The sequence below is a fragment of the Balearica regulorum genome, chromosome 4, assembly GCF_011004875.1.
Source record: "Balearica regulorum gibbericeps isolate bBalReg1 chromosome 4, bBalReg1.pri, whole genome shotgun sequence".
NCBI classification, from domain to species: domain Eukaryota; kingdom Metazoa; phylum Chordata; class Aves; order Gruiformes; family Gruidae; genus Balearica; species Balearica regulorum.
The window spans coordinates 52,297,492-52,369,180 of NC_046187.1; the positions used below are offsets into that span (position 1 = coordinate 52,297,492).

The following is a 71,689-nucleotide window of genomic DNA, read 5'->3' on the forward strand; positions in this document are numbered from 1 at the left end:
CCCAACCCCAAACGACTTATCTTTCTTTCTTTCCTTATTTTTGTTAAGAAGTCCGTCCAGGAGGTTCTCAGCCCTACAGGTTTTTGTTTGCTTTTCAGTTTTTGAATGTCTCGTCTTGCAGTTCCAAATATGTGGGGTGGGTTTTTTTTTGGGTTTAGGTTGTTTTTTTTTTTTTTTTTTTTTTCCTTTCAACTGCCTGGGAGGAAGGCGGGGGGAGGCACCCTGGGCCGTGCGAGTCCAGTCCCGTGTTACGTGTTAGGAAGAGCAGGTGCCCGCTCCTGGGGTTACATAAATAACGTTTTAGTTGAACTCTCACGACTAAAACATTTACATTCCAAAAATATATTTTTATATATATCTCTCTATTACTGCGAAGGGATGAAAATGAACCTCCCGGCCGGCGAGGCCAGCCCGCTCCAGGTCGGCGGGCTGCTGTCCCCGGGGTAGCGGTGCCAGGTGAGCCGCCGTGCCGCTGCTCCGGGCTGGAAGCCGGCGGCGGGAGCGGAGCTCCGGTCCAGGCTCATAACGGGGAGATCTCTTTATCCTCGGTAGCCGATGAGGGGGACAGAGACTCTTCGTCCTCCGACCTGGGGTAATGCCCCTGGCTGGAGCTGCACTTGCAGCCCCCGTGCGAGTTTCGCTGGGTGCCTTTGCCTTCTTTCTTGTGCTTCACCCTCCTGTTCTGGAACCAGATTTTCACTTGCTTCTCGGACAGGTTCAGGTAGGTGGCTATCTCGATCCTCCGCAGCCGGGACAGGTACATGTTGGAGGAGAATTCCCTCTCCAGCTCCAAGAGCTGGGTGCTGGTGAAAGCTGTCCTCATCCTTTTCCCATTCTGAATTTGGCTGGAATCGGACCCTCCTGGACGGGAGAGAAGCAAGAACTTCAGTCGGACGGGGGAAAGGAGAGAGGAAAAAAAAGAGAGAAAAAAAAAAGACGTTCTCCCGCAGCTTTGTGCCCCGGGGCAGCCGCTCCCCCTCGGGCACCCTCGGGGGAACCCCAGCTCCCGCCGCTCACCGCCCCCGCCCCCCCCACCGGCGGCCGCAGGGCTCCTACCCATGCCGAGGCAGTGAAACCTCCGGGGGTCGCTGACGCTGTAGGTGGTGGCGGCGCAGGCAGGTGGGTGATGCGCCGGGTGCCCCAGCGCGGCGGCGGCGGCTGCGGCGGGCACGGAGGCGGCGGTCGGCGGGTGCTGCGGCGGGTGGTGAGCGTGGCCGGCCCGCGGGCAGCACTGGGCCTCGCCGGCGGGGAACTGGCTCTTGAGCAGGGGGATGGCCCCGCCGCCGCCGCCGCCGCGGGAGGAGTGCAGGTGCGAGGTGACACAGAGCGGGCAGACGCAGAAAGCGCCGTTCTTGCGGGACGGGCAGCCCGGGCCCGACACCGACATGACGAGAGGGGAAGGCATGCTGAGAGGGATGAAGAAGTCCTGGCCGTGGTGATGCTCAGGCAGGGACGGAGCCGGCCTCGAGGAGTCTTTGATGATTAAGGAGTCGACATAGAAAGAGCGGGACATTTCGGAGGGCTGCCGAAGCCGGGGGCGGCTCTCCCAAAGTCGGGTTTTTCCTGCTTGGCAAAGTTGCCACTGAAGTCCTGGCGAGGCGAGAAGGTGCTTATGTTTGAGAGCTGAACAAAAGGGTCCCTGGAGAGGGCTGGTCTTAAAGTCCCCCCGCCTGGATCCCCTGCGCCGGGGTTTTATATCAACTATTTAAACACGTGATGGCTGAAAGCCTCGCAGATCTAAATCTCCCCGGCTTCCCAGGCCGGCAGGAGAGACTGCGGGGCAGGGGGGGGCAAAGCGGGGGGGCCCGAAGTGTGCGTGCTCGCTCGCTGCCCGATGACTTCAGTCCTTCGCCTCCGCCGCAGATAAATTATAGGAGCGGGGAAGCCGGGGAGGGGGCGGCTGCCCCGGGGCCCCGTCACACATCGCGCTCGCAGGCACATCCCCCTGTCAACACACTCGGAGGGGGATAAAATCAGTCGAAGGGAGCTTCCCCCTCAGGTTCCTTTCCCCCTCAGGGCGGGAACGAGAGAGAGGAGCAGGTGATGCGCTGAAACTAGCGGGTCAACGCCGACCCACCTCTCCGCTTCCCCCGGGTAAAGTATCAGCCAAGGGGCCGTGACTCCCACGGAGGCGTGGGACCAACACCTTTCCCCGGTCCGGTCCACTCACTGCACGCAAGACTTCTTCAGGAAGCCCTTTCCTTACCAGAGGAGCCAGGGTCACAGATACAGACATAAAGTTAGGGATCGCGCGTGTGTGTGTCTGTGCACCCACATGCATGTCGAGTGGGTTGGTAGGGGTTGTTTTTTTTTTTTCCTCCTTCGCCCTTTTCACCCCGAGTGAATCTTGCCAAATTGGCAATTACTCCAACGGACAAAGCCTTCAAATATCGAGACACTTCTCAGCCAAACGGTATCAAAACGGAAAACTTCCAAGTGAACTTCCCGACCGCTTCAGGAGTGCAGCGCGGAGCGCTAATGAAAGGCGAACATGTCGGGGGGGATTCTTTGATCTCCACCAAGTTTGCTGAAGCAATCATTCAAAGTAAAATTGGATAAACAGCTAAATACGGTCGGTGGCTTCGGAGCATTTCAGATTGCATTAAAAAGCCAAGGTATTCGCAGCATATTACACGATTTTCCAATGACCTGTTTTATGGGAGTTTAAGAAGAGACTTATCGTTAATAGAAAGGCGATCGCGGTCTCGTTTGGCAGATGCGAAGCGGCACTTAAACCGACCACGGATCCCATCCCACTTGACTCGGGAAAGGGAAGCGACAATTGTGCTCTAAAGCAGAAAACACAGACTACGCCTGATTACCAGGCGGTGAGCAGAGGCTAGGGAGTGAGTCAATAGCCCTAAGTGTTTAAAGGCGGTTATCCTACACAAGGGCCGGACCAGGACGCGGACGTCCCAGAAGCCCTCCCGCATACCCACTCTCCTGCTGTTAAAACCCACCTAAATAAAAACGCTGCCCGCCTTCTGATGGAGACGGCATTTCCTCACCCCTGGGACCAGCGAAGCTCAGCGGTGCAACCCGAGCCTTGTTAAGAGGGGGGCCAGGTCTCGCCCAGATGTCCCGTCCTCGTCCCCAACCTGCCACGGGCAGTGCCGCCGTACAGAGACAGCCGCCCCCCCGAGCAGGGAGAGGCTGGACCCGGGGCCGACTGGACCCCAGCCCTGCTCGCCTCCCCCCCCCCCCAGCCCTAAGCGGGCACGATACAACGGCGTTTTTAGGGACACTCCGTGATCTGAGGATTTATGGATGGCAATTAAAGTTTTATGAATTGCAGCTGAGGCTGGTTATGGAGCTATTTGAATGTGATTAGAATTCAATTAGAAAGTGTTTACCGGCCGGTGGGGCTTCGGAGTGTAAACAGACAGCTATTCCAGCAATGCGCTAATCCCGCGTCTTGTGACAACAATTAGGAACTCGCGGGGTTTAGGCGGGTCGGCTCCGACCTCACCTACTTTTTCCCAAACTGCTGCCGAGGGCTCAGCCGAGGCCCCGGAGCCGCCCGGGCCCGGAGCTCCGGGCAGCGGCGGGGCCCAGGACCGCCGTCCGTGCCGCCGCTGAGGCCTCCGGCTGCCGTAGGCGCTTGGGGACCGCGGCCCCGGGGATGCGACGGGTGCCGCTCCCGGGGGCTCTGCCTCCTGAGCTCCGGTGGGGCCGGTGAGATTTAATCACGGTCACAGTGCCCAGGCACGGGATTTTGCTCGGCTCTTCCCGTTTAAAACACAGTTGTTCTGGCGGACATTCGAATTAGTATCTGCGGGGTTTTTTTCTTTCATTTTATTTTCCTTGACGAAAGGCTCTTCTGAAAAAGAATATTAATTAAAAAAACCCCATTGACTTCAGTGGGAAAATCTCTCTGCAGTGATAGAGTAGATCTGGGGAGGGGGCTGTCGTAAGAGAAGGCAGGCAGAGCAAGAGTCGGATCAAAATTGCAATTTGTAATTGTTATAATAAACCAAGTGCAGTGATAAAAGGAGGGGGGGGGAAAACACAAAGAAAAACCCACCCCTGCAAGCCAGAGCAAGAAAAGAAGTCATTTGAAAGCAAAGATATCCCAAACCAGGCGGAATGATGTAAGGCGTGCGCCCACATCACATCGGCCTCGTTACAATTTTATTTTTCAATAATTCTGTCCGATAAAATTTCATTGTCCATTAAGTAATCCCCGAAATGAGAGCTCTTATGAGCCTATAATGAGCTCTAATTGCTGCGACTGGGAGAGCCACGTGGAAGGATTTAGAAGGTATTAAGCAGTTGGGTACAGAGCACAGGCTGTTACCTAGCCATTACTTTCATAATTCAAGGAGAAAATTAGTCCTTTTAAGGGAAAATCCTTTGATTCCCTTCATTCTGCTCGGGGTGACAGAGTATAGCTTTGTCTGCCTTTAGTTCAAGACAGTGTAACAAATGAGAATGTAACGAAATTGCCCCCTTTTGAAAGTGGAGCAGTTCAAAAAGAACATCAGAGCCGCTCCCCTGGTCCGCCGAGCGCAGGACTGGGTGCTGGTCCCTCTTTTCTTCCAGATGTCTCTAACACCTTTATGTAGAAGAGATTCACGGCTTACATGACAAAAGCCGCTCTTTCCCTTCCCTCCCCCAACCCCCGCAGCTCCCGGCAGAAGAAGAAAAAGCCGTGCCCGCCCGGAGAAAGCACCGGCTTTCAGGGGCGCATCTCCGCTGAGTTCACGGGAGGAGCTGCAGCACGGGGACACGTTTCGACCAGCCCAAAAACAAACAAACAAAAAACACCAAACAAACAAACCAAAAACCCAGACCAAAAAACCACCCAAAAACCCCACCAACCCCCAAAATCCCCCACCAAACCCTAAAAACAACCTCTGCAGAGCGGCCGTGGTCGCAAACATCACGCCGGGGTGACATGGGGTGGCGCTGGGCAGGGTGCGCCCCGGGCTGGGTCAGTCCCCAGGCGGGAAAGCCCCGCTCAAAATAAAGCCCTGCGTGGGTAAGCGAGGGGCCGCTGGCTCCTGCGCTATACTCGCATTTATTCACTAATCTAACATTGATTTCCTATTAGTTTCCAAAGCGATCGGCGATCTCGAAGCCGGGTTTTGTGAAGTGAACGCAAGCAAAAGACAGGACGTGCCCCCAGATCCCATTAAGGAGGTCATTATAAAAGCGTGAACAAGTCTATTAATGTTTTATTGAAAGCGCATCGTTAACTTGTATCCATCCTTTTCTGAAAGTGGCATTGTGATATTGCTGTCTGTGGCACATCTTACCCAATATAGCCCGAGATTTCTCCATTATCTGTAACCAAGCAACACTTTCTGAATACCAAAAATTGAAAAGAACCGCTTAGTCTTCAAGAAAGTCCTCAATAATAGTGGAAAAGAACAAAGATCCAGGAGACAACAAAATGCCACAGGGGTGACTTTTCATGAGCAATTATCTCTCATTAATCAGAAGAACAGCTGCAATATTAATTTTCTCTCTTTCTTCCTCTCTTTTCACAGTCCCCAACATTTGAATAATCATAAATTTTGATTTCATGGAGCAGCAACATCGCCAGCGACTTCGAGCCACAAGCTACCTACGCAGGGCGCACGCTTTGCACATAGCTCTTATTTTAAGGCTGCCAAAGAATAAAGTAAAGAAAAGAAAAGAGAGGAAAAGTTTGGGCTGGGTTGCTTCCCCCCCGCCTTTGCCTCCGAGCACGGATTAAAGCAGCAGCCCCTTCCCTCCACCCCTGCCTCTTTCACTCATGGAAAGTAACGGGCGAAATGTACCGAGTGTCTGCACTAGCTTAAAGCGTGGGAGTTTCAACAACCTCGCTGTCCATTTAACTTCCAAACATGAAGCCAAGCGTTGTAGATCTGTCCAAAGAGACAATCTTTGGGCGTAACACGCATTGTGAGACATCAAAAGGCCCTGGCGTTATATGCACTAAGAAGTGCATTCAGCAAGAAGGGTGCAATGCCTCTCTTTTCAGGGGCTCAGCCGCTGATTGTTTAACAAGCGACGTCGCCGCGGCAAGAAAACCGTGCTCCTCCAAAGATAAGGATGTAACATTAAAACTCGCTGCTTTTTTCTTTCTTTTTTTTTTTTGGATTTCAAAGAATCTCATTAAGGGCAGAGGTCGGCGACCGCCCCGCCGGGGCTGAGAGCCCATGCCCTGGAGATGGGAGCGTGTAGTGCCGCCTGCCCAGCTCCTCGCTGCCCGGGGGAGAGAGCCCACCACCCCTCTTATCTCTGCCTATGTCCAGGCACCCGCTTTTCCCTCCTCGGCCCCGGCGGGCAGAGGTGCGGAGCCTCTCCCCGGAGACCTGCTCGCAGCCCGGCAGCGGCTAGCGGGCTCGGCCAAGGGTCTGCGGGCCGACTGCGGGTTGAGGAGGGGGGACCCTGCTCCCCCCTACAGCTCCCCGGTGCCCTTCCCTTCCGTGGGAGATTTCCTTTGCCCCCATCCCCGGTCATAAATTACCCCACCTCGACCTGGCACGGCAGCACCCTCCCGGGAAACGGGGCCGTTTCCGAGGAAATCGGGGAAATTGGCTGAGACCTGCGGAGCACCCCCGCACAGAGGAAGGACGGGCCCCTGGCTCCCCTTCCGCTGGGACCGCCAAGCCCCTCTTGCCCCAAAGCCCTCCCGCACCCCGCCGTGTCTGCCACCGGCGGAGAGGGGATGCTGGCGGGCGGCGGGGCGCGGAGCTCCGGTGCGGTAACCCCGGGTCCTGCCGGAGCGTGAGAGCCCGCTTCTTGCTGGGGAGAAACCTGCCCCCTCCTTCACCCTGTCGCACCCCGTGGAGAGATGACGCTGGTCCCGCTTCACCTTGTTGGTGCTTTTCACCCAGTTTGTTTTCACCCGATTAGATCTAAATTTCTACGCGGGCCCTTCAGGGCGTCTGCGATCGCTCGCATTTGAGTGAGTGCCTCAAAAAAAGTCTCAGCAGCAGCCTTTAGCCTGCTCTCTCCCTTCACGGCCTGACTCTACGTGTGTCTTCTACCTTCACCTGCAGGTCTACTGTGATAACTTTCTTTAACGTAGTGACCAACCAGCAAGCCTTACTCTGCTATCGTTTTTCATTTTGAGTGGGAACTTTCATTATTCACTTTGCAAGGTTCTTCCGAAATGAATCAGGTTTGTATTTAAATATGTGGGCATAAGCCCTCATTCTGTCCCTCTTCAACCCTCTTAAAAAGAGTGTTAGCTCGTTGATGGGCTCTCTCCAGCGTCTGGATGCAAAGGAAGCTTCTCCTTTGCCCCTTCTCACCACAGCGAGGTCTACAACAGTGTTCCTGCATTGTCATCCTACAAGAGATGGTGTGGAGGAGCCAGAGGAGGAAATGCCCAGCGAGATTATCGTTATCCACAGTCTTGCCTGGTATTTCTCTGAGCCTGGCTTTGCTATGTCCCTAGTATTCTTCAGACACGGGGCAACATCGGGCCAGACACTCCAGGCAGTCTGGGCCCTGGTTTCACTAACGACCTTTGTTTAGAGGTCTAGCAGCTAAAATTGTTAGCTACTAGAGATGATGTGTATGAAGGAAAGCTATGATGGTGTATCTTTAAAGGGGATAAAGCTAAACCCCCGCAACAGCCTCAGTGGAAGTTTATGGTGGGAGATGGAGCTGAAACTCCAAGCTCACTAGTCAGAACACGGATTCAGAATGCCGCTGTGGACTCTGGAACATGCCAACCATGACAATTTTGGGGTTTACATTGATATATCACAAATCAATATGTGAGTGACACTTTGTTGTAATAGAGGCAGCAATCCAGCAAAGAATGTGAGATTCTGTGTAATATTAAACATCCTATTTAATTTCTACCCTTGAAATTCAACCCTCATGCATTTTGATCCTTAGGGGTCATGCTTAGGTTGAAGCATTCTGCTTGACAGTGACCAAAAAGCAGTCTTTTGCATTTGTTGCCGGAGGAAATGCTGCACATTTTTAGCCATATTAACAGGAACAGACATTAAAAAAAAATTGTGAGAAAAATGAAGGTGTCATCAAACTTATCATCGTATTACAGGAGCTGCCTGTTTCATAGTCTGAATATTGTATGAATTTTGAGTTCACTTCATCCAGGCTAAGATAGATTATAATTTCTTTCCTTTTTCCTGGAATGAAAGAATGGATGTGGGCCCAAGAACTGCAAAGTGATGAAGGAACTTGCTCAGGGAGAGATGATACTATTCCTGCAGACTCAGGAAACAGAGGGGGATACAGTTAATCATGGAGTTCCTCAAGGGTAAGTCTCAGAAGCAGTTGAATTACTTAGCTTAATTTGTTTTCTTGGCACAGCCAACAAGACTACACTATTCATAGGAGAGAGGTGAAGTCACTATCTGCAGAGAATGAAGATAGAAGTGCAATGGCAAAGCCAATACAAGCTAGGAGCTCCATGGCTGACCATGACATTGTGACTGAGGCACCGGGGCACATTAATTCATGTTCACGAAGTATGATTGTGACATGGTTAGGTGACACGTGAATGCAATCACAGCACATAACAAGGTCACTCCATTAAGGAGATGGAAATACTAAGGCCACTGTACATGGGGAAACCTAGTCTGGGATAGCAGACAGCTTTCCACCTCTATCTCAGAAAAGACTAAATCAGAGCAGGTCCAGAGAACTGCTGTAGGAATATGAGAGGAACATGGACTCTCATGAGAAGAGAAGACTCTAAGAGAGGTGACATGGCTGTTGCTTATACCAGTGACATAAATGTCCACAAGAGAGAACTATTCCATCTAAAGAAGAATATCACCACAAGAACAGATGGATATACTCTGGCCATGTAGCAATTTAGCCTGTAAATAAATAATAATAAAAAAAAGCTTCTGAGAGAAATGAAGCTCTGAAACTCATTATGGAATTTACCAATGGGAATATGAAATGGAGGTAGTTTTAAGAGAACACTTGACACACTTCTGACTGTTATATAACAGTGCCTGAAGTTATGTGATTTTTTTTCTGGAGTGAAGACACACACACACACACACAGAGCTTAATATCCATTTTGACATAGTACTGACTTAATTTTAAGTTGTTGATTATTTGAGGGAATGTATTTTCTAAGAAAGATGCTGGACTGATATTCCTAGAAACTAAGGTCCACAGAGCAGCTGGAGCATGCCTGGAAGCAGCACTCTTCTGCCTCTTCCCTGTCCTCTATCCTTTACCATCCAAGTTCATTGCCTGATTAATGTTCTGGATACTGCTCCTGCTCCAATAGGAACTGGTTTGGGGTTAGTGGTTTTTTTTTTTTTCCTTTTTACATTTGCTGTTATAGATAGTGGAAGACAAAAGCCACTTGTGCCAAAATGGTGGGGTTTTTTTCAGATGTCAGAATAAACATTGGTCTGATCTTTATATGATCTGGAAACCTCTACAAGAAATAAACCTTCCATCTCATTTCTTCAGCTCACTTTTACAATATAGACTTAGCTTTGTTCACACAGCTATTATGTGAAAACAATTCTAATGCCTGTGGCTCGAAATAGCCCTTTTTCAGTTTCATCCTTTTATATATATGTCTGTATCCTCAATTTAAAATAAAGGAACAACCCCAAAAGTTTCAGGAAGCAGAGTCTCAGTGAAGTACAGGCTAGAGGTACCCTACATCTTGCTTTGCTAGGAAGAAAGTAATTTATTAAAGATATAAGCATGTCAAAATGGAACCAAAATGAAGTTTTTTATTAAAACAATATAAAAAAGTTTGCATAGCCTACTTCTTCTTCTTTACAATGAGCTTGTATTCGAAGCTTTCTCTTTGAAAAATCATAGAAACAAAGTAATTTCACATATTTTACAATCCTGTGTAAGTATATTACTTCAAAGCTTTCTTAGTCTGCTATAGTTTTGAGCCTATGTCAAAATCTAATGAAAAAAAGAATGACAGAATTCCTGCAAATTAGTTTATAAGGTTCAGAGCATTATTCTAGTGAAAAGGAAAGACATTAAAATGGAAAAAAATACAGTGTGAAGCTTCTGAAGAAGGAAAAAGTATTGGAATTTAAACTGCCAGAAGATGTAACTAGGAAGGTACAATTCACTATTTAAAAATGCAAATGAAATATAATTACTATTATACATTGACCAGATTAAAAAAACATCAGCCAACAAAGAGTCCAATGCTTGAAGACCAGCTCCGACTCAAGTATCTCCACTTTAGCAATCCAGGGTCTCTCTGTTACACTGCAGCTGAACCAAAGAACTAATATTCCTATTAAAGCACCTGTACATCCAGAACTCAATTAACACTACAGCATATAAGAGGTATGACTGTTTGCACCCTCAGGCATCCGGAGACATTGACTTGTTACAAGTCAGAAGAGGGAAAGGTTTGGGTGAAAATACTACTCTCAGTTACAGGGCTGCAAGACAGAGCTACTCTGCAGCGATTCTGAATGGTGCAGTGGGAGTAGAATTTGGCCTGGTGTTTTCAAAGGTTAGTTAAACAAAATATGACCTTTTTCAGGCTAGAGGAACAAAAGAGGTCAGCTCATTCTCCAGCGCTACAAAAGGTCTTTCAAGGGTACCAAAGAAATAAAAATAAAAGCCATGATCACACTTCCTAGATGCACACATAGAAACAAAACTTGTATGTTAAGGTATCACCCAGTGGGAAAAACCCTGGGAGCTTCCCAATCAATGAGCCTCCTGCCAGTAATTCACCCGCTATGGGAAAGGTGTGCAGATTCAAACAATCGATTTTGTCCAAGGTCCCGGAGCAAGATAGCTGTGGAACTTGGGTTTGACCCAATGTCTCCTGTCTTTTGGAATCTTGCAGAATTGCAGAGTCTGTGGAATCTGACTGACTGTGCTTTAATAACTTGTTGGGCAAGCGAGTCTAATGCAGCTGCCCTGTCCCTTTGTGGGTAAGAGTTTATACAGGTTATTCTCTCACTCACAAGGACATTCTAGTACAAGTTGTCCATTGCGTACAAACAGATCAGTTAGTTACCCAAACTTAACTGATTTAATTATCTGCTGTAGGCTGGAATTGTTATTCTAGTCTCTTTGAGGAGAGAACGTCTTCACCAAGCTGCAACAAGATTTACAAATCTGATCACGAAGTGCCTTTGAATCACGCGTGCAATTCTTTCCTCTTCTGCTTTTTCACACATGCATCAAGAAACTGTAGCATTTATATGGTGATGGAATAATGCACAGATTTTCACTTTGCTACATCAGGCATGATGCTTAGGGCGAGACTGCCAGCAGGGAAAAATGAACTCAAAGAAGGAACTGGACCCTGAAGAGAGGCAATTCCTTTCCAATCTCTCTCTTGCTTTGAAAGGAAAGTTTCTTTTCAGGTTGCAAATTATTCCCATCTCTCATGCTTTATCACAGAGGTTGGAGCTGTTATTTGTTCTTTACCTTCCTTGAGGATCTCATACTCTAGGAATGTAATGTATTCCACTATAAGCACTTTTGTCACACTTTGAACAACTTCTCAGAACAAGAGCATCTATTTTTTTATGCTGTTAGACCAACTACGGATCATGTCTCATACCATCAGAGAGAAAAAAATTTCCTTGGAAAAAGAAAAGATGTTCTTTTAAAATATTCAGAAGGAAATGAAATTGTCATATCTGAAAGATATAGAGGTGCTAGAAATCTCTCTTGGCTTATATGCAGTAAGAATGAACATGTTAGCATACCCAAATATTAATGAACGTTAAAGTGTTCAGAGGAAATCTCAGTTGTTCATGTTTTGATGATTTTAAATGAAAGACATCCTTCCCTGTCCTCTTTAGATCAACATTTGTCACAGTAATTAATGAGGAAGTAATTATAATGTAATTTGTCAGAATAATCTGACAGGCAAAGAATTATGTTCTCAATCCTAAAGGAATACATAGTTCTAGTTTTCCGACAGATTGGCTACATGTGGGTGGCATAGCAGAGGGTATTTGCCTTTAAGCAGGATAAAAACTTTGGCACTTTCTATTCTTGAGCTAAAATGGACAGAGGCATTGTCTAATTCTCTAAAATATGTGAAATTAAGACATTTTATCTTAACAACAGATTAATAAACCCGATTTTTAACACTTTCTTCAAATAAAGGCTACCTCTTATTAGGGTGACTTTGCAGTAGTTTAGTCACTCGTTATTTCTTTAAGATGGTGAGTAAACAACTTAGGAATTCAGCCGTATTTACCAAGAGAAAAAAAACAACAACCTGTTCTCAAAATAAATACAAACAATGAGGTGAGGCATCAAAGGATGGAAAAACAAGGAAACAAGGGAAAATAAAGATACTAAATTAAAATCCCTACTGATATTAAGGAGGTGTGATTGTTCACTCCAATAGCAGCTAGAAGAGCCCTACATTTGTCATTGGCTTTCTTGTTTGTTTTGTGAGGTTTTTTTAAGATAGAAGTCCACTACAGCTTTACCCAGTTAACAACATCTGTATCTCTAACAGACACAGTAGAAAATTCAGCCCACAATATTCCTTGATACTTGTTTTCAGCACTTCTAACAGATTCTATTCTTAAAGGTGATCTTTTGAAGTGTCGTGATTTAACCTGACAGGCAGCTAAAACAACCACATAGCTGTTCATTCACTTCCCCCCACCCTGGTAGGATGGGGGACAGAATGAAAAGGAAAAAAAAAAAAAAGAAGTTAAAACTCACGGGTTGAAATAAAGACAGTTTAACAGGACAGAAAAGGAAGATAATAACAACAATGACAATATACAAAAGGAGTGATGCATAGCACAATTTCTCACCACCCAAAGCTGATGCTCAGCTAGTTCCTGAGCTGTGCCACCTCCTGGCCAACCCCCCCCAGTTATATATGGAGCATGATGTCATATGGTATGGAATATCCCTTTGGCAAGTTTGGGTCAGCTGTCCTAGCTGTGTCCCCTCTCAGCTTCTTGGGCACCCTCGTCTTCTTGTTGACAGGGCAGTACGAGAAGCTGAAAAGTCCTTGACTGCTTGGTAACAATGAAAACATCAGTGCGTTATCAACACCATTCTCACCCTAAATCCAGAACACAGCACTATACCAGCTGCTAGCAAGAAAATTAACTTTATCCCTGATGAAATCAGGACATGAAGAAAGGTTTGATACTGTACATTTGCCATTTTAAGAACATTTTAAAGACCTAGAACTTGCTGTTTTGTTCGTATGATTATGTGACTTTGTTATATGTTTGGTTTTAGTAGCCTTTATGCTTTTGTACTTGCAGCATAGAAAACCCTGATTGATTTCAAGGCTACATCCATCTCGCATAAAAAGAAAAACAGAGACTTTTTGTGTGTTTCTGTTTAATTTATGTGATAATGGGGAAAAAAGGAGCAAAGATTCTTCTATATTAGACTCTAGTATTGATGGGAAGAAACAAGTGACCGTACATAATTCCTATGTCAGCAAGTCCCACCGAAGACAAGAAAAAAACTCCAGTGTCACACCTAAAGCCATCCAAGAGTTTATCCTGGCTGTAGGTTATGTGGAACACAAGTAGATTTTTAAGTCAAGCATGTCACAAATCCTTTTTGGATTAGGAGATTCTGCCTTCAATAACATTTTGTTGTGTGGTCCTTGAAAGAGCAGGAGTATCCAACTGCACCCGTCCACAGGTTTAACAGACTTGAAACTACAAGGAGTTTATTCTTCATTTTGTTATATGTTAAGGAAATTCTGAAAATGAAGTATCTGCTTTTCTCTTTACATGAGATCTATGCTTTCTGTACTTTATTTATGGCTTATAGAGTCTCTTTCAGAAATAGTATTTTCAATATAGAGCTATCTTTTGAGTCTCCTAATTAACCTCATATAAATGCAATATAGGAAGCTGGACCAAAAGGAAAACAAAATTGCTTGGCAGGAGGAAAAAAGACTAATAAAAACAAAGTCAATTTGAGCTATTTGCCATCTCTCTTTAAGAGCTCACTCAATTCTGCATCATAAAGTCAGCAACAAAATTCTGATTTTTTGTAATGGTTTGGTATCAAGTCTTCCCTTTGCTTTTTGCACAGAAAACCTTGGTTAGTTTACCTGGTTTTACAGAGATTTTGAAAAATAATCAGTTAATTAGCAAGAAACAACCCAAGGAAAATGATCAGAGAAACAAATGCAATCCTGTGGCTCTAACAGTAACTTCTGCTCAGTTATTTGTAGTTACCTACCTGTTCTTGACTTTGCCTTTTCACATTTCTGCAATACTGTAACTCAAATCTCATTTTCAGATTTTGTTTTGGTTTTGTTGAAACTCAAGGGGTGGTGGTGACTGATACCATTAGCAGGCATGTTTACATTATCAGTAGCACTTTAGCCAGGCTTGTCGAGAGCAATGGGACATTTAAGCAAGACAGAGGAGCCAACCCAGAGACAAGAGGCTCTGTGTCATGGGAAGGGACCGATACAAGAGGAGGTATCGGAGCAAAAAAAGCAAAGCACATCCTGATGCGAGTATCCTCGGAGGTTTGCCACAGTCCTGTAGCTTTGCTAAATGCCCTCTGTGGCATCAATGACTGTAAGTTATAGTTCACTATTTCTATCTTCCTATCTCTGGCTTCTCTACCCTCCTATCTTCCCCTGCTTGCCCTCTTCCCTTGCTATCACCACCCAGTCTTGCTTTCCTTCTCACTACCCCTCTTCTCTAAATTAATCAGGGAAAGAAAAAGAGAAGCTGTTCCTGCCAGCTTTGCTTTGCTTTCAAGCGGTGGTAGGAGTTCAAAGAACAAGGTTACTCCTGCACCTGCTGCTTGTTCTTTGAAGCCCTGTTGCGTGAAACAGTTTTCTTCAGAAGTCCAACAATGTACTAATTAACAGAGGAAAAGACAGGGGAAAACGAGCCAGAGTGTGGGAGGAGTGAGGTGAGTGACAACAGAGAAGATGTCAGAGGGAAGCAGAGAAAAGAAGCAATGACAAAGGGGGAACTGGGAAAGAAAGACACAGAGAAAGGAGAAAGATAAATGATAAAGGAGAGGAAAATAAATAAAGTAGGCAGCAAAAAGAAAAAGAGAGGGAACTGGAATAAAAAGCTACAGGAAAAAAAAAAGTAACAATGATTTAGAGTTCCCATTAGATTACAGTACGCAGCCCTTACAGAGCAACTCTGAGGACAGCGAGCACCTGGGTCAGAGTTGTGTGTGGCACCAGTTCTGCCCCTCTGCACTGTTAGGTGGAGTAAAACATTCACTGGGGAGGGCACTCCTGCCTGGAACACCACCACAGTGCTCTCCAAGCTGGACTTTAGGCCTACCCTCTTCTATTTAGATATAAAGAGAGTAAGTGGCTTAAAAATACAATCAGTACAAGCCTGGCATTACTCTCGTTGTTCCCAGAGAAAGGACAATGCACTGTGAGCAGGGGAGGTGTCCCACCATTTCGGGTCAGACGTACACACCAAAACAGTCACATGCAAATGCTGTGATGTGAAGGACTCGGGAGTGCGTGGCTGGCAGGGGGTCCAGCGGATGCCAGTGAGGTGACAGCAGTGGAGAAGGAGTGACTACTCGCGTGATACTCATGAAACAGAGGACAGAGGCCCACGGTAAGGCCTTCTTCAGTGCGCAGTAGGATGCCAACTGCACAAAATGAGTTTACTTACTGCTCCTAAGAGTGGTCCAGTACTGAAAGGGTCGGCAAATGAGACAGACACACAGCAATGTAAAGATTAAGGAAGTTAATTTCTGCCTGAAAAAACAAGATTCTAACAGTGCCCATGGGAGATGTTGAAAATGTTACTTAAACTGATGCTTTCATAGGTGGCTGCTAGCTGCGTGTACTTCGGGTTTTGTGCCTGCCCCAGACATCTGATACACGGAAGTACCTTGCTCTCACCACTACCATCAGTCACAGTGCTTTGAGCACACCGGGTGCTACGGAACACGTGCTGAAATGTCATGGGCATCTCAACCTAGAATTGCAGCACCCCAGCTTAGTATCTGCCACAGCTCTTCATCTGTTAAAGGTTACCACATACTGAGCAGCTGGAAGCAGCAGACCAGAAAACAGCTATCTGTTAGGCCAGTAATGTACACCTAATGCAATGACCTAATCGAGGGTCCTGGGACTTTCTCATTGTCTTAGCTCAAACTCATCAGTGAGCTAAGCAAGCTTGTCACGCCATGCAGCACAGTGATCTTGGGCCTCACACAGGATGGCTGGCCCCTGCAGCATGGCTATAAGGGCTCAAGTGTGATGTAGGTAGGTGTGATGTAGGTAAGTGTGATGTAGGTAAGCCCACCCCTTCAGCGTCATTTCCAAGATTTCCAGCACAGTGCTGCACAGCATTAACTCTGATTACCCAGCTGCTACTGTGAAATAGTCATCTGAAAACAAACAAGTTACCAAATTTGTATGTAGAGCGAGCTAGCACAAGGAGGCATAGCTTCACTGAAACCAGTGGGTTTCTTCTTGCCTTTGCCAGTGTAAAATTTGGTCCATTTTCTCCATTTTCAGGACTGTTAGGCAGAAGCAATGAGTCATCAGTCCCGTTAAATCCAATTTCTGTGTGACACACACATATGCAAGAACAGTAACTAGGTAAAAAACACACGTAAGCCTACTAGCATGAAAGCAAACTATTACTCGGGGGAATTCTGTGTTATTCTGTAGAATTCTGTTATTTGGAAAACGAAAAAAACCCCACACATAAGCATACAGCATGAAAGCCAACTATTAACCAGGGGAATTCTGTGCTATTCTGTAGAACTATGTTATTTGAGAAATGAAACCTGTAACAATTAGCTCATGACACGTTAATACTTAGTTTTCCAATGTGACAGTAAAAGATGCTGTTTTTTTCCTTTATGGCAAAGATAGTGTCACAGACTATCACACAACTATACTGCTTCTGCCCTGGTTTTACATAGAGCAGTAAACACCATCACATCTTTGTATATTTATTTCTGAGTAATAGACCATGAGGATCTTTATGAGTAGTGGAGATTAAGCAGCAACGTAGTCTCTCCGATAATAGGCTGGTCAGTATATATACTGTAACAAGACAGGAAAAAAGCGAACTGCATGTTTCAAAATTAAAATGATCTAGCAGAGCAGTGAAGATTTTTAATATGAGGAAGGTGCTATTGTAATTAAGATATATGGAATAAAGTGCTGAGCAAAGGAAAGGGAAATGTAGAATTCTCTTCACACTCATGAAAAGCAGGTTCAGCCCCAAATAGTTTCCTAAGTCTTCCATGTCCCCATAACTGCCGCATCTATACATTATATGCTGCTGGGAGTACGTGATCCACCAGTTCACTCTGTCAAACATAAAAGATCTGCTCTCCCTTTTCAAAATGCCAGCTTGGTACTGCTAAATTCCACGTCAGCGCTGCTTTCCCATTGTCACAACAGCTGACAGCCTACATGTTGCTAAGGCCGTTATGCTCGCAGTGGCATTTTCCAGCCTTTCCTTCAGGTTTTGGTTACAGTGAACACCAAAACTGCAGAGACACAACAAGAGTCCCATTCATTTATAAGGTTTTCTGGTTAGCTTTTATATATATAGTCCTAAAAGGGGCTGTTCCTCTGCAGCCCTAAGGGAAGGACTTGGGGGTGTTGATTGATTAAAAGCTCAGCATGAGCTGGCCATGCACGCTCGCAGCCCAGAAAGCCAACTGTGTCCTGGGCTGTATCACCAGCAGTGTGACCAGCAAGTTGAGGGAGGGGATTCTGCCCCTCTACTCCACTCTTGTGAGACCCCACCTGGAGTACTGCGTCCAGCTCTGGGGGCCCCAGTACAGGAGAGACATGGAGCTGTTGGAGCGAGTCCAGAGATGGGCCACGAAGCTGATCGGAGGGCTGGAGCACCTCTCCTGTGAGGACAGGCTGAGAGAGTTGGGATTGTTCAGCCTGGAGAAGAGAAGGCTCCGGGGAGATCTAATTGTGGCCTTCCAGTACCTGAAGGGGCCTACAGGAAAGGTGGTGAGGGAGTGTTTATGAGGGAGTGTAGTGACAGGACAAGGGGTAATGGGTTTAAGCTGAAGGAGGGTCGATTTAGATTAGATGTTAGAAGGAAATTCTTTACTGTGAGGGTGGTGAGGTACTGGAACAGGTTGCCCAAAGAGGCTGTGGATGCCCCATCCCTGGAAGTGTTCAAGACCAGGTTGGATGGGGCTTTGGGCAAGGTGGTCTAGTGGAGGGTGTCCCTGCCCATGGCAGGAGTTTGGAATTAGATGATCTTTAAGGTCCTTTCCAACCCAAACCATTCTATATGAATTTCATTGTGTTTTTCTGCTCTGCACTCCATGCAAACAATGGTCTGACTGGTGCTTTCCATGGAGGGCGGAAAGGCTACCAGAGGTATGGCAGACCCAGACACCAACACCACTGAGGGACATGCAAACATTCGGCACCAGCCCTCATTTGAACTGGCCAGCCTCGACTAGGGGCTGCTTCCCACGCATCCCCCTGAACTAAGCCAAAGGGTCCAACCCCCTCAGCTAACAGCAGGCCCCAAAATCCCTTGGTTGTTTTCATGGATACCCAAAAAAAGACTTAAAAAGAAGGGAAACAAAACACCCGTCTCAAACGAACCAAAAAAGCCCCCCCGCAAAGCACCCCTAAGGGCTTCCGCGCTGTAGACCCCTGAGGTGAAGAACGCTCACCCCCACCGCCCACCTCCCACCCGCGCGCCCCTCCTGCCTCCCGCTGAGGCGGACGCGCGTGCCCCGCCCCGCGCGGCGGGTGGGCGTGGCGGAGGCGGGGCGGGCCCCGCGGCCGGATGTTGTTGTTGTTGTTCCTGCCCCGCCTCTCGTCCCCTCCCCCCGCGGAGGGTGACGGGCGCTTCCTCGCCCGGAGCTGCCGTCGCCTCAGCCGATACCGCTGCTGTTCCGCCGCGACTTTGCCGTCGCCCGCCCCGGCACCGGGGCGTTCCCGCCGGCCCCCTCCTGCCGGCCTCTGCGGCCGGCCCCGGCGCGTCGCCGCGGTTCCTCTCTCTCTCAGCGGACGCCCGGGCCCGGCCATGGCGGACTTTGACGAGATCTACGAGGAGGAGGAGGACGAGGAGCGGGCGCTGGAGGAGCAGCTCCTCAAGTACTCCCCCGACCCGGTGGTGGTGCGCGGCTCCGGCCATGTCACCGTGTAAGGGCCGCGCCGGGGCCTGCGCGGCCGGGGCGGGCGGTGGAGGCCCGGGCGGCGGGGCGGGGGCGGCTGCGTGCCGGGCCTGGGGGCGGCGGTGGCCGGGGGAAGTCCGGGGGCGCCGAGCCGGTGGTTACAACTTGGGGCAAGTGGGGGAGGTGGACGGGGAGCACCGGACTGGTGCTGCTTCCCCCCCCCCCCCCCCCCCCCCATCCCCAGGCGTCCGTGGGACTGCGAGAGGGCTCTCCTCGGCCCCGCCGGGCGGCTGGGTGCCGCCTGGGACTCGCAAGCGGGTGCAAATCTCTAACGAGGTGGTGAGGAAACAAGGCTGACTTGGGCTGTGACTGGCAGAGGAATGTAAAGTATTTGTCCTAAGCGATGAGCTGTCAGGAAGTAAGGTCCTTGGTTCCTGTATATAACAGGTATGTGCCAGCACATGACCCGCTGGACTGTTGCTTAGGGTTGTTTATGTATCTGATGCCCACCCCCATTTAACATGTGGTACCTCTGAGGACTTTTAAGAAAGAAAAAGTGTCCGTGAGTCAGATAGATACATGTAAAATCACGTTGAGTTGTGACTGATAGTTGTTGTTTCACTGTGTTTAACACGGGAGTGACTGTGAGTTTTGTTTTGTGAATGTTTGATGTCTCTCATGATCTAGCAGCTAGTGACCATGATTTACTGTAGTACTTTCTCAATAATGTAACAGATGAGGGTGTCTTTCCTTCAGTGAGTTCTGTCAGGCTCACACTACTGAAGCGTAGTGGTTGTCAGTTATGATGTACAGTTTCAGAGGCTGAAATACCAATCTGGAGACAAAATGCAGCAGTGTAAACTTTTTTTTTTTTAGTATTCACTGCTCAGCAGGACAAGGCTTGCAATAGAAGCATAAAAGTTGAAGGTATTGTGGTCCGTTGCTCTGAGTCCCGTCAGATACTTACCTGTCCAGACATCCAGGGTTAAATTTAATAGTTTTGTGGCACTTTGGTACATTACTGCATTAAGATTTGGTTGACATTAAGTAATATAGCTGGGCAGTGCCATTTGCTGTCTGGTTAAAAACAGGAAGTCAGACATGATAAACGTTTGGAGAGTGGAAGGATGTGGATGGGCAGGAGGCTGAGGAGGCCCCGTAAAGGAACAAAAGCATGTAGCCAAAGTGTTCAGCCTGTGACTCTGTGAACAAAAGTTATTACCATCCAAGGACTTCTCTTAAAATGAACTGGTAGCCTCAGCCTGTTTCATGGTAAGCAGATCAAAACCACAATTAGATAGTTTTCATATTGGCAAATGAAAAAATATAAAGAACTGAAGTGGAGGCAAACACTTGTTTGTTCTCCAATAGTAGAAGATAAGTTGTGTGAGACAAGATCAAGGCCCGTTAGTGGAATTGTGAGGAAGCTTGCGTAGCATGTCTGTGACTAGTAAGGGTGTTGTGGTTGAAGAAGGATGGTTGCCTCATTAATTGTTCGTTAATGGTCATTAGCTCATTGTTACTTTAAGATCTTCCTTAAAATACTTATTCTTTAGGTTTTGGATAAGCAACAAAATATGAATATGTACCTCCAAAATTAGGTAGTTAGTCTTCATCTACTTTCTTTATTTCACCAAGTTTGAACACTTTGCTAAATAGCATCAGCCACTTTTAGCTTTGTACAGCTTATAACTTTTTTTGTCATTGATTGAAAAGCTTATTATTAAAAGTTGGATCACTGTCACAACATTCACTTGGCGGATTTAAGGAATTGGTCAAGTCCTATGTACATAATTAATTAGTCTTGCCTGGTACAAAAGCATGTATGCGTTTTGAAGTTCTGACAAAAATTATCAGCAGTTAAGCAAGTAGTGGATTGATCTGTCCTTGGCTCTGCAGTTTAAAGCGTTGCTGACTGCTTCTGCTATGTGTGTATCTAAACAGAAGCTCTCTTTTCATAGCCTATTGTCATATCCTCTCTGATCTTACATAGGAATCATAATGTTGAGTTTGAAATGTGTCATTTCCATGACTACAGATTAATGTCAGAAAGACATTTACTGTTACTTGATTTCATCCAACAGACAATGGAAGTGTGTGAGTCCTTTCTAAGATGAGTAGTTTAAAGCAATTAAAGGACAGCAGGTAAATATTATCCAAGTAAAACTTATGAAGGCCTTTCCTTTCCAGGGTGTTGGGCTTTTGTTTAGCACTGAGAGTTATCTTCTTAAACTCACTTTTTTGAGCATGCTGCACACAATTCTAAAACTCCTTTTATTTTTATTTTTTTTAATTCAGTTAAACTGTTTTCACACTAGCAGAGTTTGGTAGTCATGCATAGCATTTGATTTGGTCTCTGATTACTTGAGGTGATCTCTTCTAATGGCAAGAGATTTGAAAGCTGGGAAAATATAGAACTTTACTTACAACTGAATTGAAAATCCAAGGTATTTCTTACTTGCTTCTAAAATCATATTAGGGTGCAAAGAGAGATACATGATTAGTTTGAAATCGTGAAGAGAATATTTGTGATAGGTTGTCTGTATTTTTCAGTGACTGTTTTCCTGGGCTTTTCTGTTCCTTGAGCAGTTGAGACATGTGCCTTATGTATACCAGACTGTATTAGCCACTAATACTGGATTTATTAGTCTTTTGCAGTGCCTGAGTGATGGAGAGCTGTTGTGCTGTGTTAGTGAATTTCTTTCTGTGCTGTTTGTCATCTTAGTGCATCCTGTGTTGATGCAAGATAACTGTTTGGAGAGGAGGAAAAACCTCACAAAATGTATTTTCACTCAAGTCAGTTTTTTTAATATTAAGTCTGCTTAAGTGTTTTTGAACTTTACTCTGTATCAAGGACATATGAGTAAAAACAAGGCTATGTAAGAATTATGGATGGAGAGTCTTAAGATTTGTGGAATATGTATTTATTTTGTAAGGGTTGTGAATGGGTGCTCTAGTTGAGAGCAATGAAAAAATGGTTTCCTGTCCCCATAAGAGAGGACAAAGAGGAAGCGGATAGTGTGTGTCACTTTTATATTTTCAGAAGATCTGAGCTGCAGGCTGACAAAAGGTTGCAGGTTGGCTGTGTTCTATCCTGTAAACTTCTACACTTTGAAGTTTCCACCTCTCACCGTTTCTTTCTTCACTGTACACAAGGGCAGGGAATCAGTTAAACCTTTCAAGCAGACACATGTTCAAGAAATATTTTTGCAGGTTCCGAGAAGGTTAAAGGAAGTAGTCATGCATGAGGTGAGCATGGATCTCTTGAAGACATGATGTAGAATGGGAAAGACATACAGCAAGCAGAGAAGAGTACATGTCACTGAAGATGGAGTATTGCACAAAAGAAATCTCATGCTATATGAGGACAGCTGTCTGAGGAAATGCATCTCTAAAATACTGATTTCCAGTGTTTGATTTTTAAGACACTTTTTGCTGCTTTTTTGTCAGAGCTGTTGTGTCTTTACAGTGAATATGTGCTAGTGTTCTGCGGAGTTCCTAATCTTTTAACTTCCAAATTGCAGTATGCAGTCAAGAGTGATAATACTGAGATCACATAATTACTTACCAAAGCTTTCAATGCATGGACTCACCCTTTTTTACTACCTGCGTATGGTGACAAATATGTAATATAGAAAGCCCAGAATGATGTCGGTAGCTGTTAGAGTTAGCTTTGATGTTTCAGTTTCACTACCCCACCAATGTATTAAATGTTACTGCAAGCCTTGAGTACGCAGTCTCAGTCTCATATGCTTATAACTTCACCAAAGTGTAACTGTACTGATCAGAAGTTTCTGTGTCTCAGCATGTTTGTAAATTCAGATACCTCTAGAGCTTTGCCAGTAGGGTTGTTTTTGTCAGGCATGGCTTTTGCGATCTCCACGAATATGTGCTTGTGTTTGATGAAGCTGTCGGCATTCGAATACTTTTGGATCATGCATTCACAAAAAAAGCCTTGTTTCTGTCCTCCTGATTTCCCAGCCAGGCTTTAGCATGAGACTGAGCAGGGCTTTCCCTGCAATTACATCTTTTTGTGACTTAACTGAGAGCAAGGAGACTTCCTTCTGCTTTTGCCTTTGCCTTACCTCATGCCTTGGAGTAAAGGACTTCCTTAATATTCTGGGTAGAGGGACAGCTGAAATTCTGTCTCATCTGTTGGTCTGGGGATCAGCTTTGGTTTAGTTCTTGCAACAAGAGCTGCTTTGGACTGAATTATCCTTGTACTTTGCCACTCACTTATCGCTCAAATTTATATTTAATTCCATCATTCATAGTAAATCTCTCCTGGATGCTGAAGCATCAAGTACATGAAGATTGTTCTTTGAAGAGATGTATCTTTTAGACATCTGTCTCTGATGTTGATTAGATTAATTAATTACATAGTAAAGTGGTGTTACCTTTTAGTTTTGAGACTTCTGGTGGCAGTTCTGTATCCTGAGCATAGAGTCCTTCTCCAGGCTTGGCTGCTTATGAAATGTATATGGATCCAAGGGTTTTCAGGCTTTGGTTCCCACTTCAACCTACTGGCAATTTTAAGTAGCTTAACTGATTGGGCATGACACTTCTTTCTGATGTTTACATATCTTTTGCCTCAGCACTTGCTTTCACTCAGGATTTTGGGGGAAGGGTGGATGGTCCTCCTGCATGGAGTATTCAACAAGATTTTCAGTGGTAGAAAATATGTATGGGTTTCCAATATGTATGGGTTTTCTTTGTTCTGTGTTGAACTGGTAAATTTGCCATATATTTCTCTGGTTAACAATTTTCATTTGTTACTTCCCTAGTGTTGAGGGATTTGTAGGAGTTGCAGACTTACTATTCTAATTACAAATACTCAGATATGCTAGGTAACTTATGTGTAAGTAAGGTGTATGGGGAGACCTTTTTGCAGCCTTTCAATATGTAAAGGAGTCTTATAAGAAAGATGGTGAAAGACTTTTTCTAGGGCGTGTAGTGACAGGACAAAGGGCAATGGTTTTAAACAGAAAGAGGGTAGATTTAGAGTGACTATAAGGAAGAAGTGTTATGATGAGGGTGGTGTGACACTGGAACAGATTGCCCAAGGAAAGTTGTGGATGCCCCATTATTGAAAGTGTGGTCTGGTTGGAAAGGGCACTGAGCGACCTGATTTAGTGGAAGATGTCCCTGCCCCTGACAGGGTGGTTGGACTAGATGATCTTTGAAGTCCCTTCCAACCCAGACCATTCTGTGATTCTACTGCCTGCAGTCAATGGTAGGGAGATGACTTGTTTACTTTTCCTTAAGACCGTATGTAAAAGTCACCTGCAGCGTCAAGTTCATAAACTGTCTAACCCAGCATGCTGTTGCAAACTGTGGCAATAGGCATTGTTACTTATGGGTTGCATGCAAGTCTAGCTGTTCCTGGTGTCCATTCTGCTCGTACTCTCTGGCATCTGCAGTTGTGTGAGGTGATGTGTACTTCAACATCATCTTTCCTTTAGCGTCTCTTTGTGAGGGAACTTGTGTAATCTCTCTTCAAATCTGTTGGCACAGATGTGTCACTAATCTCAAGTGGAAACAAACCTTGCTACTTGCAGCTTAAAGTATTTTTTTTTATCTGTTTTAAACCAATTTCCTACTAGTTTCAGTGAGTGCCCTCTGTTGTGGGCTTTGGTGATTAGCAGTTAATCATTCACCTTATCCACTGCCTTTCTGAATCTTTGCACTTTGATCATATACCCCCCTCAGCTTTCTTTTCCAAAGTAGTGTCAGCCTTGTTAGCTTCCTAAGGCAGCTGCTTTATTCCCTTAATTATATTACTCTTCCTTCTCTCTGCTTTCTCTTAACTTGACCAAGTCTTCCATGAAATGTGGAGGCCAGAACTGCACCCAGTACTGAATATGTGAGTATATGAGGGTTTTATGGAGAATGAAAATGATGTCTTCTCTGTTTGTTCTTAATCACCTTAATGTAATGTAGTGGTGCCCAGCATTTTATTCCCATTTGTGGTGCCTGCTGCTTGCATTGAGCTGGTGTTAAGAGAATCATGAGTGGTGATAAAAGATCTCTCTCGTGAATTGTAGCTGCCAAACTTTAGTTGAGTGTTGCATAAGCATAGTTTAACTTTCCCAAGATTCAGCACCTCTTATTTATCTACACAGAAGCTCATCTGCCACCTCTTGTTCACTGGGTTTCGTGAGGTCTTTCCACAGTGGCTCACCATTGGTACAGCACTTAACTGCCTATTTGAGTACTTGGACAAGGTTCTCCATTGGCATCAGATCATTCAGTTCAGTAAGAAAAAAATATACCAACCATAAGAAATGCTTAGCTGCTCAATAAACATACTGTCAAAGCAAATTATGTCTTTAAATTCTTCAACTCTCAAGGCTCAGGTAAACTTTTGTGCACACAACTGAGCTGTGTGTGATAGATCTTGCTGCCGGTATTCAAGTCTTGAGCAGTTTAATTTCTGATTTGGGTTGTTTGTAGTATCTGATAGTAAGACTACTTTGGTTTATATTCAGAAGGTTATTAATGACAAATGAAACTACACTGCTGTTTACCAAATTAGTAGCCAGTCATATGGTTTTATTAATGGCTTTGTTAGACTGTGTAGTCCCTATTAGAAGTTATTGCCCAGACTGGATGCCATAAAATATTCAGATTTTCTTTGAGGTTCATACATTCCTGAACCCAACCAGCCAACTGTAAGATAGAAAACATTTTTTTTTTATAGACGAGGTGAAACTCTTCTAATCTTTAGTTCTTCTGAAACCCAGAATTGTCAGTAACTCCAGCCTATCTCAAACCCCTTCATAGCTTTACATTTGCAATCTGTATGTTTCTTTCAAATTAGTTAGCATTTAAATCATGTTTTGTTAGGTAGCATTTTGTGTTCTGAAACTTACTAGTGTACTTTTTTCTGAATAAACAAGCTGGTATTGATTATGCTTAGAACAGTTACTTAGCAGGGCCTGAGTGGAGTAGCACTGGATGAGCTTTTCTTCAAGATAGATCTGTACTGGTGGAGGAGGCGAGTGGTGGTAATTCAAACTGTGACATTAACTTACTTCCTCTCCCCCTTTACATACTTCTCTTCATTTATTACACTTCACACTATTGCTTATAAATATTTTGCTGAGTTTGGGAAAGAGTTGATAGTATCCACAGAACTTTGAGGAGACTATAAGCAAGGTGGATTTCAAACTGTGTATAGTGGTGTACTTCTCTCTGTTAGCATAATTTTAGGAATTACTTTTAATACCAACTATTTTTCCTGAAATTAATGCCTTTCTGATATGGACCCTGAGAGTGTTACGAGGTGTTTGTAAGTTGTGGCATGGATTTAGGTTATTGATAATTTTGGTATGATTTTCATTTTGTTTTTGCAGGTTTGGACTAAGCAACAAATTTGAAGCAGAATTTCCTTCATCTTTAACTGGAAAGGTGAGTATCTGTGTGTAGGAATTTGGAATTAGAGTTAAGATTATATTACAAAAACAAGAGTTCCAGGTATAGTCCATTGTAAGAGTAATAGATCGCACTGCTGTGGTACTAGTTTTTTGGTTTTGTTTTCTTTTCCCCCCCCCTTGTAGGTTGCACCCGAAGAATTTAAAGCCAGCATCAGTAGAGTTAACAGTTGTCTTAAGAAGAACCTTCCAGTTAATGTACGATGGCTACTTTGTGGATGCCTTTGCTGCTGCTGCACTTTAGGTTGTAGTATGTGGCCAGTTATCTGCCTCAGTAAAAGAGTAAGTTGAACTATTCTTATAGTTTTTGATAGTTATAATTGTACTGGTTGCGTTCTCATTTTGTTTTTATCTCTCCCATCTTTAAGCACTGTGTGCTAGAACTTACTTAAATCAGTTTGATTTCATACATTTTGTCTGTCATACTAGTTAAAATTACAACAGACACCAGTCAGAATTTTGAGCTTATAACTCACTAAGTGGTAGTATAGCTGAATGTCTCTGCTAGAACCATGTACTGTACAGCACTTACTATTACTGAAGTAACTTTCAACATACTTTTCTAATAGCTGCATCTTCTCTGTGATACACTATTCGGGATTATCAGAATTTGGCGGTGATTGAGTGGCAGTTTGTTTTGAGGAGCTTCTGATTACACTGTGGCCCAAAGAGCCATATATTTTTCTTTAAGGCAATTTTTTAAAAGGTAATTGATGTTTCTTTTTGGATTTTCCTTCCAAGCTGTAGATGAGTAAGATTTTGTTTTTCACATTAAGAACTAGAAAGTCGTGTTTTGTCTGTGTACACTTTATGCTTAGTGTATTGTTCACAACAGAAGCTCACACACCTATTTTTCACTTCCCTTCCCTCAGAGCAGTTAATTAAGGTACCCACCCATCTCTTCTGTTTTCATGTGTATAACAATTGTCTTTGGCTAGTCCAATTTCACTACTTTGCAAGAAGTCTCTGTGCCTCCACATCCTCTCCTATTAGTACTGTTTGTCTTTCCATTTGATATCAAGGCTTGTGTATATTCTATCTCGTGTAATACCTCTTAATACTACAGATTGTGTACAATTCAGCACACTGAACATCATCATGATTTTCTTTATCAAAGTCCTCATTTTGCAGGGTCAGTAAATCAAGGCATTCTAAAAATATATTTGTAGGATGAGCACTGATCATAACAAAATATGTATGCGTTTTTGTATCATCTAACTTTCTGTGTTAAGTTCTTAATATGTAGTCCCTTTGAGAGATTACTTAAGGCTAGTTTTAATTGTGTACAAAATAAGATAGAAAAGCCTCCTGGTAAGGTTGGAGTCTGTGGAGAGAAAAAAAAGTCTTTAAGCTGTCACAAACTAGTCAGTGTGCTGTAGGCTGATTGTACATGCATATCCTGAAAGTCTGTTACAAGAAATTAGAATTTGCTGATTGCTTCAACTGATAAGTTGGTGACTTAACTAGATTACAGAGAAGACTACCTTTACCGTTCTAGGCCTAGCTCTGTTTGTAACAAACACAACGAAAGCTTGCATTGCTACTGTTCACGTTTAACTTTTAAAGGAGAAAGCTTTTGGTGCTCTTTAGTTTAACCTGTTTTTCTCACATAATGTACTGTTGTAGCAGGAAATGATAGCAGGATATGACATGGTAGGGGCTGATGCCAAAAGCCCTTATCTTGTAATCATGGAATCATAGAATGATTTGGGTTGGAAAGGACCTTAAAGATGATCTAATTCCAACCCCCCTGCCATGGGCAGGGACACCCTCCACCAGACCAGGTTGCCCAAAGCCCCATCCAACCTGGCCTTGAACACTGCCTGAGGGGGCATCCACAGCTTCTCTGGGCAACCTGTTCCATTGTCTCACCAACCTCACAGTAGAGAATTTCTTTCCAATATCTAATCTAAATCTACCATCCTTCAGCTTAAACCCATTACCCCTTGTCCTATCACTGCATGCCCTTGTAAAGAGCCCCTCCCCATCTTTCCTGTAGGTCCCCTTCAGGTACTGGAAAGCTGCAATAAGGTCTCCCCGGAGCCTTCTCTTCTCCAGGCTGAACCACCCCAACTCTCTCAGCCTGTCCTCATCGGAGAGGTGCTCCAGCCCTCTGATCATCTTCGTGGCCCTCCTCTGGACTCACTCCAAAAGCTCTGTGTCCTGTTGGGGACTCCAGAGCTGAACACAGTACTCTAGGTGGGGCCTAGAGAGAGCAGGAGAGCAGAGGGGGAGAATCACCTCCCCTGACCTGTTGGTCACGCTGTTTTTGATGCAGCCCAGGATACAGTTGGCTTTCTGCATTGCAGGCACATGTTGCTGGGTCGTGTTGCGCTTTTCGTCCACCAGCACCCCCAAGTCGTTCTCCTCAGGTCTGCTCTCAGTCCATTCTCCGCCCAGCTTGTAGTTGTGCTTAGGATTGCCCTGACCCATGTGCAGGACCTTGCATTTGGCCTAGTTGAACTTCATGAGGTTCTCATGGGCCCATCTCTCCAGCCTGTCAAGGTCCCTCTGGATGGCATCCCTTCCCTCCAGCGTGTCGACCACGCCACACAGCTTGGTGTCATCAGTAAACTTGCTGAGGGTGCACTCGATCCCACTGTCCATGTCACAGACAAAGATGTTAAACAGTGCCGCTCACAATACTGACCCCTGAGGAACACCACTTGTCACCGTTCTCCACTTGGACATTGAGCCGTTGACCACAACTCTTTGAGTGCGACCATCCAGCCAATTCCTTATCCACCAAGTGGTTCATCCGTCAAATCCATGTCTCCATTTTACAAACAAGGATGTCGTGCGGGACAATGTCAAATGCTTTGCACAAGTCCAGGTAGATGACATCAGTTGTTCTTCCCTTATCCACCAAGACTGTAACCCCGTCATAGAAGGCCACCAAATTTGTCAGGCAGGATTTGCCCTTAGTGAAGCCATGTTGGCTGTCACCAGTCACCTCCTTATTTTCCATGTGCCTGAGCATAGTTCCCAGGAGGATCTGCTCCGTGATCTTGCCAGGCACAGAGGTGAGACTGATCGGCCTGTAGTTCTCTGGGTCTTCCTTTTTTCCGTTTTTAAAAATGAGGGTTGTTTCCCCTTTTCCAGTCAGTGGGAACTTCACCAGACTGCCACAACTTCTCAAATATAGTGGCTTAGCAACTTCATCCACCAGTTCCCTCAGGACCCACAGAAGCATCTCATGAGGTCCCATGGACTTGTGCACCTTCAGGTTCCTTAGATGGTCTCAAACCTGATCTTCTCCTACGGTGGGCAGTTCTTCATTCTCTCAGTCTCTGCCTTTGCCTTCTGTGGCTAGAGCACGTGCTGGTGAAGACTGAGGCAAAGAAGTCATTGAGTACCTCAGCCTTGTCCATATCCTGGGTAACCAGATTGCCTGTTTCATTCTGGAGGGAGTCCATGTTTTCCCTTGTCCTCCTGTTAACACTGAGATACCTATATAAACTTTTCTTGTTGTCCTTAACATCCCTGGCCAGATTTAATTCTGTCAGAGCTTTAGCTTTTCTAATCTGATCCCTGGCTGCTCAAACAATTTCTCTGTATGCCTCCCAGGCTACCTGTTCTTGCTTCCACCCTCTGTAGGCTTCCTTTTGTGTTTGAGTTTGCCCAGGAGCTCCTTGTTCATCCATGCAGGCCTCCTGGCATTTTTGCCTGACTTCCTCTTTGCTGGGATGCATCACTCCTGAGCTTGGAGGAGGTGATCCTTGAATGCTAACCAACTTTTTGAGCCCCTCTTCCCTCCAGGGCTTTGTCCCATGGTACTGCACCAAGCAGATTCCCTGAAGAGGCCACAGTCTGTTCTCCTGAAGTCCAGGGTAGTGAGCCTGCTGTGCAGTCTTCTCGCTGCCGTAAGAATCTTGAACACCATTCCATGGTCACTGTGGCCAAGGCTGCCCTTGAGCTTCACATGCCCCATCAGCCTCTCCTTGTTGGAGAGAACAAGGTCTGGCATGGCATCTCTCCCCATTGGCTCCTCTGTCACTTGGAGGAAGTTATCATCAATGCATTCCAGGAACCTCCTGGATTGCTTATGCACTGCTGTGTTGTCCCTCCAACAGATATCAGGGTGGTTGGACCAGGGCTTGTGAATGTGAGGCTGCTCCTCTCTATAGAGGGCCTCATTCACTCGGTCTTCCTGGTCAGGCGGCCTGTAGCAGACCCCCACTATAATGTCCCCTGTCCCTGCCCTCCCTTTAATCCTGACCCATAAGCTCTCAGTCAGCTCCTCATCCATCCCTAGGCAGAGCTCCATGCACCCCAGCTGGTCACTGACATGGAGGGTGACACTCCATTCTTGTCTCCCCTGCCTGTCCTTCCTAAAGAGCCTGTGTCCTTCCATTCCAACACTCCAGCCATAGGAGCCATCCCACCAAGTCTCCGTGATGCCAATAAGATCACAGCCCTGCAGGCACGCACACATTTACAGCTGCTCTTGTTTATTCCCCATGCGTTTGCATAGAGGCATTTAAGTTGGGCCCCCAGTGAAGCTGACTGACTGACTGGAATTCCTTTGTGCTGCACTTCAGGTGCTCTTCAGCTGACCTGTGATTCTTCTCCCGGCTCTGGGCATCTATTGCTGGCACTGGCATCAAACTGGTAGGAGTGGGATGGATTGAGGTTCTTCTAAACTGAGACCTCTTAATCTATTGCCAGAAGTCACAAATAATCAACTTTTTATACATTGTTAAACAAAGTCAGGAAGAGGCAAGGGCTTGTAGCATCTGGGGCCAGAAAACAGAGTCTGAAGCTGAGGAAGGAGGTTCTGTGTAGGAACCCGATGAGACAACAGTTAGAGAACTGCTTCTGTTGAAGTTTGTGTGGGATTGGAAGGGAGCTTACCTTAACTCTTAAAGGATAAATCTGGAAAAAAAAAACAAACCCACCCCAAAAAAAACAAACCCATGGATAGTCTCTTCAGAGGAGCCTGGAAAGAAGTTAGTGGTATAATTGTTGCTGTAATATACTGACTGCATAAAGACAGAAGTCTTGGAAAGAGAACATCAGGAGCAAGGACAGAAAGTTGGGGTTGAAGTTGCAGAAGTCATCCTAGAGGTATGACCCAGACTGTCAGTAACTGTTGCATTTTTGCTGTTAAAGCTGATGCCAGGAGACATTTAAGGACCTTTGCGCCTTTTCCTGCGCTTAAGATTGGGTGACTTGGGCTCAAGCTTGGATGGCCAGCATTAGTGAAATTGAGGTTAGGACTCAGCTGCCTAAATACAGAATCTTGTGCCACTGTGGATGGCACGGTGGTGCTAGGCACTGATGGGCCTGAATACTTGTGTTTAGGCAGTTGGAGTATTTCTCCAGAATGACTTCAATTATTTTCAATCTGGAGACTTCAGCTCTTGTGACAGCATCATTTGTCCATGTCAGCAGCTCAGCAGATGGATGTCTGCTTAGAGGATTGCCTGTCAGAGAACCCAGAACTTGGTGTTGGTTGGACATCTGGAGAGTATAATATAGAGAAGAATTAAGTTGTGTTCTTAAAGACAAACTGAAAGGGACAAGAATGCTTAAACTATAACTCTTAATCCTGGACCTGGCTGGGAAAGACTTTTTTTCCTGGTACAGGAAGTAAGGAGGAAAGCTGTGGAATATTTTCAAGGACATATTTGGAAATTCTAGTATAGGAAACAAGCAGAAGAATTTGTGATGATTCTAGTCAGGGCTGCTACTCATAGAAAAGCAGTGAAAAGTTAGTGCCGCTTGAATAGGTATGGATGGATTCAACTTTATTTCCTCGTAGACCCAAATCAGGAAAGTACAAAGTGATTTAAATCCTTTAAATCTCTCTTATTTGGAATTACAGGTTGTGTACCCTTTAAGATCTCAGTATTGAATTGCATCCACAAGCTTGTAAGTTTTTTCTTTTGTACAGAACTTTCCATCATGTTATGTCAAAGTGCTATGACAAGTGCAGGAAACTAATCGTATGTATTTTCCTAGAAATCAGGAAGGTGAGAGACAGTGCATGATGTGAATTACCTGGAGCTGCTCAGCAAATTGACAGCAATTGTGAATACAACTTGATTAATCTAGGTTTCAGTCTGTAATTTGCTCTGTAGATTCCAGTGACAAGAAGCAACTTCATGTTCTTCCACTAAAAAAAATGTAAATCCATAGACCATTTTGGGTTGCTGCCAGTGCCACGGTTTTGCTGATACAAGGCAGGCTAATGTGTTCAGTGCAAAGTAATCACTTAGATTTGAACTCTTGTAGTGCTTGTCTCTGACTTCACTGTGCGTTGGAGGAGGGTTGTGTTGATCAGATGATCTTCCATGCTTTGACTTCTTCAGATCTCCTCTCACTGGCCAGACTCCAGCTATAGGTGTAGTCACAACAGCCAGGACTGTCTTCTTCAGGAAACAGGGATCCAGGATGATGTGCCTGTTTCTTCCCTTCAGCTTTTAGATACAATGGATTCTTTCCCACTGACACTTATGCTGTAAAACAATTATAACAAATGAACAGTAAATAAAAGGTTACTTATTTTACTGTACCTGCACTTGTCTGCGAAGTGTTGCCCAGAGAGCTTTGCTAATTCAGCCCTGTCCTAAGTGATTCCGACTGAAAGGACAGTTACTTGGAACTCTCCTGTGGTACATCTTTTGCTGCAGTGATCGTAAAAGACTCCCAAGATAATATAATTAGAGAGTTTGATTTCTGCAAGCAGGATGGGAGTGTTCCTATGTAGAACTGAAACTTGTGTAGAACATGTTTTAATCGCACAGTAAAAATATACTAGCCTTATTCTTTGTCCTTTCCTACTGAAATAGGAGAATAACAAATTTATTTGATTGAATTGCATATAGAGTGATCTAACAAGTGGGAGTGTTTCAAGTTAAGGATTTTATTAAATGAAACAACAGTTTCAATTATACAATTGCTTACTTTTAATATAGAAGAGTCATTTTTCTCAGAATGACCAATGAAGAAACGCCTGTTTTAATGAGGCTGAATCAGTCTTCCGTGCTCTTAAATTGCTGGTATATTTTTTTTCAGCTCTTTCAGAGAAACATTTTTTTAAGATTCATGTAGACAAAATGAAAGCTGCAGCTTCAGAGTTTGTGAAGTTATAATAATTCTCTTAATCTTTCTCTGTATTTTTACTGCCTTTCATTGACTTTAATTCTAACATGGGAATGTTATCACAAATGTAAATATGATTTTTTTGAAATTACAGGCAATCATTGAAAGTTTGTGTATAATGGAAATATATGCTTATTTTTGTGCAGTGAAAAATAAGTTCCAGATTTGTCTCCTTAAATCAGCAGGTGCTTCAAACCAGGAATTTATTAATTCACAGACTTAAAGGTTAATTGTTAATTATATCACTTTAATGCATTTCCATGCAATGAAAGCTTTCCCTTCAGTGTATTTTTCTTTTCAGTGCTTTGTTCAATACTAGTTTTGGAAGTCTTTGTACAGTATTGTTTCCTTTCTTTTGCATTGAGGTATTTGAGAAAAAGCCTACTACTCTTCACCAGTGGAATAAATGTTTAATTTAATTCAATATCTTTATTGCCGCTCTCCTTTTATGTGGTCTTGATTCGATTTTAATGAATAAAAGCTGCAAGAAAATTACAGGAAATACAGTCCCTCATTTGCAGATTTAGATCATCAATGATCTTCAGCAGTTTTAGTCAGATTGTACTATCCTTTCTGGGACAAGTTCCAGATTGTACAAATGAACATTAAGTCTTTAAGTTATTGTTCTTTAAATAAAAAGAATGACATAGTAAATTAGAATTCCAAAAGCACTACAGGCTGAGGTGCCCATTTGAAGCTACTTTTTCAAATGAATTGACACTCATTTTCAGTATTAACTAAATGCTGTGGTTCCCAATGTGTAAATAGGATAAATAATTTCAACAGAAATGGTAACAATGAAAGCTATCATACAATTGCTAGATTTCTTAAAAGCTGATATTGTACACGTAAATTGCATGTTTCAGAAGGTTTGTGGGCAATCTCTTAAAATGAGTAGAATGAGATATTTAAAAGCAATCTGTAATACTTTCAAGAGCTACTTGTTTGTGAATTCACACAAAGCTGATGAATGCTGCTTAAGCCTCATCATTAGTGGTCACTAACGTAGCAGTTTACATCTTCAGAGTGCTGTATAAACATAAGCTAATTTCAACTTCCAAAGTATTGATTAAATTCAATATGTGGTAGAGGAGCTGGAAAGAATGTTCTTAAATACAGTAGTCTTGCTTGTCAGTGGATGATACTGAAGTTAAAATACATTAACTCAGTTTATTGAAGCTATGAATACATTATATTTATTTTCAAAACTGAAGGAAAGATGTATTTTCTCCTCTGCCTTTCTGTCGGAGACTTGGCACTGGAGATACTCTAATACCATAATGCTTTTCCAAGCCATTCCTCAAGGCAATTACATAGGACTGACAGTGTCTTGTTTTTTGAAGTCTCTGTTGTGACAATTTACATTGTAATTCAGTTTGGAAGAATCTTTAAAACTGTGATGTATTTATTGTGTTTATCCTAACCAGAACACGTGTGGTGTCTCTATTGGCTCTAGTCAGCTTAGTAAAACTTATTTAAAGTAGAGCTTGTATGTATCCTATATGCATTCTTGACCATTGTCTTCAAATATATTCAGAGGTCTTTAAAGTTATCTCTTTTTTTTTTTTTAATATTAGCTATGAAATTAAAACTTTAAAAGAAGATTCAGACCTGATATATTTTTATGTAAAAATTGTTCACCATAATTTTGGTCAGAAGAGTCACTAAGTCTTCCACATACTGAACTTAAAGCTTGTAGAACACTGTAAATGTGAAATCATCATGTGTATAGCACTGTGATTATTTTTTTTTCTTATCTCTGAAATCAGATTTTATTTCCTTCAGAGCACACTGTGGTTTTAATTTGCAAACCTACTTGGGGGGAGCAGGGCAATAAGATTGGCATGAAAGATATGTACAAATACAAGTAACAAAATATTAGTTTGTTTCTTTATAGGTCAAGTGCAAATCCTTTAGTATTTCAAAAATATGTATTCTAAAGTTAAATTTGTAATTCCATATATTATTAATAGTAACTTTTATGTTAATCTTAAATGCAGTATATATCTTTAGTTTCTATAGTGAATATTCTAATTTGCATTTGTAATTAGAATGATATCTGAACATTCTGATATTAATCAAAATAATACATGTAGGGTTAACATTTCCATATCATAGCGCCTTTTACATTGTGATAGCTAAGGTATATAGAGGGAGCCATAGATCATGCAGTGGTTTGGTTTTAATATTGGTTTTTATATTGTTTTTCATGTCCAATTTGACACGTTTCTGAAAAAAGCAATGTGAGCTAAATTGAAATTTGTATAGAGCTATTTTGAAAAAGCATGCTAAAAATGCTCTAGCTAGTTGTCAGATTTGGAAATTGGGTTAGGAAGGGTCATTTTTAAGAATCTGTCTTTAGCAACTTGTAGATGATGCCAAATAGAGAGCATATGCAACCACTGTTGAGGAAAGAATTGGAATGCAAAATTATCTGAAATTCATATTATAAAATTAAAAATAAGTAGAAAGCACTTCACAATAACTTGCGAGACTATGTTACTATAAAACGAAACATAAAACTACAACGAGCTGCTGGCAAGTGTGAGGTAGTGACAATTCTGTGCCTCTTGCTTTTTTTCAAAGTAGTCTTGCTCTGGGATGTATTTACTTCTTCACTTTGTTAAACAAATCAGGGTAAAACGTTATTTTCTGTGTAAGTAGAGCACTCTCAGGAACTCAAGCACTATGTATAAATAAAGTAACTCGTTATTTAACAACAATAAAAAAGTAGTTGAAGAAACATGACTCCTAACAAAACAGTTGGGTAGATGAGGAGGGCAGCGCTACAAAAGAGAAGACTGAAGGAGTTGATAAGTCCTCTACTGTACCAAACATGCATATAAAGTGGAAAGGGACTGGTTACTTTTAATTTTGTTCCCCATAGAAGTTTTTTGCCGCATTTTGGAATAAATTGCTGAATTTTGAACGATAATGATGATGGTGATGGAAAATATTTTTTACGTAGCCAGACTTATTTTTTTCTAAATTGGCTAACTAGCTACAGGATCAACCTTCTTGGGATTTCTGGTTCAATCCTAGACAGGCAAGGCACTGTAGGGGCTCTCAGTTTCAGAGGGATCATTCTCTTCAGCATGCACGCTAGTGAAGCGTTGGATTTTACAGGGCCTTCTAGAGTTATTTTGTTAAATTGAGCTGCCTTCCCGTCTTTCGACCATGTAGCTTCTCTTCCATTCTTGGCCCCTGCCCTTAGACACTCTGAACAACAGGAGTCAAATGCTTCCTACGTACTAATAAATTAAACCTGGGAGTGTTCCTAGGAATTGGCTCTTTATAGTTTGTACTCTTACAGAGGTCCTTGACAGTCTCTGGGTCTGTATTGTGTAAGAGTTTCTAGGCATTATCAGGATGCTCCAGGCACTATGAATGATTTGGATGTTATGAAACTTACTGATACAGATGTAACCTGTTCCCTGCCAGCTGTCTTCAAGTGAATGGTAATGTTTCTGGGCACAGTTTCACTTTCTTATAGAGATGTAACCTGAGATGCTTTAGTTTTTCCACCTGCACTGGCCTTGAACTGTATTCCATGGCATACTACTAGATATTTTGGAAATAAATGGTGGACACCCAAATTTTTATCCATGTTTAATTCATAATTTCCCACAGTGGATTTATTTGGTGGAGATTCAATCCTATTTTCATCCCTGTTATGGTCAAGTCTATATTATGTGTTTATTTTCTGTGACCCTTTCTGTGAGAACGTCCTTCAGCAGAAGGTGGATGCTTTAGATTGTCATTTGAATAATTTGTTGCTGGATTTGAATAATTTGTTTGGAGGGAATGAAGCTTCATGTTTGTGTGGTTTTTGTTTGGTGGGGTTTTTTTCCCCTTATAATGACTGAGAATTGGAGCTAGAATTTAATCCTAGAATAGAAGAGCTAAAAATCTTTCTTTACAAATTCAAACAACATTAGTTACAATCCTGATGCTTCATGGATCGTTCAACATTTGTGAATCTGTGAAAAGCGTTTTTCCACATCTCAGGCCTTCTCAAGGGAGGTGTGTTAATTTTGCCAAGGTCAAGACCATTTCTTCTACAAGGCTTCTCAATAGTATGAACTTTCCACAATGGTTGGCTGTAGTTGCTGTCATCTCATTACACAAAGTAGCTAGCTACACTTATTTGGTGACTTAGCTCTTCTAGGACAGCTAAAATATCCAGTGGCCTTAGCATCTTGAGTCTTTTTGGATTACCTTTTTTTGAAAGGAAATTTATATAAGACTTTTGTAATCAACTTTTAGGAACTTTCCTTGATAATTTCTCTCTGCCTGATGTTTCTACTGCAGACTAAAATGACTTTGGAAAATACTCATCCAGTATCTATCAATTAATATCTTTGTGATAATACTACAAGATGTTCTCCATTGTACTCCTGGATAATGTACATTGGGTGTATCTTTCTGTACACCTTCTCCATTCTCCACGTATTTCATGGCTTTAGTGCTTTGTTAAACAGTCTAGGAGTTTGAGAATCAAGGTAATCAGAGTCTCTGAGGAATTGACTTTGGCTTAGATATTGAAGACTGTTACATGCAGTAACGTAAAATAATGCTGCTCTCCTCTTCATATCAGCAGGCAATGTGGTGGAAGAGACCTTTCCAGAAAGTAGTTGATCTGATTTGATTCCTTAAGTTTTAAATTCATCTCTCTGATGTACCAACCCAGGGTTGAGGCCTGTACAAATTAGGTCAGTTTATGGATCATGTGAGGACATGGGACAGTATCCTCAGGGCTGTCTTTTAGAATGGGAAATTTCCTGAGGTCAACTTGATGATGTCAGTTCTTCTGCTTCAGAATTCTGCTGATTATATTGTTCTTTACCTGATTGGGAGCTTTGATATGTGCTTTGGTCTGGGCTCGTTTTCTACCCAGCATCATCTGTAAGGCAAGACAAGATGCAGCAGTAGTAATCCTGTTGGACAAGGCAGTTATTTCAAGATCATACAAAAAGCACCAGAATGCTACATTTATTTCCAGATATTCTTCAATCTGTGTAGTAAGTTTCACTCTCTTGCATGGATGCTGCAGTGGCTTCTGGGATGAGTGCCCTTACTATAGTCTCTAGTAAGAAATATTCTAGCTACTAATAGGAAAGATGATGCAAGATATGCCTATGTGCATGAACAGACACCTTTTCAAACCACTGTATGTGCTGAAGCAGGTATTCCAGGATGTCAGGATCTGAAATCAACTCAGATTTCATCTTCGTCATCTTTGCCCTTCACAAATAGAGAATTCCTCAGTAAGATGGGAATCCTACCAAATTACAGTTTCTAAATGGTTTATTTGTGATACAGTGTTCAAGATGAAGAGTTTCTCAGCACAAATAAAGATATATATAATTCAGTTATGCATGTTCCGAGTACAGCTTTGGCATTTTCGTGGCACCAATATAGGCCTCAATTTTGACTTGGGGGATGTTCTGGCATGTTGAAAGTGAGCGTACAGTTGTGTGACTCGATTGTCTTCTAACTTTATATTTCATTTTGCTGATAAATAAATTACTTGGGTATAAATTTTGTAATCAGGTATATCTTTGGGGAAGGAACAGAAATTCCTGCTTCCATCATTTCTCTCTTTGAGTGAGTGGAGACGGTATAGTTCAGACTTCTAATAGGATCCTTTGCCTTTCTTCCGGGGGGGCGGGGGGGGGGTATAATAAAAATTCTGGCCATATGAGCATCAACAAAAACCTGCTTAAATTGATCGCTTTGTATTTTTAAATTTGAGCATAAAGTGTATTTTTTCAGGGCAATATTCTAAATTATTAATACTTGATTGTGGTAAAGTTTTATATGAAAGAATTTGAAAATCTCCACGTACTATTTATTGGACTAACATTGCACTATATTTACGTATGTTTTGGAGTTTTCAGATGAGAAGTCAAAGATCAAATGCATGGAGATTCTTCTGTTGTTCCCAGACAACTACGAATAAAATTGATAGTGGAGGATGCTGTTGTTACCCTCCATGTTGTTTCCTGGCAAAGGGAGGTACTCAAATTAGCACCATTTTGGGAGTCATGTAAGATCCTTTTGTTTAATATTGTAGCAGTCATTCACTGATTTACAGCAGGAGTTGAGGTGGCTTTGGCCCATTCACTAGTAGGGTTTAGTGTAGCAGTGCATGTTCCAGGCCATGCACTGCAAGAGGGGACCCTGTGGCTGCACAGCCTCCTAGTCCAGACCCATAACTGCACCTGGATTTGTAAGCTAACTTAACTAGACACTGCAAAGACATAACAGAGCGATCTTGCAGTTGTTAATACAGGTAACGCGCTATTTGTATTCAATACTGCCTTGTTTCTGCAGGTAAAGTTCATACTTAGTCTTCCTATTTTATTTTCTTCCATGTTTAAGGGCAAAACTTTATTTTACTTAATTGGGAGCCATAAGCATTGGTGTAAGTGTGTTCTGAGTTGAGCTTTTTTGGTAGTCTGATTTCTTTCAAAAGATACTGTCAAACTCAAATACCTTTAAAGACTCAGTTATTTTACAGAAATGTTTCATTAAACATTGCATCTTGATAGTTGATTGAAGACATCTGTTTCACAAAATTCTGTGGATAACACTAAAGACTATCTACTTTTGTCATGGAGTCTGATACAAAGCATACTTTCTTGTCATTGGTATGCTAAAAAGTGTACTTGAATTGCAGTTTTAGCTTTGCTCAGATATTGGATTGGGTTTTTTAAGAAAAAAATTTTAAAAGCTGGATAGTATTAAATCTTCCTAATAAGCAAGTCTCTCTTCCACTTAATTTGTGCTTTTGTTGTGGCTAACAAATAATTTGCTGTATGGGTTTTTCTGTACGCCATTGATAGAATATATAAGCTTGTCATCCTAGTGTGCTGGAAATGCTACACTCAAATCAAGTGTTCCTTTCTGGTTTTGTATATCCTCACCTGCTCCTCACTGTAAATCATTGAGATGTCAAGAGCAGTGATTAATTAAGCTGCACGTGCAAGTGCTTTTTTTCACCTGTCAAGTAGGAAGAAAACTTACTATAGTGAATTGTGTGATGCTGTTTAATTAATTTCTTTTTATTCCAAGCTCTGAGGTTTGCAGAAATATTGTACAGTCTAATTTTCATTAACATTTCTGTATTGATAATATGCTGTGGTTTGGGAGCTATGACTGTCCCAAATTATACCACAGGAAGGACTGTATTTAAGGCTCTGGGAACATAAATGATCGTGGTCTTGAGGCTGCATGTGTTTTTCCCTCACCCTAGTCAAATGACTTTAAACTGGCTTCTTTATTTAAATAAACCAATTAATACTGCATAACTACCTATCAATTTCTTATTTATGTGTATGTATTGTAATATATATGTAATTTTATCGGAATTTGAAAAGCTTGGATGTTTTTCACACTCTTTGGGACAAACAATGAAATTAAATTGTATAGTGATCTTAATCTATTATTAAAAGGTCCTGGAAAGGAAGATTACAAGGTAGATTCAGGTTTTGAATCAGTTTTGCCATTGGTTTAGCAGCGGGTGGGCAGGCAGATGCCTGCTCAGAGTAGAACCTATTGCCATTTTTCACCATTGATAGAGTAGCCTTTCAGAGTCAATGAGCTCTGTCAATGTGAGCTTGTCAAGGCTACAACTTCATAGACCTGAGAGGCGGTTTGAGAGGTCAGCCCTTTTCAGGTTTGCTGTGATGCAAATGAACTTTAATGCTTAAACAACTATTGGAATTTTTATGTCTGCTCCTTGTTCTTTTTTCTTCACAAAGTCATTGACGAGACATTCAGTGCTTTTTAAATTGGAAGTTGCATTGTGCTAAAGACCTAGTACAGATTTACGGAGGGCTGAAAGCAGTTAGATCATGTTCTTTTCATGGTGCGATTAGAATCAAATCGATTTCCCTACAGCCTTCAGCATTCAGATGGCAATTTTAACAAAGCTTGGGGGCTAGACAAGGGACAAAACGACTGAACTGAATGTTAATTACACTCTGCAGCCTTATTTTCTTTTGATTTGGAGCTGACTGGCAACTAAATTAACAAAAGTGTGACCATAACTGCTGCCCTATTTTCATTTAAAAGGAGAGCAGACTCTAAAAGGCTATCTTTACAAAGAAACAAGTGAGGTCTACTGATTATTGTTAAAGGGCACTGTCTTTAAAAACATAATAATAACAATAACCCCAAAAATACTCAATTCCCAATTGGTGTGATAAATTAGTCACTGGCACATCCACCTTCTGATAATTCCTTGACTTGCGCTTTTAAAAAGAAAATGTAATAAAAATTCAGCGTAATGATTACTTATAGCAATGATCTAATTTTTAATCATGTGACCACAGTACATGCTTAGATGTGTTTCCCCACAACCCCTTTGGCATTAAACTAGAGAGGAACTGATGTTTGAAAACCAAGATGTTAAGATTTGGTGGGAAATGAATAATTTGTTGCCTAATTTTTATTTTGCTCTGACATTCTTTTTTCTCCTAAGAGCATTTAGTTTGATTTGTTAAGGTTCATTTACAGTACTTGTATTTTGTAGTAATAACAGCAAGATGCTTTCTCATCCCTTCCCCTCACCCCTCTCTGCCTTGTAAGGAAGCTGCAGCTGCACTAAGTTGTATTTGATCCTTGTCATTGCTCTGTCCTTTTGCACCTGCAGCTCTGTTGGTCTCATCTTAACACCTGGCACCATGAATTATCCTCTTTTTATTCATAGTCAGTAGCAAATCCCATTTAGAGCTAAGCAGTATATATTCTGGCAGTCAAATGACCATAAATGTCAGAATGTATTTCTCAAATGTAAATATAACTGAATAATTATATTCAAAATGCTGTGAAACTTTACAGCACAGAATGTCCTTTAATACTTGCATGCATAATCCTAAAAAGCTGTGCAGAACAGCTTTCAGGATTCTTTATCTGAAGTGTCAAGTGTGGACAACGTGGGCAGTAAAACTTTGCTTTAGAATCCTAATTATTGGGTTTGCTCCTTATACAAATCACAGACTTAGTAATATTCATTTGTGCAATTTATTGTAACTTCCTGCATCTGGTTTTCAGTCTCTAAAATCTGGACATAAAAGTAACAGAAATTTCTCTTTTGTTTAGAGTATTGCGTATTTGTACTTGACCTACAGCATTGCAAAATAGTTTGCAATGTTTCAGATGCCGACCTTCTTGGAAGCAGTGCATTTAACCCAGTGATACTGGGGGAGCAGTGTTCCTGCTTTTATACTTGATCCACTTCAAGATTTCTGTGGTTTTAAAGTTATAACTGCTAATAACCAGAAGGCGCATATATATATGAACGTTTTTTGTTCAAAATGGTTGAAGATTGTTACTTGGATATCATAAACAGTTTTCTGTTCTAGTTGTTATTTAATACCAGAGAAGTTTTGCTAGTACTTCAGACCACCCTGTACTCAGTCACTGTCCTGTACCTCTCTCCTTTTCACACAAAAGCAGCTGCAAAACAAAGTTTTTCTAAACCCAGTCAAGAGTAAAATTCTTTCTCATTTGTCTTCCAGACACGAAGATCGATTGAGAAGTTATTAGAATGGGAAAACAATAGGTTATACCACAAGGTGAGTGCCGCAGGGAGCAGCTTCGTACTGTTGGAGTTTGAATTGCACAGTATGGAAACAGATGCTTTTGTTGAACGAAAAATATGAAAGGTGGACAAATGGGCTAGTCTGTGTGCTGCAATAAAATACAGCTCATTTTTCTTCTTTTTCTTTCCTCCTTGTCTAGCTGTGCTTGCATTGGAGACTAAGCAAAAGGAAATGTGAAACGAATAACATGATGGAATATGTAAGTTAAAGGGCTGTTTTGTGAGTTTCTCTATTAAATGATCATTTATTTTGCTTCTGATCTTATTCTTTTCATGATTATTAATCAGTAAAGGTGTCAGGAACTTAATCGCCTGAGTGCAAGGATTTTCTACGGTTCACAGATGCATGGTTTCATGTGCAGGACTGATTTATAAAGTTATGAATGACTTGAAAACAAGGCTTCACTGTGTTCTGAAAAATAATAAATTAATTGCCAAGATAAAATAGCTTGAACATGTGCTGATGGAGTGTGAAATTTTAGATGCTGTATAAAGAATAACCACAACTTTGGTTACGCAGCAAGTCAGATATGGCTGTTTTATATAATGCTAATCAAGTCTAAAAGTATGGAAGAAGACCTTTCAACTAAGCTGTTGGAGCTTAAGAAACCTTTAGCCTTCTTAGATTTTAACTGCCCCTTACCTCAACTGTCTTGAAAGTATCTTTATCTCCAGTTGGTGTCATTAAAATATTTTTAAGACAGTCTCTGAAGTTTTAACTTAATTCAGTCTTTGGCTGAGACTCCGTAAGCCCTTCTTGGAAGTATACAGTGAGAAGTTATATGCGGTTTAAAATGAATGATGTCCGGTGTGGGATTTCAGTTTGTGTAGCTTGCATCCTTCTTGCTCTTTTTTGGTGCTGTTTTTATTTCCATATTCAACATATCTTGGAGCTACATAGGATAGTGTGAAATTAAGGTGCCAAAATGTAAGAAACATTAGAATTTGCATAATTCCTTTTAATGCTCTAGGAAGTAGGTGATAGGAAGAGTTAACTTTTTAAAAATAAAGGTTAGCCTTTGAGAAATATCTACTGTATTAGTTCTAACTTAATCTGTGGTCTGTCATTACATGGTACTTTGTCTGTTCTTTGAAACAACAAAGCTATCATGCATCTAAAAATTTTAAAAGTGGTTAAATAGTTGGAAATTATATTAAAAGAATTTTTTTTTAGTCTTTCCCTTTTTCCTGTTTCTACATTAGATCTTATTTCTGTCCTGAAACATAAGATCTTTTAAAATGTGTTTTTTACAGAATGGCTCTATTCAGTTCACTGAATAAGTAGACTTTTTTGTAACATCTATTCTACACAATTTTTTGGTTTAGATATAGGAGATGTGACTGAAAATGGAATAAAGCAAATTTCAGAAAGTAGATTTGAGCTTTACCTAAATGAAGGGGTTTTTATTTCACTGAAAGTTTTGTTTTGCTACAGGAAAATGTTGTCACATCCAATGTTTTGCAGATTCAATTGAAAGAGACACATACAATGCTAGCTTGTAAATACTATGGCCCAGCAACATTTACAGATGAACATTCATTCTATTAAATACAATTTAAAATCAGTTGATCTGTTTACGTTAATAATATGTAAGCATGGGCATATAGTTTTACAGGATAAAGATCGAAGATTTTATTTTCAATTTGTGAAATGTGTAATACATTTTCTCTGGATATTTTTAATGAGAAATTTTTTACTAAACTTCTCTGAATCATTTTCTCATTTTCAGTAACTGATTTGCTAGTCTCTTAAACTACCATTAATGTTGTGTTCATGATTCAATTTTAAATAATAAACACTTATCTGTATTTTTTTCAAAACAGGTGATTTAAATTAGACTCTTGTACCCACAACTTGGTGCTTTCCCAATTTGAGGTTCTAAATCCACAGTTGCAGATACTTACTTAAATAAATAATTAAATAAATAAAAGACAGACAAGGTAGTCTTACACCTTTGGCATAAACACAGTTTTCCAGCTTTTTTTCTTGCTCCCTTTTTGAAACTTTGCCTGCGTATCAGAAACCTTGTTATGTTTGAAGCATCCAGTGGTTGACTCATGTGGATTTTGAGCAGTTTGCATCACTTCTGAATATCTCTAAAAATCAACTTATACACCTGATTTTGATAGTCATTATTTCAAAAGTGTTTGCTTTAGAAGTAAAATCAAAGACTTGCTTCTTTCCTGATGTTCCGTATGCTATCAGAGATAGAAGTGTTTGCTATCTAAGCAGCCAAGTTGTGCTCTCCTTTACAAATAAAAAACATTTAGAAATTCTTTGGTAACTTCTTAAAAAAACAAGCTCCCCTTACAAGTAAATAAAATCCTTAGTTATGTCACCAGATGCATTTATTTGTTTATGACTACAACCATGCTGCTCTGTTATGACTGTCTCTCTAAAGAAAGAAAATGCACAAGTGAACATTTTCTTTAAGCTATTTAAAGTAGGATAAATATTTGGATTGTGTTCTGGAGTGTACCCTACCATGTGTACATAGCTCAGAAACACATAGTTTAAATTTGAATCGTGACTGTAAGAATAATCATGCAAAAGCATTAGTCAAGTTTCTTGTTAACTACTTGCAGATTTGTTAGATATGGGAACTTTGCAAAGTTGCACCTTTGGAACTTTGCACCTTTCTATACAAGTTTTGAACTATAAACATGATTTAGAATCCTATATTAAGTGGAAACAATTTTAAAGGGAATTGCATGTGTAATTGAAAATTAACTTTACATACATTGTGCCTTCTGTTGATTTTTTAAAAAAATGAATACATTTATATCCTTCATAATTTTTTTCTAATAAAGTAAATGAATTATGTTAAAGAATAATTATGTAGTAGCTTATTTCAGTTTGTTTAGATGTGTTGGGTATTGATAGGCAAACTTTTCCAATTGAATTTGATCCTTTGAGAGTTTTGGTTTTCTACCCCAAAACAATTAGATCAACCATGACTTTTCTAATGATCTACTATCTAAGTACTGTGATCTTTGCTAGTCATCAGAACTCAATGTACTTTAAAAAAAAAAAGCCATGTGAATTATCATTGTGATAGATAATAGGATTGCTGCCATCTTCCATTTAATATATATTTGTTTTCTTTTTATACAGGTCATCCTTATAGAATTTTTACCAAAGACACCGATTTTTCGACCAGATTAGCATTTGATTTATTTATAGAGACTTATTCAAGTATGTTGTCTTTCCAATGGTGCCTTGCTTGGTGCTCTCCTGGTGGTGACATAGCATTGGTTCTACAGAATCTTGTGGTGTATTCATTCTTTTGTTGGGGTTTTTGTTTGTTTGGTTGTTGTTGTTGTGGGTTTTTTTTTTTAAATAAGAGCATGTTCTAAGTGCATTTGGTCAAACTCTGCAAAGTCATTTCATGCAAATGTTAACTACTACTTAAGTTATTGTTACTTTTACTACTTCTGTTCATTAATGTATCTTGATTTTCAAAGAGTCTTTTATATGTGTGCGCGCGTGTGTGTACATATATTACTATAAATACACAGCTGAAAATGGTATACAAGTGAGCAGATATTTTTTTATCCCAAAATGACACAACTGATTGACTGTACATTGTGTAAGTCCTTTTAATCATTCATTTACATGCTGAAGTACCTTCTAAGATCTTCCTAAACTTTTGTCAGTGACCAGTCAATTGTAAATATTTTTATTTCTTTTTGAAATATTGGCTAGTCTCTTCCAAAAAAAGAAGTTCTTTTTGAAACTGTGCTTTTTGGAACCCAGATGTCATTGCATTTGTAGAAATCTCTGTGCTTTTCATGAAGAAGTCCTGTCAGCTGGTTCTGAAAAAGTTCTAATTTAAAGGTTAATAAAATAAGCAGCAAAATAGAATTATTTTACTCAGACTAGAAGAATTGATGAGACAATTGCATGCATCTGGTTAGTAGAACTCAAGATCACAAAAATACGAGTATTGCAGTTTATAATGTAGCTGGTTTAATTCAGGCTAATGGCATGTATCAGCTTTATTCCTACTCTTTACCAGATCCTGTACACAGGTGTGCATAATGGTTTGGTTTACTAAAGTTTATTGTCCAAGAGGACCTTTCAGGGTTGGTTTTTTGGGGTTTTTTTTGTTCATTTGCTCTGTTTTAAAGCCACATAAGCAGAAAAAAGTTATTGAAGAAATCTTGAACAGTACAGTTCCAGATGCAAATGCAGATACTGTGTATTAAAAATAGTCAAGGCAGGGTACACTGGGCAACAGTGTAAGTTTAAATATGTTAGATAATTATTTATTGTACCCTTGCTTCTGCTCATTTTGGTTTACAAAGCTTATTTTCTGCACAAGTATAAGACTTTTTTTAACTGGATATATGATATATGCTTGGGTCAGGCCAGTTGTATTTTGTTTCTTCTACTTACATCTTAGTTGTACATATCTTCACACATAGTTTTGGGGTTTTTTTTAAATTGAAACTCAATCATATTTTTAAGTTTGCTTTAGGTATCTAAAATTACTGTACATGAACATTAATGTAAATTAAGAATATGTTCCTTGTACAGTTATGGTAGCAAGCAATAATGTGAATATATGAAAAAACAGGTATACTCTGCTTAATATTTGTATGAATGAAAAGTTGATACCACTACAAGAATAATCTTCTCTTTTTAATCTTTTAAATACAAGTTTTATTTCAAGGTAATATATTACAGGTACCTTGATGCTGTGAACTATTTTTCTATGTCTTCAAAATATTTATTCTCTGTAAAATATTCTCTAGTGAGTATTATATTCCTAAACTGTTGATAGTGGGAGTGGTCTAGAAAGTTTTAAGTTTTCTTAAATCTAAGCCTTCTGTATCTGTTCCCAAAACTCATCCTTTGCTCAGCTTTTGTCTGTGGATTCCTGCTGTTTACTTTGAGAATAGCTCAGCTATGTTTTCCATACAAGCCTAAAGGGTGTTTCTTTGACTTGACGGAATATGATTTTTAATTAACAAACACCAGTTTTGCACTGCTTCAGTCTTCTGGGTCCCACAGCGGTTTCTCTCCATAGTAACTGGTTATAATTTTTATAAAACCAATTTCAGCCTCCTCTCTAGTACAAATCTGGGCCTGCAGCACTCCTCCTCTCACCCAGAAGTATTAGTTGTAATCTCGGACCAGTTTCAGCTTGCGAAGGAGGCCAGAAGCCCAACATTGATGGCAGCTGAGGTTTTGGAGCTTGGAGGTGCAGGGGAGAGGCTGGAATTGAACAGAAATAGTAACTGGTGATAAATACTGATGACCAGAAATATATGTTTATTTCTTCAAGTGCAGTTTTCAATAAAATGAATATTGAATCATACAAGGCCTAAATTTTATTATCAAAGTTCTCAGTTGACTGTATAGATAGGTTTGTGTCATGGATGCAGTTTTCCACTGGTAGTTCATTAGTATGGAGGGATGGGTTGGATATGACTTGTGATATGTTCAGAGCAGCACCGCATTCAGCGTGAGCTATTCACCTTAGTTTACTACCAAACTTTCCATACTATGTTCTGTGACACAACTACCTTGCCAGCAGCACCCAAACCTACGTACAGTAAAGCTAATTTGAGTATGATGTGTGCTGAAACCAGAGCAGCGAATAGAGCAGTGGCTTACAGGTTTACAAAGAATATCTTGTTAGTAAAGCTTCCACATAAGTGGTAGTGCTGTTAAGATCCTGTCTACTTCTGGTGTATCTGCAGTCATCTACTTGGTTAGCAGGCATTTCTGTATTTTAACGATTACTTTCTAAGAATTCTAGGGGTTCAAAGTAGAGCTCAGAGCAAACAAAAAGTTAAATTCCTGAGTAAGGAGACCAGGCTAACTACCTCTTAAAGCATTTCAGATATTGTATTAAAACAATGTCTCTGACTTAAAATGCAACCAGGAAACTTGAGAAACTGAGTATATATAGAGATGATTTAGTCTCAGAAGTCTTCCTCTCGTGATGAGGCAGGACACTCACCTGGTAAGAATGTTATAAAACATTTCCAGGCAGTCCCTTTCCATTCATTACTTACAATGATAGAAATTGAACATGGCAGGAACTTTAATCAACTATTTAATGCCTGCAGCAGTCATCAGGATTTTCCTTTGATGTTGTTTCTAAAATACTAAATCTATTTATTTTGTGTGCTAGTGAGAAGACATAGATTACTTTTTTTTTTTCTGTCTGGTTGGCAAAGGGTGAAATTGCAACAGTTTGGGCAGGCCAGAAGATATAGTAGGACTTCCAGGACATAGCCTACTCTTTGCTAAAATAAATATTACATTGTACTAACTTGTTCAGCTTCTTGCAACTCAGCAATTCCTACAAATAATATTACCTATTTCAAATTTTCTTGAATTGTAAGAGTTAGATACCCACAAGATATTCATCATTTAACAAATGATGCTAATTATGTCTGTTTCACCATTAGCCTGAAAAACTAATGGTAAAGGCATCAGTAACTCCCTGTGAAAGCTAATTATTATTTTCATGTATAGTAACCATTAACTGGCCAATAAAGATTTCTTTCTTGCTGCAATATTATCGAAATAAATTATTTTTAATCTTTTAGTGATAGCTAGAAATAAGTCCTGAGGGAGAAGGGCTTTCTCTCTGACCCTACATGAAGAATTCTGTAGAGCTCATCTGCTGTTAAATAGCTATGATTCGAAGTTTATACTTCACCAGAAATTAAAATATTTATGGAGATAGGTTACACAAAGTCAGTAAATTTTTTGGAATAGCTCAGTAAGAGCCATTTTAATAAGCTATATCTGCAGATCCAAAATTTCCCATGATACTCAAAACCAAGTAGCGTAGAGTATAAAAACTTCTTACAGTAACTAGATGTAAATTATATTCTCTAAACCGATTTGTTAAATGATACTTTTTTTGGTAAAGATTAAGACCATGGAGTTTAAATGTAATACTCTATCTCTGAGATACATGTTTACTTAAAAGTCAGGGGGTTTGTTTTTTGGTTTTTTTTGTGTTCTTTTTTTCTTTTTTTCTTTTTCTGAAAGCCATTATTTAGCCCTGAAGATTGTAGGGAAGAGCTTTAAAATGCAATCTGTAACTGCTCAGAAGCCAGAAGCAAAGAAAAAAACCTTGTCTTTATTCCCTTCCCTCCAGCCCCCACCCCAAAGTCTTAATTTTAAATTGGTCCCCTTGTTTTGGGAGCCGTAGCTTATGGTTTTTGAGCAGCTGGCAATAATGCAAATTGTCCACCAAAAACCCCCATTTGAATTCTGAACAATTTAAAGAGATCACTTTAATTGAAGAGGCAAAAGACTTGTTAAGCAAAGAAAATCCTTGGTTCTTTTAAGTTCTTCCAGCACTGCTGTTGAGTAATTAAAAAAAGGATCATGATGACCCTGCATTAGGTCAAAATCCAGATGATTTTATGTAAAGGAAATGCTCAATTAGAGAGATCTCGAGCCCCAAATGTCTTGGATTCATAGTAGCGACTTATTAAGGGTAAGTGGCTGGCTAGTTTTGTATCCGTGACTAAAATCATTGATGTTGCTCTTCAGCAACCTTGCTTAGGAAAAGAAAGCATTTTAGAAATAAGATCTGTATTCATCACCATTAATTTGCTGTAATTTCTGTGCTTCTTCTCCCTAAAGCCACATTGTATTTCCATCACAAACAGCTAAGTGTATGATCGTTACAATGCCTTTAATAGCCATATTGTAGGTAGAAATATTAACTTCTCAGGGACTAATAGGAAATATGAACATGGAGTTAATGAGCTGAATGCCTATTTGCATGAAGGCTTACTTTGCAAACGGCACCCTAAAAAACATCTGATTGTAATATGCATGACCATTATGAATGTTATAAATATGCAGCTATGAGAGTTCCCTTTACCCTGTATTATTGGGCTACTGAGTGTCAAAATATGTTGGATAAAGATAAATGAAGTTCTTCTGCTGATTTGGATAGAGTGATTATTTCCAGTGGTGCTACCTTCTTAATTCCTGTGTTTGTTCTTTGTAAAGTTCTCTCTGTAGGCTGGGTGAATAGGGGGATACTGGTGTAACAGTATCCTTCTTCTGAAGGAAGTGGAAAAGTTTCAAGGGGAGAAGTACTCTAGAAGCAAAACATTTCACTGCTGAAAACATCATGCATTTATTCTTCATCAGTTACAGATATCCATTTGAGTTTTTTAACAGTATTTTGCAGTTCATTCATTTTTGAACTTCATCTTTTTGCACACTGATGTTTTCAGTCAGCATGGGCTGAATTAGAGACTATTTTTTAAAATAAAAAAAAGGAGTCCTTGCATGAAACTTCATATGTTGACACTTGTGCTGGTGTGCGTATCTCTGCTACATGACACCTGGATAATACATTTTTTTTATAAACTATATGTTATTGTTTTCATGGAAGATGTCATTTTAAAAAATTCTTCTGCTTTGTTTACCTCATTAATATTTCATTAAGGTATTTTTTAAAAAAGATTCATAAAGGCTTGACTCCTCAGAATACGACAGACCAGTAAGAAAGTTTTAGTGAGACAAAGGATGAAACATAGGAGAAGGAACAGCCAAAAGATAAAACTTGAGGATTAGGTTTGGAAATCTCTGAGTGTGATGGAAAATAGTTTTGAACTTTACGAAATGGTATTGAATAGTGAAAGTTAAGTAAAAACTAGCAATTAATTTCAGTAATTAAATAGACTGTCTTAATTTCTATTACATGTGTGTTATTAATTTATTTTGGTTATGCCCTAATTGTCGGACAATTCTGCTATTATGCAGATGTTGAGGTAAGCTTCCTTCTAAACTCAGCATCTCTGAGTGTAAAATATCCAGACCAAAATGGAATCGCTGATGAGAGCTGCACAGCGAGTACAGAACAGTCTTTTCCGAAGCCGGAGCCTGTACTGCACGGCTGATTGTTTCCAAAGAAATTCTTGACTTGTCCAGACAGCTCCTGTCATGTGACGGTATATCTAAGGCCCAGGGGTAGGATCCAGTTAGGATAATTTAAGTTCAGGTAAGTAAGGGAGACTTTTGTAGTTAGTTGTAGCTTTTATGGAGAAGGGAACCATTGACAAATGCTCACTTTTGGAGGGCAGATAGTAGATTTTTCTAATGTTTATTGAAACATGCTGCTTCCCCCCCCCCCCCCCCTTATAACTTCATCATTGAAAGTTACTTTACCTCATGTTGAAAACTAAACTTGGTAGTTAGCTGAAGATTTTTTTTTTCTTTTACAGTGGTTTAGGTTTGTGAATCAATTTTTAAATTTTTGTTTTAAATCATGTTTAGAAATTTTTCAAAAAGATATCCTGATGCAATATAACTGATATTTTTAGTGGCTCTATGTTTAAACTGATTTCATTGTACCAATATAAATATCTCATCCACTCTAAGTGTTTATCTCTGATCCTTCTGTGCTTGCAAGAGGCTTTCTAACTTGTTAGGATATGCAGTCTACCTACTTGTTAATACTGCCAGTGAGCAGTTTGGTTCAGTGAGATAGCAAGGAACGCAGAGTAGCTCCCGACTTCAAAAGTGTAACTCAGTTCTTGTTTCTGTAGAAGACTTGAGTATGGCAGTCAGAATATGGAACTAATTCCAAGCATAAAGTTCAAATAGAACAGTAATCTACAAAGCAGTGCCTAAATCTCGTGTGCTAAATTAGCCCCATGTAATTCATGTTGCTTTAAAAGAATTTGCAGAGAATTGCCTCAGATTGTATGTGCTTAGGAAATACCCGTTAAGTGTAAAAAAAAAGTAACAGTGAAGAAGTTACTGAAGGGATGTTATCTTTCAAGAATGCAAACAATATTTTGGACTATGCTAAAAGCCATTTCTAGTAGAAAATGTGTAAGCAATAATTTAACCTAGAACTGGATATTAAGGAAGCTGCTATTTATAGAGAGACTTGATGGTAGTTTTGCCTGTTGGGCATCTCTTCTCACAAAGAGTTTAGAAAGATAGGGTTGCTGTGATTTCCACTATTGTAACATTCCTCTTCAAATATTGTAAGTCCATGTGAGAGACTGAAAGCTTAGAGGCCAGTACCATGTTCACAGGGTGCACGGCTTTGGGAGGAGAAGATAGGAAGAAAAGGACTTTTTTTTTAAGGCTGCACAATTGTATATATGCATATTTAAGAGTATTTAACCATGTCTGCTAAATTACTGAAGTTAATCTATTGTTGAATTATAGAATATTATTTAATACGTCAGCATTGTTTTTTCCTGACCTGACCCAGAATTGGAATGGACTCCAATATAAATTTTTTTAAAGCATTTCTTAAGTTGTATGTATTATAAACTAATAAAATAATTGTTAACCTGTCTACTAAGCCTCACTGTTTTTCATCTATCCAGTATGTTGGGGGTGGGGGTGGGAGGAGGGGCAGTAGGGAGAGGAAGAAAAAGAAAGAAAACCCCCAGAAACTTCTGCCTTACGATACAATGGTCTCTTCTAATTTCCAGTTGATACTTCTAGTCTAAATCGAGGGGGGGGGGGGGGGGGAAAAATGGGTTTGGGTAATTTAGTGACTCTAGGACTAGAGTTACCAAATTTAGAGGCATTTCCTGCCTTAAGTGTTTCAAACTGGCTTTTCATGAAGTCCGCATTTGGAGTTCTTTAAGCTTTTTCAAGCCCTACCGGTAGTAGGATTTATTATATGTATTAGCGTTATGGTCGAATAGCAATGTTGAAGCTGTATGCTTTTTTTATACACTGGTGCTCTCAAACAAGATATGCTTTCCACCTAGTTAAGGCTGATGCCATTTATTCAGAAAGGAACCGTTCCCATCGATGTAATTCACATATTTTTAAGATGGTTAGATAGGAAATGCTGGTTAACCTGAACCTTACGGACAAAAACTAATCCTGCGCTCTCCGCTCTTACGAGGCCGGTCTTGGTTCTCATCAGCCAGCTTTTTTTCTTTGCATGAAACATTTTAACAGCTTTGGTTACTCTAGTATGGAAACCTTCACAGCCTCTTTGTAATGTACATGCGGATAATATATATGCGTGCGGATAACACGTATGCGTGTGTGCGCGTGTTATCTATGCACATGTATAAAAAGCGTGCGTGGGGAGGGGTGCTCCTGCCAGGCGCTGTGAAGCATTCCGGGTGTTGTAATTTGGGCTTGCAAAGCGGTATGATACAATGTTGCTGAGCAGAAAAGCGCACGATAGATTTAATGTAGCCAATTGTGTACTTTTGAAAAAAAGAGTAACTGTTCAGTGTGAGTTAATTTTGGATTTTTTCAGCATCTCTCTTTTAGGCTTTGTGCCGCATTCTTCTAGACAAATGCGTATTCCATGTGGGCCACTGTTCTGCTAAATGCTCTCAGTTCTCCTTTTGCAATCAAGATTATGTTGCTAAGGAGATTTTGCTTTTATTGGTGCCATTGATTTGTGTTAATACGTTTTGAATACCTCTCGGTATTCTTCCGTAGACAAGGCCAAAAGAAAAACTTCCCTGAGTTTCGCGATTTACATTACAAATGGAGCGGTGGTGTAATGAAGCCGATATAAAGTGGGCAGTTGAAAGGGAACTAAAGAAGGGCACTCAAGTGAGAAATGAAGAAATGTGCCGAGAGCGGTCTGCGGGCCGCCTTCGGCCCAGCTGCGGGAGCGGGCTCGGGCCGGCGCAGGGGCAGCGGGGAGAGCCCGCGCCTCCGTCCGCGCAGACCACCCACTCGCTGCGGCCCGGCTCCGCGGATTACCCCGCCGCTTCCGACCGGCCGCCACAAAGCGCGCCCCGCCGCCGCCGCCGCGGGGACCCGGGGCCCCTTTCCGCCGCCGGGGGTACCGCCGGGCCCCCTCGGGGCTGCCGCGATCGCAGCTTTTCTCCTCCGCGCCGGGCCGCCCCTTTCAGCGAAAGGCAGAGGGCGGGCCGAGGGGAAGAGGAGGGAAACGACGCTGCGGAGCTGCGGAAACGTGGCCTCGGCCTCTGCGGCGGTGGCCTGGACGCCTGTGCCGCCTCCGGGGCTCGCCGCCTGCCTTCCCCGCTGCGGGCCGGGGCCCCTGGCACAGTACCCCGGCTCCCCGGGGGTCTCAGCCGGGGCGCAGGGGTGCGGCGTGACCTGCTTTGTCGATGCACCGCCACGGCCCGGCTGTGCCCAGAGCCCGCTCTCGGCCACTCCAGCTTCGTGGTGCCCCTGACCGGGGGGCGGTGGGGCTGCCCGGGCACTGCCTGACCCCCCAAGTCTGCTTGCACTTTAAAAGCAAATAAAAAAATACACCGCCCCCCCCCCCCAAAAAAAAACAATAAAAAACCCCCACCGAACAAAAAAGAAAAACCAACGCTTTAAAATAGTAAAAAAAATAAATTAAAAGCACCCAAAGCCTTTTAACCTTGTGCTCACAGATGGCTCCACTGAAGACATGCCCCAGGAGGACATCAGGCCTCATGGATGCGGACAAGGACCTCCTTTGGCTGCTCTGCGTCTTCCGTGCTACATGGATGAGCTCCTGAAGGAGTCAAAGACCTGGTAGTTTTTTGTATGAAAAGGTTATTCAGAGAACATTCACATCAAAAGAGGCAAAGAGCATCCCCGTCCTCCAGGATTTGCTGTCACAGAAATCTTCAAGCTGTGGTGATCTAAACCCCTGTTTCCTGTTTGACATTGGGACTGCGTGGAGAAGGCCTGGGTCTACAAAAACGGTAAAGGGGCCTTTGCTGAGTCATGTCTGTACTTCAAAGCACCTTGGTGGCTGCAGTACAGGTATTTGGAGATGAGGACTTCTGTTGCACAGCACGCCGCTGTCACAGGGAAGCGGTGTGAGCCCCAGGCCACTTGCTAGTGAATGAGCTGGGACAGTAACTGGCTTCAGGCACCTGATTTAGGTTTTGGGTTTCCACTGACATGGGGAGGTGGCCCAAAGTCACAGTATAGCCTGACTTGTGGTCCGAAGGAGCAAACATGTTTTGAAATAGAAAGGGTTGCACTACCTTTTGCATTGGGACCAGCAGTCTGCTTCACGTTGTGTGTTGCTTACTGTGAAAATGGCCTGTTGCATTTATGTAGGCTCAGCTTGCTGCATCACATTGCTCCGCGTTGTTCGAGCCAGATGTCTTCATTCTTAGGCTATTAATCACATTGTATATAGCGTAAACTTTCCTTCTTGCACTCTCACTCTGCAGTATTAAGCCCCTGCCAGTAGGATGGGAACTCAGGCTTGCTGAGTAGATGGGAGAAGAATAAAAGCTCAGCCTCTGTACTCGTTCTTTATGTGACCTTTTGAGGACTCCAAGTATTAAATGACTTATTCATATTTGTGTGCCTTTGAAGATCTGGATCTTGAGTAGTTATGTAAGAAAATAGGAGTGAAATGTGTAAGGATAGCCATTCTATCCAAATTATGCAACGATCTTTTTAGCAGCGGGTCTTACTCAGGATTTTGTGCTCTTCTGTATTAATTTCACAGTTGTAAGCAGAATCTTTCATCGTCTTTCAAGAGCGTGTGCCCAAACACATTATCTTTAATATGCTTTTTCATACCTTCTCCAACACGCTCTATGGAAAGGGCTTGTTTTCATATGAGATAATGAGTTTTGAGGTTAATGAGGATAGGGCCCAGAATTCCTACTGTATTGTACACCATTGAGTATACAGTAGAAATAAATTAAGAGAGGCAGACAGTGTTTTAAAATCCTCTTTCATTTAGGCATTTTGTTTAGCATTCAGAACACAGCCACATTACATGATTAGCTGATTTTAATGAGTGTCGTCTAATCAGTTAAATGAAAGTGTGTGGAAAACCTAAAAAAGATTACTTTATATTTGTGGAGACAGTCTGTTTATATTGTTATACCTCAGCTAAGCGGATACTTGGCATGTATGATGCATCTAAGAGAAAAATGTGGAAGGCCAAAGAAACCTTGAAGACAATTGGATCCAGCCCATTCTCCGTCTCCCCACAATGCAAGCTCTGATGACTTAGTATTTTAATTAATGTCAACCCTTACCATCAGTGCTCATGGGAACAATCATTAAACCAACACAAAAACATTTTAAATGGCTGGCAGCCTACCAGATACTGAGCTAAGCATTCCCATGGTAGAGTGGACGGTTTCATAGCCAATTCTGCACTGGATTAAATACGTTCTCTAATAGTACTGGCTCGAAAGGCTATTATTTTCATACTAAACAATGCAGTATAGTTTCTAAGTTCTTCTATTTTAATATGTTTTTTATATTTACTTCCCAACACTAGTATCAAAGTTATTTATATGGATGTGGTTTAATTTTGCTCTTTGTTGTTACTAAAACTTGTTTTTCCTCCTCCCCCCCCCCCCGCTTTTTTTGTTTCCTTGCTGCTAAACCAAAACCATATTTATTTTTTTTCTCTCAGATAATTTACATGATCAAACACAGCCTAAACCAACAATCGGTTTCCTATGTAGCTCTAAAAATTGCTGGCTGAGTGAATTTTAAGTGGACAACTTATATATTTTTGGTTTCATATTATGTTGCTTTTGCACTGTAGGAACTGGGTCACTACCTGGTAGGTACTCTGCTGTCCTCACCACTGCAATATTTGCTTGCCAAGTGTACTAAGTAGCCTGATCTTTCGTATTCCTCGAAGGCCTTTTTTTTTTTTTTTTTCCCTCCTCCCATCTTCTGTGTTTGCTGTTTGCTCAAATTGTTTAAACATGGAGCTCAATGACAGGCTATTAGCGCTGACTGGAGCCACACATAATGTGGCCACATGTTGTGTAAGCTTCACAACTTGTCTGCTAATTCGCCTCAGGCCTGACCTGAAATACCCTTGCTATTCTAGCTCTTAGCCCTTCCCAAGCAGAGACAGACACTCCTGCTAACTTGCATGACACATCGGTGAGGTCTTGGATTTGGGGCCAAATCCTGCCTCGCTTTCTGCTGGAGGTAGTGCCACGGCGGTTGGTGAATCTGCCTGAGAAGGAGAAGAGGACAGAGCCAGATGTGTTGTGTGGATGAGGATAAGGGTGAGAACTCTTCCCTCTTCTGGTGTGACCCGTTGAGAGTGAAAGCCTGTGGTTGCACCGCATCTGGCAGGCAGCACGAGAGGGACTGCTCTCCTCTGCCCGCGGGTGCGTCAGTCCCACTGATGGCTCCCTCGGGAAAACACAACTTCCATAGAAAGTCCACAAGCTATGAGGAAGGAAGACGGTGGGGGAAGCCCAGGCTGGCAAGTGGGGAGAGTGTTCTCCATTTCATTCTTGTCGTTGGGATCTCTGATGCCACTGTGATGGGTACAGAAAGGAGGGAGATTTTGGTCAAGTGGACAAATAAAAGGGCAACCTGTTTAGGAAGATGAGGATAATAAAATACATAGTGAGGAGCTCAAGAGAATTTACTCATTAGAAGAGGTGCTTATTGACCAGAAAATAAATGAACCTGGAAGGATCTGAGTGGTAGAAAGTCAGAAGATCAATGCAGATGTGTAGCACTCGTATCTGAAAAAGAAATTAGTTGGAGAAATGGATTTCAGATGATGAGGTAGATTGATTAGGAAGAAGACTGCATGGTAGGTTAAGCAATAGGTTTGATGGGTTGATACAGCTGATCAGAGAATGGAAATAACTAGAGGGAACCTTAAAAAAGACCATGGAAGCTCCAACAACAGTGTATAAACAGTGTTAAAAAAGACTGTGAAGCCAAGAACAGACTAGAAAAGGGGAACAAGAAAGTTTTGGGAGGGTGGAATTTAGGAGAACATGGAAAAGTAAAGTTTAGTGAAAATTAACGAATTATGAGCAAAGGAAGACAAATAGCACAAAAAGTAAAAGAGGAAATTCCAAAGACTAGGAGGGAAGGGATTTAGAGGTGAAAAGGTGAGAGTTATATGAATTAAAGCTGGGGGGAGTGGAAGAGAGGTGGTCACAGAGAAAAGGGAAAAAAAGGGAGCAGGAGGAGTGTACATGCAATGTACAGTCTGTGTACAGTCTCTTTAGGAATACCTTTAAACTTCCTAAAATGCGGAAAGCTTTGGAAACAGCAAACCTCATGGTCACCAGCTCTGTTTCAGTGTACCCATCTTTGTTCTATAGGATGAAAAATTGGGAAGCTCCTAACTGGTCACATTTATTGAATGCACTTTCACACTCATGCGGTTTTTAAGTTACAGGAAGAACTCTTGCCCCATTTTATTCTTCTTTCTGTATCCTGCCACCCTGAAACACTTCCAATATTCAGTACGCCATCTATCTCAGAGATCAAGACCCACAACATGCTCTTCTGCTGTGTTTTCAGATCCTTGTTGTGCTTTTCTTGATTCACAATCTGAATTCCCTGACATGGGGAGATATGAGTAGCAGGGGAGGCTGCATTTTACCCTTAATAAGCTTCTGCAAGCATCTTTCCCTATTAAACAGTGATTTTTTCCTGAAGATGAAGGGTTGTTTTCAAAAGCACTGTAATGATCTAAGGGTGTTCTTTTCCTTCAATTCAGTTTATGACCCATATTACAAATGTAGGCTGTAAAACCTTCAGTTACTACAATGTCCAGAAAGTCTCTGGCAAAGTCGTCATCTGTTTCATAAAGGTGAAATTTGCTGCAGACAGATGAATAGAGTTTCTCTAGCTGAGGCATATAATTAGACCAACAGAATTTTCATGCAAATTCCTCCCCTAGGAATAATGAAAAAAATATACAGAATTTAGCATGCCATGCCAGACCATGGGTTAAGGACAGATGTTCAAAGGATCTATAAAAAAATGAAGCCAGGCAGCTAAAAACAATTTAAAGTTGATGTAACCGAGTCTGTGACAAAGATCTTGCCTTTTCTTGAAATGCACGTATGAAGAGTGTGGCGCTCCAATTTACATAGCAAATAGGTGTTCTTATTTATACAGCAAGATTTAAAAGTTCAAATTAGGGTAGTAAGCTTGTTTTCCCGTGTGCTGTACAAATACATGTGTTAGAGATGGACCTTGTTTCAAAGAACGTGTGAGTAGTTAAACAAGAGAGGCAAACAGAAAAGCTGAATACCAGCAAAATATCCTGTTAGTTCCCTTAGAAATAATGGTGGTGCTTCATCATTTCCCCCTACTCATTTCAACTGTGCCAAAGCTAGCCCCGCCTGTCACTGCTAATGCATACCAAGCATCGTCTGTCACCCCTCTCCCCAGCAAGGATTTAGTTGGGGGGGAGGTGTGTGTTAATCAACAGGATTCTTCTGTGGGTTTTGGTTTTTTTTTTTTTCTTCTGAGAAGTGATTGTCTTTCTCAGGTCTGGTATGAATAAAAAGAAAGAGTAAAACCAGCATAGCTGACACAAAAACCTCAATTTGGTTTTCTTCCCAAAATAGAAGGCATCTCACCCCTGAAAAGTTTTGCTTCTGTCTAGCAGCGTATAGATGTCTTGCTTTTCCCCATTCAGGTTAGTTGAATGTTAAAACTGATTTTCAAAGATTCTTTTTCTTTCACCCTAGTCAGCAGAGAACTGACTCAGCATCCCAACAACAATGCATTTAGAGCAGGCATTAGTTTTGAAAATGTTGTTTCAACTCTGTGAGAGACCATGGCAACAAAGATAGGATGAAGACCTTTGAAGAAACCTTTGAATACTGTTTAGAAGAAGGAGAATGGATAGGAAAACAGAGGGAAAGAGAGTAGGATTCATTTGCTTCTTAGTGATGCTACCATTTTAAGGGGCAGTACTAATTCCTATAATAGATTTCACTCCTGGGCAAAGAATGCTACCAAAAAGCCCCAAATGAGTGTCACTTCCCATTGAGATAATGTCTAGGGTTGTACTGAGGGGTTTTTTCCCCCCGTGTTTGTTTTGACAAGTAGATTCTTTTGCTTTATCTCTCTTAAACAAGAGAAGTTTTAAGGCTTAAAGATTTGAGCCCTCTGAGAAATCAAAACTTCAGTCTTTGAGATTGCGCTAAGTATATTTACTCAAGATTTATGACAAATCCCACAGAAGTAAGGAGAATGCTTAATACAATTCAAATAGGCTGGAACTTACCATCTAAATAAGGACTAATCTACTGCCTGCCTGTGCTTCCCTAGGAAGAGACACCACCACTCCCAGCGTAAAACAAAAGAGGACTTTAGGGAAATAGAAAGTCTGAAAATCCTCATAGTCTATTCATGGGTTGTCTCCTTTTAACTGACATTTCAAAAGTTATGCCCGCTCATGACAAATGCACTTTTCAGGTTTTGCAAGTTTCATTCTTTTTATGATTTTCAGTCTGTGCTAAGAAAATCCTATAATACTTTATCTTGCTCTAGCTATAAACATGGAAGAATTTTGATCAAAGGAGACTATTTTAACAGCTGTCTTTCAAGGCAACATGTGCAGCTCTCTTGGCAGCTTCAGCTAGTAAGGTTTGAAGAAAACAGAAGTCTTTGCAATGTCTTTGCATGTTTGAGGTGTCAAAAATACTGAATATATTGCCTTTTCTTAGTGCTTTCTGGGATCTCAAAGCCATGGTCAGGCAATAAAAATGCCCTGCAGCAGGAACCCTTAATTTAGTTCAAAGAGATTGGAATGATTGCTTTTGTGGGTTTTTTTGTGGGTGGGTTTTTGGTTTGGTTTGGTGTGGTTTTTTTTTTTTTTTTTTTTTAGTATTCATAATCTGCCTTATCCAGCTATTTGTCAGCAGAAATAGAATTTTATTTTCTTGGATAAATATGGTCTGGGATTAGTTACAGGAGAAAAGGAGGGACTGTTGCTCTTTTTGCCAAAACAGAGAAGAGGGAGTCCCTTCCCATTTACCTTTTCACAGCCAGGGAAATGAACACTTCCATTATGCTGGACAATGAGGAGCAGAAGTAGCAGGTGGTGACTGCTACTAATCAGGAAGTTAAGTAATAGCTGTACTTGAGCACTTTCTAAAGGATTACTGTTTATGGGAAGATTTGTCCCCTATCTGGGCACCATTGGAAGGGAAACAGAGTGAGAAAGATGAAAAGGTGCCTATTAGTTAGAAATTTTCCATCCCCTCCCCAGCTCCACGCACTGCCTACTGCCCCCCCTTTACTGCCCCAACCTGTTCAAATGACTCTGGCAGACAACTGGTAAACCCATAAGAATAGATCCTTTACTTAATCGTGTCCCTGCTCCCACTTCCCTGCTTAGAAAGAGCCCAGCTTTTGCCTCAGCACACTGGCTGGTGCCCTTGCGAGCTGTTGCTTGGCTGACCAAAGGGAACATTGATTCTTCTGGAGTAGGCTTATAAGGGTAATTTCTCTACCTGTCACAGCACTTCTTGGCAGGGAAGGGAAAGGAAGCTATTATTGCCATTTGTACTCTGGGAATTATCTGATAGATGCCAATAAAGAGGGCTAGATTTGCTGAAGAGATGCAGCCATATGTCCCAAACCCTTCTTTGTAAGGTACCACAATGTTAATTGTCCATCACAAAAAGAGTCACAGACTCATAGAATGGTTTGGGTTGGAAGGGACCTCCAAGGAGTCTCTAGTACAACCCCCCCCTGCCATGGGCAGGGACATCTGCCACTAGACCAGGTTGCTCAAAGCCCCATCCAACCTGGACTTGAACACTTTCAATGATGGAGCATCCACAACTTCTCTGGGCAACCTGTTCCAGTGCCTCACCACCCTTACTGTAAAGAATTTCTTCTTTATATCCAGTCTAAATCTACCCTCTTTCAAACTGGTCCCACTGATTGCCAAATCTTGTTGACTTCATTGTTGAAGGCAAGAGTAGTTCTCCAAATCCTCAAGTAGGTCACAGTTTGAGTGACACTGTTCCAAACCCTTAGTTTTTCTGTCTCTCACACTTTTTTCTGGTCTTGAGTCAACAACGACATCTCACAAAGCATCACAAAGTGATAGAGCACTGCCCACATCTTGCCAAGGAGAGGCTAGCGTGCATATATTTTGTATATGCCTTCTCGAATTTGTCCACAGGTCAAAGGTACCTTGACAGTGTTTTATGGGCTTTTTTTGTTTGGAGGTATCTTTTTAGACTATACTACATGGGGTTGATGTTTTTTAATCCTTGCATCAGTACAGGGCATGCCATTCCTTCCTGCTATGAACTGCAGTTTTTCAGGTCACCCCTCTGGATTAATGCAATTAATACAAATTAGGTATGACCCCCCTGGACCTTTCTGTACTGCCAGCATGTCCTGGAAGTATAAAAGGATATCCTAAAGATCACCAAGTACAGAACCCTCTAAATTTGCCACAAATTCTCCAGGACAAAACCTTCTTTTAAATAGTGTTTGCTCCAGCCATTTCAGCACCACTGTTTGCTTTCTTATCTCTTGACATGGTGGCTTAGCTTCCTTAGAACATTTTTGTCTGAAAGATCATTATTTTCTTTTCCAAGCGTCCCATGAACAGACCGATTGTACTTCATCAATTTTAAATTTTGACCGTCTGCCAATTGCTTTCAAATCTAAAGCCAATCAAAATTTACAGAGATTCAGAAAACAGTGAAAGAGGAGAACATCCACTTCAAAAAGGTTACCCAACTGTTTGTTGTTGTTGTTTCATTTTGTCTCAGGCTTTATAATGATGGCTTTCAGCATCTTGGCTCTGTTTAGGAGTCCTTGTTTAAAAGTCAGGGCTGTGCCCGCCCTTCCCCGGGGTACAGGCACACAAGCGGTCTGCTGTGCGGTTTGTCATTCGCATTCGATCCTCTGCTGACTCCAGAGTCCGGTCTGATGAACACTTGCCAAGAGAGATGCCTTCTGTATTTATGCAGAGGGACTTCACTTTCACAGCTGCTGATTATCATAAGTAACGTGGCTTGGAAACACCATATAATGTCTATGGGGTTTTATGTGTGTCTAATTTTGCGTGTTTTAACAGACTGCAGATAAGCCTGATAGTTGGTTACAGATATTTTATGAGTAAGACTCTAACCTAGCTGCATGTCAGGGAACTAATAAATGCCATTAGTACCTAGAGTAACTAAGGCCCAATGCGACTTAGCTTCGCAGGACTGAAATAATTCATGCTACAACAGCCCTGACGTCAATATGATCCCAGAAGGATGAGTTTGCTGAAGTTTTCTTCTAAAAATTGTAAACTTCAACAGAAATCATAAGAAACAATGTAAAAACCTACTGGTTTTCAGGCTGTGCTGCTTTACTGACTGCAGGGTCTATATCTTCTGAGGCCATCACCTGCAGGAACAGACCTGCTGACCTCCGTGGTCATCAGGAAGCCTTCTACCAGTAGGAGGTGGGGGCAGACGGCTTCCTGCTTTACGGTGGCACCCTGATTTCTCTGCTCTTCCGTGTTGGCATCCTACTGAGAATTTGAAAAATGAGTGCTTCACTGCAGTGACTTGGGGTTGTTTTTTGTTATCCAAACTAAGACAAAAATGTTTCATACAGACAGCTTTGATTTTTTCAAAGCTGCTAGTCTTTGTACTCATGATTGCTTTGTTATATACCAAGCATTTAAGTGCTATTCACTTGAGATTGAAAACTTTAGATAAATACTGGGGTTTGAGGGTTTGAAGAGTTACTTTCCTCCTCCTATCAACAATAGGAATAAGTTTGGAAGATATTTTGGCTGTAAAGGAAAAAACAGACAGTAAAATGGAGTTGCTGCTTATGTAAATGTAGGACAGGCTTTTGCCATATTCTTCATGTTGTATAAAAGAGTTTGGCAACAGACAAAAGGCTAACGTTACTAGTGGTTTACTAATGAGCAGTACTGATAATAAATGCTGCCATTACCACAGTAGTCAAAGGTGACAACACGCACTTATGGGCTTCCTTTTTGGGGCCATAGGAAATAAAAAGTAACTGAGGCAAATGGGTTCACTCTATGCTCCATGTGCTTGGGTAGTGGCAAGGCAAATAGAGTGCTAGAAGACAGTCTCAGCTCTGATAAGTTGGGTTTTGTACACAGAAGGCGGGCATACATGCTGAAAGAGTGCAATAAAAGGGGAAAATTACTTTTCAGAAATCACCTTAAGCCATAAGACTGCATCTGTGTCCTTTGGGGGAGGAAAGAAGAGCGGCACCCCTCTGCCTTTCTTCTGCCAAACTTGAAGTGAGAAATGTCGTCCAGGTGCCAATGTCTAGAGGAGGATTTCCAGGCTGTGAATCTCAGCCTCAGAGAGAGGAGATGAACTCAAGCTGCAGGGAAGAGCCTATGTCTCAGAAAGGGCTGAATTGCAACCATACTTCTCTCTCTGGTGCTCCCAGGGTGCTGTCTTCATCTTCTCTCCAGTCAGTGTGCTGGCGGTTGCAAGTCCCATTCAGGTACTCCGAACTCTCCCTTTGCAATGTGTTACATTATCTCCTGCAGGACCTATGGTGTCTAACTCAGGAATTTAACTCTGGGAAACATAAGCTGAAAGTTCTGAGTGGCAATGAAGAATATAACCCTTGTGGTTCAGGCCGTAAGCCAAGGTAGATCTGCTGTGACTGTACACGGTTCATTTTCCTAGGAAATCAGTCTAACTACCCTTATTTTTTTCTTAGTGTTGGGAAAATTTAAAAGAGAAATGGAAGAGTACAAAATACCTAGCACAGTGAAGGGCATATGATTTTAGTTATGGTTTAATTTTTAGTATAATAAATTAAATATGAATGATCACAAAATATCTTCTAAGTATTTCTATATTTAAACTGATAGTTTGTTGGACGCTGTTTTGAAGTGCTAAGGTGAAAAGATGACTAAAGTTGTAAAGTGTTTAAGATAGTGATTTATACAGGTCTAAAAAACACCCAAAAGGAGACAACTTTTTTTCGTAGTATTTGTGGACCTCTATTGGGGCTAAAGAAGGCTTGCTTTCTCTTCATGAAGCTTTATGTGATCTGAACAGATTTTGTGTAGAAAAGGCAGACTGCTGGAGGAACAGAAAGATTGGGTTTGTTTTCTTTGGAAGAGTCAGTTTTAGCCTTCCTCCAACAGAAAACAACCGGATTGTTTGGGCTCTTGTTCACTTATTTTGCCGCTGGGGTTCTGTGCTCTTGCCCTCCCCAGAGAGTGCTTGTGTTCCCTTCCCTACTGCCGTCTCTCAGGCCATTAATAGCATCATTAAGCACAATAACATGGTTTAGAAACAATAACAGTGAAGTACCAACTGCAGCAAAAATCAGATATGAATCTGTAATGTTCCAAGCAGTGCAGGGTTCTTGTCTAACTGCATTGCCAAGCTAACCAATAAGATATAGCTTTTAAGTTTTAAATGCAGGGCTATTTAAATCAATATTCAGTATATCCTTGTTAAACAATTGTTTGCCATACTGTCTAGGGAAAGTATCTACCCTCTAAAGTAACTTTATAAACATGTTAATACTAACTATATGAGAAATTTAGCATGCTTTTACTGTTGTGTAAAGAAAAAATATACTTTTAGATATGATTTAAGCAGTTATGAGTACGGCATATCTGATGATGATGTACGACGAGGCAAGCTCTCATTAGTATCCACACATTAAGAAAAAAAAAGTGTGAATCCTACACCTACAAGCTTAATTGAAGTTAAAGGTTGCTAGTCTGCATGGACCACCAGTATCATCTAAAGAAGAAAAAAAGAGACAAATGTTTAAGCCATTGAGCTTCCCACCCACGCTTCCACTCATTAGTTCCACTCAGCCTGTACTAACACTGCAGTTGTGCATCAGTAGTGCACTACGACCATCTGGCTAACCCCAGAAAGACATGTGGACAGCTTATCTTCAAAGATGAATAGCGGCTTTTAGCAACAGCACTAACAGCTGTATCAAGCCAAAGAATGGAAAATAGATCTCCTAAGTTCATCTTCTTCCATAAAGGACCAAATGACCTGGGTTTGACAGTGCTGTTTTAAATGAAGACACTTGGTCAGATTTGCATGTACTTCCCTGTCTCTTTGTAAAATGTGCTATACAGCCGATTATAGTTAAATAGCATCAATTAAGGCGTGAATCTATAGGATATATTAGCAGATGGATATTTTTTCCTTGCCTAGTGGAAATGAGGAATACTCTATGGAGATAAAAGATGGGAAAGTTACCCATAACAGTTCATATGATCTTTAGCTTTCTCTTCCTAGTAAGCATTACATAATTACAGTGAGCTGTTTGAAACACTTTTTGGAGATGTCTCTTTTAACTCTTGCAAGTGTACATCTACAGCATTTTAGAAAACAGTTTTGGACAGAGAGGTAGAATATTTTTCTTTCAAATCAAGGCCATGCATCCCATCCAGCAATGAGAAGTGTTGCATTGCTTCCTGGATTACTCAGTGTCTTCACTTCCTGCTTACCTGTTGTGAAACTAATGTGTTCCAGAAAGGATAGAGTTACTTGAGCATCTGAATTCCTACAGGGAGTATGAGGGTGAAGTACTTTTTAATCGTTTTGACGCTACAAATGATGCAAAACCAAGTACATGGAGGAAAGACTTATCGGGAAGTATGCTGCTTCATTCATCACCCTAAGAATGAATCGTGAATCATGCATACAAACTGAGATTTGATTCTTTCTGCCTCTTGGCCATGATATTGTTTTTCCCCATTCATTTTATGTGAAACAGGAAATGACTTGTCTTCTGCCTTAAGAGAGCACCTTCATGTCATCTTTGTTAAATGATTCGCTAAGATTAATTCTCCTTATGAAAGCATAGCCACAATAAAGATGCTGAATGCATGCTTACCACTAGCAATGAATAGTCATATTTAAAATAAAAGGAAAAATGTTTCTCACTGTTCAAAGTGGAATCCCACTGTTGTCTGCATATATATGACTGTGGTATCATACGATCCTGAATAGATTGTAGTGCTGTGGGCATGCAGTGGTTTTACAATGACCTGGTAGGGACCCTACAGACATATACATGCAAATATATACATGTTCTTTGTACAAATGATATTTCCAGTGACAAACTTGCAAATAGATCATTATACAGGCAAGGTCATTCCCTACACATAACCAAGAAATAGAAAAAGAAGAAGATGAACATTTTTAATACTTTGCTAAGCGATTCTTTTCATCTCAACCCATTCCCTTTCTTCTAAGCTCCATTATTAGCCATATGCACGGCAGCTACAGATATATGACTGTGTGCTGGGAAGATAAAGGGCAGGTAGAAAAAATTCCTCTGATCTTTTCTTATCCCCCCATCTGCAGAGTGCCCTGGAAGAAGCAGATGGAATAAACAAAATACACAGATCCACCTCCAGACTGGCTTTCTGCAGTCATGACTATCACCAGGCTCTCATTGGTGTTTCCCAAAGAGACCATGCCTTGCTCAGACATCCAAATTCAGTATCTTCTGCTGTGATAACACACTTTTTTTTTTTTTTTTAAATGCAGGATACTCTCCCCCAACCTTTTAGTAACTAACCACAGGGCCTTTTAGACAGATTGTCCAACTGTCACACTGACAGCCTTTTAACTCTACACCTTCCTCCAGCATCACTTGTTCTCTCACCAACCCCACTTCATTATATGAAACCCTAAGACCCTCCCTCTCCTTATTTGCTTTGTAAAGATGACTGGGGAACTGAACCCAGCTGCTTCTTGCTTCTGAGGTAATTGCCAGCATTTCTACAGCTGCTTCAGGGATGGGCTGAGGTTTGGAATGGCTGGTGGCAGGGCTGGGTTTGCTTTCTCTTTTTTGTGCTCAGTTTCTGACCTCGTGTGCTGATACCTAACTGGCAAAGAAATGAGTGTTTCACTGATGTAAAAATACCTTGGTTCTAAGCACCACTTCTTTTTTCAGAAAGCAGGAAGGGATTCGTCACATCTACAGCAGAAAAGGTACAGGTTAAGGGCTGGGTTTTGTTGTGAGGTGGATATGCTAACTTGTGATCAGACACACGTGGTGTGTTCATTCAGGAGCTAACTTGCAAGCATTTTTATTATTTCAAGTTGCTTTAGCAAGCTTTTGGTCACCAAGTAGAAACAGAGGAGGCAATTGAACTTTATCTGAATAACGCTGGGGAAATTGCTCTGATTATCAATATATGGTATGTGGTTTAAGATGCATAAAATATGAGTTGAAAGAGCTGCATCAAAACTACAAAGCCAAGCAGTCAAAAGATTGACTTAAAATTGTATAATTTGGCTTCTAAATGAATACTTGCTGTGGTGATCTCTAGTGATTTATGATTGTGTACTGTTTATTTTCTACTTCATCCTTGCTCAGAATACTTAAAAAAACCCCAAACTTTAAGCTGTTTAGTATAAAATCTTATTTCATGTTGGGACTTTAGAGACAAAATCTGGTGTTCCCAGCACAATTCAGTAGCTTTGACTGTCTGACTACCTTTGCTCTTCCACTTATCTCACTTACGACAGCTACTTTAGCATGGGGTTCTGCCACACTGCGAGTAAGTGCATCCCATGCACTGGAGGGAGGCCAGGATCCTGTTGATTAAAAATAAAGACTGTCAATACAGATTGAATGCAACAGGCACATTAAAGCTTCTAAATTATTCTGTATTGGAAATGGCTTGTGCTCTGCTGATTTAAAATATGGACAAATCTGTTGTATGGCTCTGCATCCTTTCTCAGCAGAAATCTTGGCCGGGACATGGGATGCTGCAGGGCTGGTTATGTGAAGAAGCTTTGCTTATCCAGAACTACGCGTGCAGCTGCAACTGTTGTCTCTGTCTGTTTAGCTTTGTAAAAATAAAGATATGTTAGCCTTCATCTGCAGACAGGCTCCCTGAGTCTTTCATTCTTGAAGCCTAGATGCCAGGGAGATTGTTGCGTAAGAGGCACAGGCAGAGCTTTTCGGGGATCACAAAGTGTGGTTAAGGTGCTGTTCCACCTGGATGCAAGCTGAATCAACAAAACAACAAGTGTGCCCTGTTGGAGGCTCAGGCTGGGGTCTGCCCGCCGTGGGGGCGAGCAGGGAAGTGGGAGAACGACAAAGAGCAATGCTTCTGGGGTTCGCTGGTCTGACACAGGGGAGAATTAGCTGTGCACCTTTGATATTTGACTTCTAGTTTTCTTCTGTCCTTGTCTCCTTTTTTCTTTAAAAAGTAGGGCACATTTGATTGTAGGAGTTAATTGTTCCTAAGGGAATGGTATCTGGGTGAATACAGCAGAGCTAAGCATGACCTGAGAAATGGCTTTGGTTTGAGGGAGTGACTGAATACCAAAATAAAGAGCTGCCATGGGCAGTTTTGTGAAAGATCCATATGCCGTGCTCAATCACAAATACAAAGGATCAGAGGAAGTCAGAAAGGTGCCTTAAAGACCTGGTTGCCTCCTTTTGTGCGTTAACCAAAAGGTGTTGGATAGACTCAGTTTTTATAGTATTGACAGATGGAGATGGCCATAGGTTCACACCTATACACATACCTATACCTAATACCACAACAGAGTCAACTGACTGCTAATTCTAGCAGTTTGAAAAATTAACCCTTATAGTGAAGTGCAATGAGTTTATTGAAAAACTGATAAGGTAAGAAGGTGGGAGTTTTTAATTTTGGTTTTTTGGGTGTTTTTTGTTTTTCTTTTAAAACACCCAAGTCTCTTGTCTTGTGATCTTTTTTTTTTTCCCCCTCTCTTAATACCTCTGTGTATTGGTGTGTCTGCTTTGGAAAAGAGAAGGATAAAATGTATGCTTGTACAGGAAGTCACAAGGTAGCTTATATACAAATATTTTATCTTAAATACTGAATAGTAAGAAATACTTCTATTGACTTTAAGTGGCTACTTTCAGTTTTCTATGCGTGAACTTACATGGCCTTAGAAAGGAATATTTTCTGCAGATCCCTTAATTCTCAGGGGCTTGTGACTGTAATTTTGTCTTCTTTTCACAATAGAACACAAAATTGGCATTGAACTCCTGACTTTTGTTGCACTGACTTATTCATACCTTTTCATACTAGAAGCTTTTCCAGGATCAGCACTTGTGTAAGCTGAAGCATTTCAGGAAATAATAGCAATTGTCTGATTTTGTACATTGGTCCAGAAATGGTTTGACTGGCAGTGTGGACAGATGCCTTACCCTCCTTTGTTAGAGGAGGAAAAAAAAAAAAAAAAAAGAGTACGTACTGCCTGGTTTTAGGATGGTGTCTTTTTAATTTTCACATCCCTGGGACTATGTTTTATTTTCCCCCGATAATTGTGAACATAGTCTGGTAGCATCTTTAGTCACTGTCCAAACTCATTGCTTTGTGATACTTCAAAAGATAAAGGAAAAGGAATTCTTCAGTAGGTAAGTGGGTGTTTTCCATGAAGTAAATCTATGAAAGAAACACTTTCAATTCTGGATCATTTAAACATAACTTGGTTATTTATGTATTTAAGTTGGTGCAAACCAATGGAAATTTCACTGCAGTATATGTGTATCTAAGCCACAACATAATTTAGCCCTCAAGTTTCTCTTCTAGTTGATGATTTTTAAAGACTCTAGTACTTTAAGGTCCTAAAAGTTACTTTTCAAAGTATGTTTTACTGGTCGTCTTTTACACTATTTGAAGCTTTACCCAGTGAGTGTCAATACTGTGAAAAGTAGTGATTATATATTAATCTTACCTATAAGCACAGGGTAAAGTAAATCCATAGGGATATCTAGTGCAACTTGTCACCTACTGTCCATGCATCTGTGTGAATCGCACTGCTTGAGTTAAAGGGCTTCCTTTCTCCAGACAGATACCTCTGTCTGTATATGTTGGGCAAA

The 71,689-nt window shown here is 41.4% G+C and overlaps 2 protein-coding genes and 1 long non-coding RNA gene across 3 annotated transcripts; 2 read left to right on the top strand and 1 right to left on the bottom strand.

Annotated features, from left to right (window-relative positions):
* Positions 1–520: 520 nt before the first annotated feature.
* Positions 521–1,513, bottom strand: GSX2 (GS homeobox 2). Its single transcript, XM_075750733.1, has 2 exons — positions 1,057–1,513; positions 521–861 (listed from the first exon to the last, which is right to left on the bottom strand). Exons 1-2 carry the CDS (start codon positions 1,511–1,513, stop codon positions 521–523), a joined length of 798 nt encoding a protein of 265 aa, XP_075606848.1.
* A 17,190-nt stretch (positions 1,514–18,703) lies between these two features.
* Positions 18,704–50,711, top strand: CHIC2 (cysteine rich hydrophobic domain 2). The gene is made up of 6 exons (XM_075752169.1): positions 18,704–19,039; positions 26,367–26,421; positions 26,571–26,726; positions 43,079–43,135; positions 43,302–43,361; positions 46,277–50,711. The coding sequence occupies exons 1-6, from the start codon at positions 18,921–18,923 to the stop codon at positions 46,325–46,327; spliced, it is 498 nt and encodes a 165-aa protein (XP_075608284.1). The 5' UTR covers positions 18,704–18,920; the 3' UTR covers positions 46,328–50,711.
* Positions 30,366–33,975, top strand: LOC142601757 (uncharacterized). Its single transcript, XR_012835361.1, has 2 exons — positions 30,366–33,368; positions 33,476–33,975. It is a non-coding gene; the product is annotated as an uncharacterized LOC142601757 (long non-coding RNA).
* Positions 50,712–71,689: the final 20,978 nt, after the last annotated feature.

Bases quoted from the DNA above. Each gene is read 5' to 3' on its own strand.
- GSX2 (XM_075750733.1), bottom strand. From the start codon at position 1,513: ATGTCCCGCTCTTTCTATGTCGACTCCTTAATCATCAAAGACTCCTCG. The intron at 862-1,056 runs GTAGGAGCCCTG...TCTCCCGTCCAG, and splicing joins GTTTCACTGCCTCGGCATGG to GAGGGTCCGATTCCAGCCAA.
- CHIC2 (XM_075752169.1), top strand. From the start codon at position 18,921: ATGGCGGACTTTGACGAGATCTACGAGGAGGAGGAGGACGAGGAGCGG. The intron at 43,136-43,301 runs GTGAGTGCCGCA...CTCCTTGTCTAG, and splicing joins ACAATAGGTTATACCACAAG to CTGTGCTTGCATTGGAGACT. The intron at 43,362-46,276 runs GTAAGTTAAAGG...CTTTTTATACAG, and splicing joins CGAATAACATGATGGAATAT to GTCATCCTTATAGAATTTTT.